The 72,089-nt window shown below is 42.3% G+C and overlaps 1 protein-coding gene across 1 annotated transcript; it reads right to left on the bottom strand.

Annotated features, from left to right (window-relative positions):
• Window positions 1–52,145: 52,145 nt before the first annotated feature.
• Window positions 52,146–52,967, bottom strand: LOC149174496 (LEAF RUST 10 DISEASE-RESISTANCE LOCUS RECEPTOR-LIKE PROTEIN KINASE-like 1.2). The gene has a single exon (XM_089420869.1). The coding sequence runs from the start codon at window positions 52,965–52,967 to the stop codon at window positions 52,146–52,148; it is 822 nt and encodes a 273-aa protein (XP_089276995.1).
• Window positions 52,968–72,089: the final 19,122 nt, after the last annotated feature.

Raw genomic sequence — 72,089 nt, 5'->3', positions numbered from 1 at the left:
CTAGACTGAGAGCCTGGGCTCATGGAGAGAGATAAAGATTGTAAATTTGTTAGGTTTCCAAGGGACTGATATTTAGCTGAGGTCAGGGTAGTTGAATTGGGAGCCGCATTCATCTTGTTTTCTGGGCATGGTTGGCTCCTCAGCCATGTCTTGATCATCGATAAACCAATCATGTTGTTTGCCCCGAAATTTTGAGGAAGCAGGTGGCTGCAATCCTATACAAGATTGTTTTGGATTGGGTTCATATTCCTCGCTGCAAGATCTTAGATGATGATGTGTAAGAATCATGCCACTTATCGTGGCTCCACGATTATGAATTGCTATCATCACCACAGGTGGAGTCCTATGCTCGAGTAGATAAAGAATAGATCCGCAGTATTTTGAGGATTTTGAGGATTTTGCACCCATATTACGGATCTATATGGCTTGTTTGAAGAAATGGTCCCAGCCACTCTACACTCTCCGAGAACTAAGCCATGACCAAACAGTCAAATCTCACCAAAATAGATCAAATCCCATGCATCCAGATGAGGAAATTGGAATTAAATCTCTCTTGTATTTGGATGACCCTTTCTCCATTACAGAATTTTCGAATAGATAAAGAAATGTTAAATAGTCTGTGTGGAAACAAGTTTTCATGCAACCAACAAATCCAAAAGGAGAATAATCACCACATACACAAACTAGAAATAAAGGGAATTATTCTTATCTAACCGTACTAAATTGGGACATTCGTTTCACTTTGCTCATCTGTGTTTTTATCAGAATTCCAATTGAACTGGGCTAAGAAAAAAAAGGATTCGAATCTTGGAGGGTTGGTTCCATGTACTGTGTTTTTATCATAATTCCAATTGAAGTGGGATAAGAAGAAAAAGGATTCGAATCTTGGAGGGTTGGTTCCATGTAAGAATCCAGATAGCCATTTCTTGTTAACCCAGTATTCACCATTGCCTTTCTTAAGGTAAACTACAGATTTAATTTTTAATTTTGAAATCGATAATAAACAATATTTAAAAAAAAATGATTTCGATTTCTTATTTTTTAGATGAAATGTAAATTTATTCATGAGAAGTGTTTTTTTTTTTTTTTTTGATGAAATGTAAATTTATTCATGAGAAATGATGATGTTTTTTTCAAAGAAAAACAAGATTAAAAACTCTAGCGAGATCTCATTTTATTTTTCTAATCTATTCTACCTTAACTTGAAAGAATTTTTTTTTTTATTTCCTAGGTAAAAGAATGTTTCCAGTGAAGCCACCTACAGACTAAGAATTCAAAAATGCTCACATCAAGATTTAAAATTTTTACCTTATGCTTTGCAAACATGTGAGTAACCTGTTTTTTTCTTGGAGTTGGCGCAAGGTTCTTTTGAAACTAGTGTTTGATATTGTCCTTGCTCTCCAAGATGTAACTGTTCAACATATTCAATTTTCTCATCCGTAGATGGATTAGTAAGAAATGGGGGGTTTAAAAACTGAATTTGAAACTAACTAAGTATGAAAAAAAATAAATCAAAAGCTCAAACTTGAACTCCTTTATGAAGACTACTGTCACCAGGGTTCACAAGTTAGTCCATAAAAAGAAATTGCAATAAAAATAACTTCCTAAGTCTATCTCCAAATGATCCTCCCCGGCAATGGCGCCAAAATTTTGGTCTAAAATGCGGAAGTAAATCAGAGTTTCATTTACTATCAATCTGGGTAAGTAAACTTCGAGGATCATCCAATATATATGGACTTAGAGACAAACTAAACTAAGCTAGGTGAAGAAATGCCAAAGCTCCCTTACAGGAGGTCTTTCATTGGGATCTCCAACACCTATCTAGTCATTTAATCAAAATGAAATCTAAAGACATTGTGACAAGTGTAAGAAATATTAAAGCTCCCTTGCAGGAGATTGTTCATTAATATTTATAATCATCTTATTCAACAAACTATTTAAACTAATGAAATCAAACAAATCAGATTCATTGAAAGAAACATTACTACTTTCTTACGAAAGGTCATTCGTTAATATTTCAAACATATGAACCTAATGAAATTTACAAACAAACATAAAATGAAAGTTTAGCAAAAAAAAAGTGTACTTGCTAAACAATGGTGGCCCTTCCAAGGATTCACAAGCACATCAAAAGAGAAGTCAAATGTAGAAGATTAAAGAAGCTCCATTTTATTTATCATCAATTGCAAATTGCAATTACAAGTTCTACATCCCAAGAAGCTCTAAAATCTCCATTACAATGATTCCAAATTCTAACTTCTCAATACAACTTATAAGATCCTAAGGTTCTAAATTCTAACTTCTCAATTCTAAATTCTAAATTCCAAAAGTTACAAATGAAGGAGATAACACTCTTATTTATACGAAAGTTATGATAAAAAACTCATAATGATGATCCACTATTCCCTCTTCAAATCCACATATCTCTCAACCAATGGTGACACATAACCCTATCCTCCATGATCTTCTCCATGAGATCCGTGATCTTATCCATGAGGTCCATGATCTCCTCAAATTCGAATTTGAACATAGAGTGTCACATAAGGGTGCCTTAGAAGCTTCCTTTGTACCTACACATGTCAACAAACTCATTCTAATTGTTAGGTATAAGTATATGGATATTATTTTCTAAAGTTTAACCACAAATTCATTTTAAAATACTAAGAATTAATCATGTTTTGGAAAACACAATGTTAACCCATTTAATGATGAAAGTGAAGCTGATGTGGTGACATGGTGGTGGAATAGAGGTGAGAAAATGTGTGAATGGAGTGAAAGTGGATGTATTTTAAGGATAATTCTTAGGCCCAACAACAATTCTTGGATGATACAAATGACAAGACCTCCTTTCTATATGTAGGATTCTAAAGGGTCATAATATAATCAAAGCTGACATAATAATAATAATGTAAGGGCACAATAATAACAATAGTGGGCTTCTATAGGGCACAATAATAACAATATGGGGACTACATGGGTACAAAAATATAATAAGGGGGTTGTACTAATAACAATAAGGGGTTACACTAGTAGTATATGGGCCTAACATATAGAAAAAATGCGTACACTTTACAACTCAAATTTTAACAAATATTTCTTGCTATACACCTTCGCATCCGACAACTTGCTTGTTGCAGTACTCACTTAGAAGGATGAGTTGAACGAAAAACATCCTATCTCCTTCATGAGCGCAATCATGCAGGGACCCGAACTCAAATACCCCGCCATTGACGAACACGCATACACAATATACAAGGCGGTGAAACACTTCAGGCCCTACTTGCTAAAGAACAATTGCATAGTTTATGTGCCTCACCCAGTAGTCCACACACTGCTCATACAACAAGATTTGGGGTAACGACGGGCGAACTAGATGACAAGTTTGCAAGAGTATGATCTTGAAATCAAGCCAGTTCACATTGTCAAGGGTAATGGTCTCTGCAGACTTGCAACTGAGGTAGTCCACACATAGGAGGAAGAAGAAGAGCTCATTGGTTGGGAGCAAGAAATCAAGATGTATGATGTAGAGCAAGCACCACCCACTGCATGCAGAAACTCTTGGTACAAAGATGTGTGCCAGTACCTTGAGCATGGCACCATACCCTCTCACTTCTCCATGAGACAGAAGAGGTCACTACACCTCAAAGATTTATCCTATTAGTTGGTGCACAGAGTTCTTTACAGAAAGCACAGTAATGGAATCTTGCTCAGGTGCCTGGAGGCACATGATTCAGAGAAGGTCTTGCATGATCTAGATGACAGACCAAATGGGGGCCACTTCATAGGAAATACCACTACACACAAAGTTATGCAAGTTGGTTTCTACTGGCCCACATTGTTCAAAGATTCACATGCTTATGCTTGCAAGTGCTCGGTCTGTCAGCAATGCACCGACAGAACACGAAGGTCAGCAGCCCCACTGCACCCTGTTGCAGTGATTGAACCGTTCCAACAATGGGGCTTGGACATCATCGGGGAAATTTTTCCACATTCGTCAAAACAACATCGCTACATCTTGATAGCAACCGATTACTTCACGCAGTGGATGGAAGCGGTTCCGCTCAAGCAAGTGAATGACCAGGAAGTCATCAACTTCCTCCAACAGAACATCATCTCATGCTTTTAGATTCTAGTATCACTTGTGTTTGACAATGCAACTAACTTTTCATTTTTGAAGATTTGTGATTTTGCATTGCCATATGGTATTGTGCTGAAACACTCATCTAACTACTACCAGCAGGGAAATGGTCTCATAAAATCCATGAACAAAAACCTTATCCTCATAGTCAATAAGACCATTTACTCTTAGCATCGTAACTAACACTTTGCCTTGACAAATGCCCTATGGGCTGACCAGATAACATGCAAACCCTCTCTGAATACTTCGCCATACTTCCTGGTTTATGGGAAAGAAGCTATCCTGCCGCCAAACATATACTTTCCTGCGCTCCAATTGTCCCAAGAATCCCAAGGAAAGCCTTGTCTTCTAGTTCAGTGTAATATGGATACACTTCACAAGCTTCAAGAAGAAAGGATGAAAACAAAATAAAAATTTATACTCCATCAGAACTGTATCAAGAGATGGTTCGACAAGAAGTCTACAGGGAACACTAATTTCAATGTCGGTGACTTAGTCTTGAAATGGGACAAACCCCATGAAAACAAAGGCAAACATACATTGTCCATGAGAAACTTGGCCCACACACATACTGCCTGTAATCACTTGATGGGAGGATTGACAACCTTCCTGTCAACGACCAAGATCTCAAATATTACTTTCAGTTAGCCAGGGTTGTGCCCCGCGCCATGTACATAATTTGTTTACTACTTGTTGTCTTTTCGCATTGCTTACTATTTTTGTTTCTCTTTGTTTTGTTTGCTTAGTATCATGCTATTTTTGGCTTTGTAAATAAGTGGTGCCCTCTACTGAGTTCTGGCTTTTTAATTAGTATGTGGCTGGGATCTAAAGAGTCTTGTGACACTGCAACACTTGGCCAAGTCCTGCATCTGCCTTCTTTGTGCTTGGTTATAACTTTCATCCTATGAAGTCTTAATGAAAAATATGAGTTGTCTACAAGTGAAGCTTGGGTCCAACCATGAACCTGTGTCCACATTGGGAACCCCATGCCTGTACTCAGCCTTCTGCTTTATGTGTTCAAGCTCATCCAACTAGTAGAAACGGAGAAGGGGAAAATCTAAATGAGGAAACCTATGTCAGAGGTCATACATGCTTCTCTCAAGGAACAACCTCTTCTACTCTCAATAAGTTAGGATCCCTCTTCTGCCCCAAAATAAATAAGTGCCTATGCACAATCCTCTTTTAAAAAATACAAAGGCGAAAGAAGAGAAAGTCTTCCTGCACAGAGAGGTGAAGCATGCAACTCCATCGGGGTACTGACCAGGCTCGTTGGCAGTGGAGCAATGCGTGTGTTCTTGCGTGACTCTGCTAGGGTATTTTCCAGGCCTTTTGGCAATGGAGAAACACTACATATGAAAACTTATACTCTAAATTTTTTTAACTCATGAGCCAAACTACCCTTCCTGATTTTGAAATGTTGTGATCAAGCTAAAACTTGTTGTTGTTTTTTACTGAGCTGGAGAAAGGTGAACCATTTCTATCCTAGGGTAATTGGGGAAGCTGAAGTAACTTGCACAATGATTCAATACTCCCTAAAAGACCAAGGCCCTATGCAGTCAATGGACCAAAACAAAGAAGCTAGAATTCAACCAGTGTGTAGCCAAGTGTGGTAGCGACTGCAACACCCTCCAAAATTTTGACATGCATCCAATTTCAAAGCCTTCCTTGGTTTTTCCTTGATGTTTGCAAACACTTAGGCTCATCCCGTGAGCTCGTGTTGAGTCTTTGCACCCTCCTTACTTGATCGTTCGCCAGAAATCTTTTAGCATATTCGTCACAATGTCATGCTTGCAGCCATGTTCTTGACATGTACAAGGTTTGTCTTCGTGTGTACAAGTTGTATTCACTATGTAAACATCTGTCACACTCACACACAAAGTTGTATGCAATGTCACACAAGTGTTGTCGCAGTCGTTCAACGACCTATCACAAATGTCGCGTTTGTCGCTCGCACCGTCGGTCAGTCACACTAAGTATATGTTGTCTTGATGGTTCGAGGTGTCTTGTCGTCAAGTCATGTCGAGTGTGTGTTCGCAAGGTTATGCATGTAGGAAGTCACTCATTCAAACACTTAGTCATTTTTTTGAAGCTATGTTGACCAGACCAACCCCAATAGTTGAACCTTCGTTGAGCTCCACTGCGTAGGTTTAGCCCTCGATGAACATCTACCGCTGCCCAGAATTGCATAGAGCTTGAGGCTGCCTCTTAGGAAGTTTGCACTGCGCAATCCTGGAGTCGACCCAAACGACTGTCACTCAGAACAACATAGAAGTTTCTCAGAAAGTCATCTCAATCTGCGTTTCCCGCAAGAAAAACCACCAAGCCTCCAGCTGGTCAACCAGAGAGTTTGACCAGGTAGTGACCCCGGGCCTCACTCCTCCAAAAAATTACGCAGAAGCTGCCAAGCATGCCCGCTTCCACTGATTGAAGAAATTGCGCACACATGCTAGACAAACACCCGTTGCCTATCACTGCACTACCCTAAAAAATTGCATGGTTTTTCAAGTGAGTCACCCTGTCAATCGACCTGTTGCTCCTCCTGAAAACTGCACAGTTTTCATGAGCAGTCTCTTAGCTACCCAATAGCCCACTCTGCCCAAAAACTGCGCAGGGGTGGCCAGCAGTCCAGCCTCCCAACTCTGCGCAGTGTTTTCCAGCAGCCCGATGCCAGCTCCCGAGAGAAATTGTGTAGTTTTCACTGCCAGTGTCCCTCTGTTGCCTGCACTATCTACCTGAAAGAATTGTGCAAATCTTGCCTTTAGCCAAGCCAGATCCCGCAGACAGTCACTACTAATCCAAATTTCCCATCTCAGCCTCCCAATGACCTGTGCGCAATTTTAATGGACATTGCCTAGAGCCCGCATCTCGACTTGAAATGTGCCTTGCACAGTTTCATAGCCTTGTCATCTCTCCCAGTCACCTGCATCCGAAAGAAAATAACCATGCATCATGATAGATTAGGAGATTTCTGAATTTGATGTCGTCTCATCATGAGTGATTGCAGATACAGGTACATGGATGAGACATGGCGCGACGACGAATGGGATGAACAAGGAGCACATGCAAGGAGACTTGTTCACGAATGGACGAACACATGGAGCATGCCAGGTACAAGGGAAGGAGAGACATGCTCATGAAACATCAAGCGAACACCAAGACTATAGAAGACTCCGCACACCTTGCCATGCGGAGGTGAAGCTATGATACACCAAGAGCACATCCATCACTCAGCAACACTGTAGCTCGACATGCACACCACCAGCAACATGAACATACTAGCTCTGTCGTGTCGAGTCATGTCATGAGTCATCTCGGCCACATCACTATTGTGGGCCACACTGTTGTAATCAATGTAATGTAACGTGGAATTCCAAGAGACCCACATGTAAATTTGAAGAGTCATGTAAGTCAAACAGTCATGAGGGAAGTTGAACAGTCACAAGGGCCAGTTTTACCCTTGGCTATAAATACCCCTCATTTGTACATGCAAAAGAATTTTCACCTTGGCTCCTCCCACATAGCCTTGAGAGTCTGTAGTCTTTTCTTTGAGGAGCGAGCAGTGGCTCCAACACCCCGCTATCGGGGTTAATGATGTATGGTGTACCGATGTGTCTTGGAACTTTCGCTTAATTCAAAAGCCTGATAACAGGCCAACACATTTTCACACATGTATTGTATTTGTTTGTAAGACTATTCTTTGGACACTTGTAATGCATGTTGTTTTAACTTGTATTAAGACAATTGAACTATTTTGGTTGTTATAATACATATGCTTACGAAAATGTGTTGTATAGGTTGTTAACGATGTCTCGCCCGTGTGGGCTATCCTGCCGGACACTTGATAGAACCATCCTCATAAACTTGTTATAACAATCGTCACACTTGTTTGGACTACTCTGATGTTGTACATGTGTTGCAGCGGCTACAAACACCCTCCAAAATTTTTCCTTAGCCCGTTTTGGAGCCTACCTACCAACCTTTCACAATACTTTGTCTTGCTTCGTCAAGTACAGAAGCTTCAATTTTTTTCATGCACAAAGGCAGCCTGTCTAACATAGTTTAATCCATTCCCCTCATAGGCTGTTCACCTGGACTTGGTCCAGCTACAAGCTGAGCAGCTTCCCCTAGAAAATTGTGCATTTCTGGAGGGAAACTAGCCTTCCCTCCAAAAATTGCGCAATCCTCTCCACCAACCTTTTGGGCTCCAGGATTGTGCAATCCTGCCAATCAACACTCCCAATAGGATTTGCGCAAATTTCCCCAGCAGGGCTGCTCAGCCCAGAATTTGTGCAAATCTAGGTAGCAGTCAGCTGCTCTACCCAGAAATTACGCAATCCTCCCGGGCAGTCAGCCCAGCTCCTAACCATAAATGCGCATCTTTCTCAAGCAGTTGAGTAGCTACATGCATGAGCAGTCTGGTTGACCAGCTCCACCCAGGACCGAGGAAACTTGACTTGCATGCATGCATGACTGGTTCTTCTCGGAATAGCAAAAGGAAACATGCAAAAGGCATCCCATGATTTAGGAAGCTATTTTTAGCAGCCGAGGGTTACATGCAAAGTTGTTTTATAAGTTTCCCTCCAAGTGTCGCTTTTTCCTAGATTTGTGGCATGCGCGTCATGAGCCCAAACTTATTTATTCGACGCATCAGAGCTCATTATTTCACATCGATCTTGGAGCTCTGACATCCCACAGCACATCCAGGACTCTTCGACACATCCAGCTCAACTATTCACGGGTAAGTAGCCTCAACTTGTCTTTTTCAGCATTTCTGTCGCTTTTTGTGTATTTTCTTGTATGAGCGTTGTTTGCTTGATTTATTTGAATGCTTGCTGTTGTTTACATGTATACTAGCTTTTCCTAGCTCTGTTTTAGTTTTCATTGCTATCTCACTACTGTCGCATGCATGAAACTATTTTGCACGAACGTTCGCCCAACCGACGAATCGCTTCACCCACATGCATGTTGATCTATTTGTTGAATCTTTCATTCATGTTTTGCATAAGCTGTCAATCACTTCTGTGATCACTTAGTGTTGCCATGCATTCACTGTCTTATTTGCTTTCAGTTGCCCATCGGTGAGTCGGGCCAACCTTGGCCTGGACTCTGCCTCACTGAGACTACATTGCGCAATCTAGGGAAGGAAGGCTCTTCCTTCCTCTCCAAAAATGCGCATTTTTTCCCAGCACTAGTCTTTAGGACTATTTTGTGCATTTTTGGAGGACAGTGACTGTTGGCCCAGGAAATTGTGCAAATCAGTCCCTGGCACTGCAGTCCTTCCCAACTGGAGTTGCGCATTACGCAATCCTAGCAGCCAACAGCTAGTCTAGATTGCGCATTGCGTAGATCCAGCAGCCATTCATGCCTCCCAGATAGTCCAGACTACCTTTTGTGTAGTTATGGAATCCAATCACCCAGCCTCCCAGAAGGAATTCTACAATCTTGCTCTTCAGTTTCCCAGGTATGTGCAGTGTCATTCCCCGGAATTTGCTTTGTTTTCGCTAACATATTTCTTGCCATGTATGTTTCTTGTCTCCAGATCTTTCAAGTGTTCATCTATCTCAATGGCTTCCAAGAGAATAGGATCTTAGGATATTGATGGAAATGAAGCTGGAGCAGCAATTGAGCAAATGTCCTCTAGTCTGCCGATCTATAAAGATACAAAGTTGTATGTAGACAAGGATATCAAACTGAAGTGGCAAGAGGTTAACAAAACATTTGCAGGCACTTTTGGGGAAAACCTCGAAGACTGTCAGGTGTACGTGAACATTCATAAGTCTTGCTTGTACTAGATTGCATGTAGATATCTTGTGTTCCCATGCATGGACATGATACACTAGATTGTCTCTCACATTGATCCTGAGATGATGACCTTGAGCAATGTTAGTGGGACGAAGCTTGTGATTGTCTGAGAAGAGGATTATGATGAGATGTATCATATGTCAAAGCACATGACTGTCATGGCGACTCCATTCAGCTTACCCAACAATAGTGCTAAATCCAGAGACATTCTGAAGGATTGGGTAAAGGAGCCAGCTCATTTATGGATGACACCCAACTAGGTCTACAAGACAAAGATATGGAGGAAGGCATACCAATACTTGATCATATTTGCTTGTCGACTGTATGGCCAAGCAAGCACGGAAACCTTCCCACAGAGTTGGGTAGTTGCACTGGACCAAGTGGTTAGAGAAGGAAAACCATGTAATTGGTTTGACATACTGTCTCATCCGCTGAAGGAGTAAGTCACGAAGGCTCGACAGTCACCTAGAGGTATGCATGTAGATATTTACATGTCCGCCTACATCCTAGATGTAGTCTGTGTTTGATACGAGTTCCCCGGCTTGGAGTGGGCATGGTCACCAGCGGAGACTACTGTGAACACATATTTCAAGTTGTTGTTCGAATGCAGCTTCAAAGGAGTAATCACACGAATGTCTGATCATTTTGTCGTCCCTTTGTACAAGATGATATTCAAACAATATCCACCCTACATGTCAAAGGAAGCAATGGAGGCATTGATAGGTATTTGTGGATTGGTATGCCTCACCATCTAGCACTTTCATATGAATGTTTAGTGCGGAGAAGCCTCCACATGTTCTGCCAAAGTTTGCCTTAGACGTACTTGTCATGCCAAAAGTAGCCTGTCACATCTAGGCATGATTGATAGCTAGACTGCAGTGGAAGAAGAAGGCACCTTGGCCCACTCTTCCATTGTGGATTGGGTTATATGAGATCCAGAGTATCAAGGAAGCGGATGTCGAAGAAAAACTGATGAAGAAATACCCATTCGACCTTTGAATCTACAATCTGTATGACCCACATTGCATTATGAAGGATCATTGCACGAGAGTTTAGTTCAACTAGATCTATGGGGCATTTCATTGGGCTAAGGAGGACCCATGGAGATATTGTTACAGTTTCTCCAAACCCAATGAATCGATCAGATTCATTATGGAGTGGTTAGCGAGGCAGTGTGAAGCAGCATCATGGAGAGCACCAGTAGTAGCAGCAGTAGCATTAGAGCCAAGCATACCAGTGCGCGATAAAGGGAAGAGGAAGATTGTCGATTGCATGGAGGAGGAGAAAATGTGCAAGTTTTGAGTAGATCCACTTGTAGAGAAAGAAGTTATGGCTATACAAGCAAAGAGGCAGCAGTGCAACAAGCAAATCGCATGAAGGCAGAAGGATAAGAAGAAAATGGAAGAAGTTGAGAAGGAGTTGCATGAGTTGAGAGAGAAAATCCAAAAGGAACAAGATCTGCGCAAACAGGAGAGGGAAGCGCAATGGCAGTAGATACAGTACGGGGTGCATCATGTGCAAACAGACGAAGCAGTGCCCATACAAGTATTTGATTCATCTGAACAGCTGGCATCAGGGGAACATGGGGGGACCATCGCAGGGGCAAGACTTTGCTCACGAGATAGAACATGCACTTCAATAGTTGGATGCAGACATGGAGTAGCAAGAGTTGGAACAAGACACTGACCTCATGCCTCACCATAAAGAGGTCAACTCACTCACTTCAATGCATCCAGAAGAGGATCAAGTCTCAAATTACCAAGGAGGCACTAATATCCTTGGTGGTCAGCTGAAAGAAGAGATGAAAAACATCTCGTTTGATGAATCCCAACATAGAGTTATGCGGTCTCTCAAAGTGCCGACTTCGGAGGATCAAACATCCCCTGCGCAAGTTGAAGAATGAGTGATCATGACTGATGTGCGCAAGGATCCAGTTGCTTTGGCCGATTCAACCAAAGTGTATGCCAAAGCCACTAGCTCAAATGTTTGTTTTCTTATAGCTGAGAATGAGCGAATGGCAAAGGAACTACATATGTCTAAGCAAGGAGGAGACTTGGGGACAATGTCTGCCTAAGTTGAACTAAAGAAGGCAATACTAGATGAAGTATTATCCCTTGACACAGTTATGTGAGCATTGTACTCCAAGTTTGGTACTGTGCATAAGGTGGTCGTCCATCTCAACGGATGGCAACAACGATGTGCTAGGAGAGCATGCATCTTGACGAACATACATGCTATTGTTGATGACATGCAAACATAGACGGTGAAGTATAAGGGAGCCCCACTTCACTTTCCATAGATGATGAGGCGAAATGTGGTCCAGCTGAAAGCACATATCCGAAGTCAGATACGGAACTATGAGGACCTCCCGCAACTCATCACTAGCATACAAGCTTCCCATGCATGAGTATTCAAGAGCATGGATGTTGTGGTGCGTACACATGCGATCCCATCACTTGGGACTCTCATCCAGGTGAAGACCAAGAAGAAGGTACAACTAGAGCTTGACTCATACTTCGACAAGTTGATGCACATCACCACCAACCCAGACTTTCCTATCAGTGCAAACATCATGCACAAGTATGTTTCTGGTCTGGCCACATTGAAGACAATGATGCACATGATTTCAAACGAGTTGGACAGAAGAGCCCGAGTAGTGTACCTAGATGCTATGGAGGCGAAGGTCAGGTTTAAGACGGATGTCACCGTGGAACACACGGAAAATATCAGAGACTACAGAGCTTGGCATAAATATGTTACTGTTGATCAGCATGAGGATTTTGAGCAGTTGGACTTCTATAGTTGTCTAGGTCAGAGTGATGTCTAGTTTGGCTTGCTCAAGCCATTGTGTTCACATGGGTACATGTGCATTGTAATGTTGAGTCATGTCAAGTGTAATTCAAGTGTTAATAGTGAATGTAACAGTCATAGAGTAGGTGAAGAGTCATGAGGGTAGTTGAACAATCATAAAGGGGAATGTCAAGGGCCACCCCACCCTTTGCTATAAATAGTCCCTCATAACTCATTATATAGGCTTTTGGTCAGCCAAGCTTCTGTTAAGACTATCTTGAAGAAAGCTTGGACAATATTGTAACGCGCCTTGGCTTCTCCACTACACGGAGCTAGTTCATCTATTTGGAGGAGCAGGCAGATGTGGCTGTAACGCTTCACTGTTGGGGCTAGCAGGTTTACATGGATGTATTGTATGATTGGGACTTGCACTTCTTTATATAATAAAAGCCAACACATTTTCATGCATATGTTTTTCTTGAAGTTGGACTGCTTTGGTTGCTTAGCAATATATGTTGTTTAACTTACGTATTTGTGTATGAACTGCTTCATATGCAATTATATGAGTCTTGTTACAGATGTGTTGTTGGTTTAACCATCACTTTGGATTTTCGATTGATCTGTTTTCCAGCTTGTCATGCGTCTCCGCTTGTGTGTTCACTTCTCAGCTGAGTACTACTACAGGTTGCTAAGGGGTGCACTCATCTCACCCCCCATGTGTTAGAACCTCTCATTCACCTTCCTTGACTCATTGCAGTGGTCACATCCTTGCTAGTGATAGAGTTATCTTACTTGCCTCTGTGCGACATCGCGGTCAAGGCATTAGCTTACGACCCACTGCTGGGACTCCCACACCAAACGGTCTGAGGTCTAACTGGGACTTCTTACCGAGGAGATCCCCTTGACATGTTGGCGGGTCCAGCACCGGCAACATTTATGGCACTAGAAGGAGAGCCAGATGACAAGTTGTGTCCTCTCATCCAGTTTTCAATCTTTGCATACCTTTCATGGATTCTTGCACTCTTCTCCCTCCTCGATGTTTTTTGAATCGTGAAGATGTCTCCATCACGAGGGAGTTTTTCGATCTCTTGTCCACTTACACGTATGATGGTAAAGGAGAAGTGGCCTGGCCTGAGTACTTACATGAATTTATTTCAATGCTTCATGAGGAAGATGGGTGTTCTGATGAACATGCCAACTTGCTACTTCCACACACACTTCGCGAATCTCCACATAGATGGTTGCTTAGCCTACCAGCTGACATCGTGCACTCACTTGAGCACTTATGTGATCTTATTGAAGACACTTTCTATCATTTTGATCCAGACCATCTTGACCAAAAACTGTTACAGCAACGGAAGGCTCTGCATGAATTGGTTATTGATTTTTGGTAGTGATTCCGTGACTTGTAGTTTCAAGCTCTGAGGAGCCAAATGAAATTTGCTTATCTTTGGGACCGGTTCGAGTATTTCCTTAAGAAATATGCCCGTCCCAAGAATAAGCTTGATATCAAGCCTCGCTCAACATTCTTCATTGATAGAGCCACACAGTCTCATGTGGATGACGTCACTGTCTCGATTGACTGTCCACCTCCCTCTCATTCAACAACTCCACCACTGCCTAGTGATGTTGAAGATCATGCTCACACAATTGCTCAGTTTTCACATTCTCCCAACATCACTTCACTCAATTTTCACATAGATTTGATTGTGAGTCCTTTGAGTTCTCATATGCATTCTATTCTACGACCTTCATCCTCACACTCGGGTGTTCCTCCAGATTATGTTGTCTTGTGTTCGACCATTTCGGACTCTTCACTTGTTGTGAACGAGGAACAACCCATTGATAGAGTTGGTGTTGCACAACCAACATGCGCTTTCATTCATGAATAGTGTGAGTGGGAGATTGAGCATCACCAGTCAGCAAAGGATGACTCCCTTCCGTCCAAGCCCCCTCCGTTCTTTCCTAACATCTTTGATGAACCTGCCATCCATGATTTTGCATGTGTGTCTTCATCCACAGATGCACCCATTGTTGATCACTCGCAAGACTCGCCGGATGTTGGTCCATCATTCGACAATGGAGAGGATAAGCTATTCATTGAAAATCCACTTGATCCTTCATCTATATTTTCCGAAAACACAGAGGATGAGTTTGTTCGCTTTTCATCTTCCCCTCTGTTTGATTCATTTGATCATGAGGATGTCGATGAATTCATTGATTTTTCTGATCGTGGCGATCGTGATCCATTTGTTTCCATATTTGATCACGATCATGACTCTATCATAGTTGATCTTTCAAAGCCACCGGTTTATGATGATCTACCTGATGATGAAGTTGAAACACCCAAGACTATCGAGGCACTTCAGCCTAAGCTGATGGTTATGTCAGGCCCTCTCTCTCTTGGGGTTAGTCTCACTTCCAATCAAGAAATTGTTCAATCACCCAAGGCTCCTCATCACTCATATGTATGCATTGAAGATCCATCTCTCACACAGATCAAATCTCCTCCACTCGAACAGCACGATCCCATCGCTCATGCATTGGAGGAATCTTACATTGCAAGCACACGTGTACAACGCAAGTTATCTTTGCTTCTTTTGTTTGATTGAATGTCTCAGTCAAGAGTGTGCTTATGCTTCAAAGTTGCATGCAGTGTCACACATCACCATGATAAGTCCACGAACTTCTCGTCATGCACTTGCACTCACTTATGTCCTGTGGGCACTTTGAAACACGAAGTGTGGTTGTCTTCATTGTTATATCTTTATTTCTTGTTGGTTTGCACAACTGGGTTGCTTGCGGACCAAGTCTTCACCAACATGGGTCTACCAATGCATCGGTGGCTGCATTGGAAATATCACTTCACATGATCAGGCCCATGCACCGTTAGTGTAGGAGTAGGAGTAGTGTTTGCTTTCAGTCAGTTTGCTTGCATGCTTGTTTTCTTATTCGCTTTGTTTTCTTGCTTGTTTGCTCACTTGCTTTGCTTTCACTTTTTCTTATTCTTTTGCTTTGATTTGATGTTTGTTAGTTCGTTTGTTTCGTTCGTAGGTTAGCTTTGCATGAAACCATGTATGACTCTTGGAACGAGCTAGGGGAAGTACAAGAGGGCTTGTACAACTATCACTACTTGGTTATTTGTCATCTTGCCTTTGTATGAAGAACTTGTTACTTTCAGTCCATGATATATTGAAGGAAAATACATACTATTCAAAGTAAACCTTGGAGAAAACACAACGCTTGTGTGCTAACTAGTGTCACCTTCTCTAGTCGGTTGTTTTTGGGTTAACCCTTCTCAGCTCAGTCAAGTACAGTAAGGTGAGGGGGGGAATCTTAACAGGAACGTCAGAGATATAATAAACTACTTCTCCACTGGAACAACCTCTTCTTCTCTCAATAATTCAGGATCCCTCTTCCGCCTCTGAAATGAATAAGTTCTATGCACAGTTAAAAAAAATAAAATAAAAAATAAAAAATGAATAAGGCGAAAGAAGAGAAAGGCTTCCTGCACAGGGAGGTGATGCAAGTAACTCCGTCGGGGTACTAACTAGGCTCCCTGGTAGTAGAGCCATGCTTGTGTTCCTATGTGACTCCACCAGGGTACTATCCAGGCCTGCTGGTAGTGGAGCAATACCAGAGATGAAACTAAGACTCTGACGACTATACTGCTTGTGCACTTATGTACCCCTCCACCCCAATCGAAATAACTGTGTTAACTTGGCTTGGAATGTGTGTCAATCGACCAAGAGTTTGGAAGATGCTACATCTTACAATCAAGCCAGTGTGAAACCAAGATGAGCTGAGGACTGAACAATACTTCTGGAGGTGTTAGACTTGTTTTTCACGAACAAGGTCCATTCAGAGAGCTGGAGTTCTACCAGTGTGTTGCCAAGTGTTGTAGTGGCTACAACCACCCTCCAAAATTTTTCCTTAGCCTGTTTTGGAGCCTCCCTATCAACCTTTCACAACACTTTGTCTTTCTTTGTCAAGTACACAAGCTTCAGTGTTTTTCATGCACAAAGGCAGCCTATTGAGCATAGTTTGATGCATTCCCCTCACAGGTTGTTCACTCAGACTTGGTCCAGTTGCAAGTTGAGCAACTTCCCTTATAAAATTGTGCATTTCTGGAGGGCAACTAACCTTCCCTCTAGAAATCGTGCAATCCTCTCTAGCAGCCTGCTCGGCTCCAGGATTGCGCAATCCTGCCAGTCAACACTCCGAGAAGGATTTGCGCAAATTTTCCCAATAGGGTTGCTCAACCCAGAATTTGCACAAATCTCGGCTCTAGTGAGCTACTCTGCTAGAAATTGTGAAATCCTCTTGGGCAGTCAGCCTAGCTCCTAGCCAGAAAGGCGCATTTTTCTCAAGCAGTTGAGTAGCTACATGCATGAGCAGTCTGGTTGATCAGTTCCACCCAGGACCAAGGAAACTTGACTTGCATGCATGCATGACTGGTTCTTGCCGGAAAAGAAAAAGACAACATGCAAAAGGCATCCCATGATTCAGGGGGATATTTTTAGTAGTTGGGGGTTACATGCAAATTTGTTTTAGAAGTTTCCCTCCAAGTGTCGCTTTTTCCTAGATTTTTGGCATGCGCGTCATGAGCCCAAATTATTTATTCGACGCATCGGAGCTCATTCTTTCACATCGATATTGGAGCTCTGACATCCCACAACGCATCCAAGACTCTTCAACACATCCAGCTTAGCTATTCACAGGTAAGTGGCCTCAACTTGTCTTTTTCAGTATTTCTACCGCTTTTTGTGTATTCGCTTGTATGAGTGTTGTTTGCTTGATTTCTTTGAATACTTGTTGTCGTTTATATGTATACTAGCTTTTCCTAGCTCTATTTCAGTTTTCATTGCTATCTCACTGCTGTCACATGCATGAAATTGTTTTGCACGAACATTCACCCAACCGACGCATCACTTCACCCACATGCATGTTGATATGTTTGTTGAATCTTTCATTCATGTTTTGCATGCACTGTCAATCACTTTTGATATCACTTAGTGTCACCATGCATTCACTGTCTTATTTTCTTTCAGTTTCCCGTTGGCGAGTTGGGCCAACCTTGGCCCGGACTCTGCCTCACTAAGACTGCATTGCGCAATCTGGGGAAGGAAGGCTCTACCTTCCTCTCTAGAAATGCACATTTTTTCCCAGCACTGGCCTCCAAGACTGTTTTTCACATTTCTGGAGGACAGTGACTGCTGGCCCAGGAAATTGCGCAAATCAGTCCTTGGGCTTGCAGTCCTTCCCAGTTGGAATTGCACATTGCGCAATCCCAGCAGCCAACAGCCAGTCTGGATTGTGCATTATGCAGATCCAACAGCCAATCCTACCTCCCAGACAGTCCAGACTTCCTTTTGTGCAGTTCTGGCAGCCAGTCACCCAACCTCCCAGAAGAAATTGTGCAATCTTTCTCATCAGTTTCCCAGGTATGTGTTGTGTCATTCCCCGGAATTTGCTTTGTTTTCGCTGATAGATTTCTTGCCATGCATGTTGCTTGTCTCCAGATCTTTCAAGTGTTCATCTGTCTCAATGGATTCCAAGAGAACATGATCTCAGGACACCGATGGAAATGTAGCTGGAGCAACAGTTGAGAAAATGTCCTCTACTATGCCAATCTATGAAGATACAAAGTTGTATCTAGACAAGGACATCAAACTGAAGTGACAAGAGTCAATGAAACATTTGCAGACACTTTTGGGGAACACCTCGAAGACCGTCAAGTGTACGTGGATATTCACAAGTCCGGCTTGTAATGGATTGCATGCAGATATTTTGTGTTCCCCTACGCGGACATGATACACTGGATCATCTCTCACACTGATCCCGAGACAATGACCTTGAGCAGTATCATTTGGACGAAGCTTGCAACCTTCTGGGAATAGGATTATGATGAAATGTATCAGATGTCAAAGCCCATGGCTATCATGGAGAATCCATTTAGCTTATCAAATAGAAGTGCTAATTCCAGAGACATTCTGAAGGATTGGGTAAAGGAGCCAACTCATTTTAGGATGAAACCCAACCAGGTCTACAAGAAAAAGATACTAAGGAAGGCATACCAATACTTGATCATATTTTTTTGTCAACTGTATGGCCAAGCAAGCACGGAAACCTTCCCACAGAGTTGGGTAGTTGCACTAGACCAAGTGGCTAGAGAAGGAAAACCATGTAATTGGTCCGACATACTGGCTCATCAGCTGAAGGAGAAAGTCACGAAGGCTCGACAGTCACCCAGAGGTACGCATGCAGAGATTTACATGTCCGCCTACATCCTATATGCAGTCTGTGCCCGACACGATATCCCAAGCTTGGAGTGGGCATGGTCACCGGCGGAGACTGTTGTGAACACATATTTCAAGTTGTTGTCCGAATGGAACTTCAAAGGAGTAATCACACGGTTGTCTGATCATTTTTTTGTCCCTTTGTACAAGATGATATTCGAACAAGATCCACCCTGCATGTCAAAGGAAGCAATGGAGGCATTGATAGGTATTGCAGATTGGTATGCCTCACCATCCGACACTTTCATCCGAATGTTCAGTGTGGAGAAGCCTCCGCATGTTCTGCCAAAGTTTGCCTTGGATGTACTTGTCATGCAGGAAGTAGCATATCACATCTTGGCAGGATTGACAACTAGACTATAGCGGAAGAAGAAGGCACCTTGGCCCACTCTTCTGTTGCAGATTGGGTTATATGAGATCCAAAGTATCAAGCAAGCGGATGTCGAAGCAGAACTGATGAAGAAATACCCATTCGACCTCCGAAGCTATAATCCATATGACCCACATTGCATTGTGAAGGATCATTGCATGAGAGTTTAGTTCAACCAGATCTACGGGGTATTTCATTAGGCCGAGTAGGACCCATGGAGATATTCTTACAGTTTCTCCAGACCAAATGAATGGGTCGGTTTTGCTGTGGAGTGGTTAGCAAGGAAACATGAAGAAGCATCATGGAGAGCACCAGCAGTAGCAGCAGATCCAAGCATACCAGTGCGTGACAAAGGGAAGAGGAAGATTGTTGATCACATGGAGGAGGAGAAAAGCTGTAAGTTTCGAGTAGATCCACTTGTAGAGAAAGCAACTATGGCTATAGAGGCAAAGAGGCAGCAACATGACAAGCAAATTGCATGAAGGAAGAAGGATAAGAAGAGAATGGAAGAAGTAGAGAAGGAGTTGGAAGAGTTGAGAGAGAAACCCCGAAAGGAACAAGAGCTGCACAAACAGGAGAGGGAAGCGCAACAACAGCAAATACAATAGGGGGCGCATCATGTGGAAATATATGAAGCAGTGCCCATACAAGTAGTTGATTCATCTGAACATCTGGCATTAGGTGAACAGGGGGAACCATCGGAGGGGCAAGACTTTTCTCATGAGAAAAAACTTGCACTTCAACAGTTGGATGCAGACATGGAGCAACAGGAGTTGGAACAGGACATTGACATCATACCTCACCACAAAGAGTTCGACTCACCTGCTTCAATGCATCCAGAAGAGGATCAAGTCTCGGATGACCAAGGAGGCACTGAGATCCTTGCTGATCATCCAGAAGAAGAGATGCACAACATCTCATTTGATGAATCCAAACATAGAGTTGTGCAATCTCGCAGAGTTTCAACTCCAGAGGATCAAACATCCCCTGCATAAGTTGAAGAATGAGTGATCATGACTAATGTGTGCAAGCATTCAGCTACTTTGGCCGATGCAACCAGAGTGTATGCCAAAGCCACTAGCTCGAGTGTTTGTTTTCTTATAGCTGAGAATGAGCGAATGGCGAAGGAACTACAGGTGGCCAAGCAAGGAGGAGACTTGGTGACAATGTCCGCCCAAGCTGAACTGAAGAAGGCAATACTAGATGAAATATTGTCCCTTGACACAGTTATGCAAGCATTTTAATCCAAGTTTGGTACCATGCATAAGGCGGTCGTCCATCTCAATGGGTGGCAACAACGATGTGCTAGGAGAGCATGCATATGAACGAACATACATGTTGCTATTGATGACATGCAAACATGGACGATGAAGTACACGGGAGCCTCACTTCACTTTCCAAAGATGATGAGGTGAAATGTAGTCGAGCTGAAAGCACATATTTGGAGTGAGATTCGGAACTATGAGGGCCTCCCGCAACTCATCGCTAGCATATTGTTATAGCTCTGATACCACTTGTTATTCTCTTAACCTGCAAGAAGATACTAGAATACAAAATATGCAAAGAAATATACCCAGAGCACAGAACAATAAGAAATAACAACAAGTATTTTATTATTCAGAAAGCAATGTTCACTTGCCTCTTTGAGGGGGCAAACTCAAATATAGCTGAGCTCAAGTACAAAATAAGACACGATGCTCCTCAAGGGGAGTCTCTATCCTTTATATAGGATTCATACATGCAATACCATGGGGAAATACCATGGTTCTTATTAATACCATCTATCTAATACCATGGCCCATTTGCAACTAACTGTGGTCCCTTCATTAAATGTGGGTCAACTACTTACAATTATTAATATGGGCTTTATTGACTCTTTACTTAACTATAACTATGACTCAATCCTATTACATAAATACGGGGGTGAGGGTTGGACCCTAACATGCCCTCCCCCATAAGAATAGCCTTGTCCTCAAGGTTGAAGCTACGGAAACTGTTGAAGGATAGTGGCTGGTTCCTAGGTCGCATCTTCCGAAGAGGTGTCTTTCCACTTGACGAGGACTTCCTTGATCATGTGGCCGTGCAGGTGCCTTTCCCGTGTGTCAAGAACCTGTTCAGGTTGGAGCTGTTACACAGTAATTTATCACTGCCTTCCTGTCAGTCACCCTGCTGTGTCCAGAAGTCACAATCACTAAGTGTTTGATCCCTGAACTGGCTTAAAACCCATTTTTCCAAAGTTTTGTGCATCAGCGCGTCTGTTCCTAAAATAACCGCGATGACCAGCGCTTCACAGTGTATTTCGTGCGCTGCCATCGCGGAAGAACATCACTTTTCCGCGATGACGCACAGCGCGGCTTTCCCGTGTTCTTCCGCGCTGACATGACTTGTTCAGTTATTGTCATGTGCTGACAGCGCGGCAGTCTCCATATAATCCGCGCTGATCCAGTTTGGGCGAATTTGTTCAAACAACCAGCCTTCCAGATCTCTCCAAGCTTGGTTGTTAGCTTTGTGAATGTCGACTCCCTTCTATGGCATGTCTGTTCGACCCTTTGCAACTACTCCCCTTGAAGATAAGCTCATCCTTCCACCTTTTTAGGAGACTCCTTCTCCTATATAAACTTCCACCATTACCATGAGCAGGGGTTAGAAAATAGCTAGACTTAGCTTGGATTGTACAGAGCTTGTAGTGCTCAGATTGCTGCTATAGGTGTGGTGTGTTAGGAGTGGAAGTGATTGATTGCTTTGGGAAGTTTGTTTGTGACATTTGTGTGAGAGAGAGAGAGTTGTTTGTCTTGGGAGAACCATCCTCAAAGGTGAATGCTTGAGATACATGCTGACTGATCCCTCCTGAGAAGTTTATCGACGTCAGAACATTTGGTTGTACTCTTCTCTATTCTGATTAATAATAGATGACTGCTATTATTGTTCCATTCTCGTTTGTTTATGCAATGGATAAATGTGGATTATGTCTTTTCTGACTGGCATATAGTTACTTTTACTAGATTTCACGCTTGCGTTTGCTTTCTCTTCGTGTGTGCAGGTGTCCGTTCGCGGGGATCGCGGAGGACTGTGACCAGCTGAAGCGAAGGAGCAAAGGAAACATCTCCTCGACCAACGACAGCGCAGGAATCCAAGTAGGTTCTCTTTCTTCTTGTTTAATTGTAACTAGGAACATGCGTGGCAGCATTGTGTGATTGTTGCTAGACCCCTATTGGGCTAGTAGGGATCGCCTCTATCCGTAGAGGGGATTTACCTTCTCAACAATTTGGCGACTCCGCTGGGGATCAGCCTTTTTGTCTCTTGAGTCCATCTTTGTGTTTGAATTTGATTGCTCTCTTTTTGAAATTGGGGATTAATTATCAGTCTTTTGCATTTCCTGGGTTGATCTGGGAGATGCCCCTGTTTGATTGAAAGATTGGCTGTTTTGATTTGGGAGTTTTGATTTGCCTGTCACTATTTTTGAGCTCCATCGCGGATTTAATTTTAACAGTCGCGCTGAAAATCGGATCAGCGCGGAAAAGACGTGTATATCCGCGATGTCAGCGCCGCTTTCTAGCTTAATTCCGCGCTGACTGTGTTTTTCTAGCTTAATTCCGCGCTGACTCTGCTTTTCTGAGATCATCTCGGTTTTTGGGGCAAAAGTCGCGCTGACAGCTCGGGTGGTCTGTGTAAAAGTTGCACTGACATGGGTTTTTAGTGTAAAATTTGCGCTGACTCCTGAAAAGTTGTTTTTATAACTTTATCTCCTGAATTCATCAATCTTTCTTATCCCCTTGTGGTTTCTTGTCCCTCATTAGCTTGTTTTGATTGCTTTTTGGTTAAGGGATGCTCTCTCTTTGATTTCATTCGAGTGACTCTTGTGTTTTTAGACCATGTGACCTAGCCCTTTAGAAGTTTCATCAAGAAACCGTTTGCTTGGGTTACTTGTCTATTCAACATTCATCCACAACCCTCTTATTGATTTGCTTGAGGCTTTTCCACTGCTTATTGCTGGTTGATTTTTAGTGTCGATTATTGAACCACCTTTTTATGTTGATTCGATTTCTTCACTACCAAGCATAGATTACGATTGTTTGGATCGATCAGTTCACATTTGCTTCCTCCTTGTTACAATCCTTGCTTGTCTTGATGAGCTTAGATTACATAGCTCGTGCAGACCTTTGTTTTCCTTTGATTTGGAAGCTTTGGTTGAATGTTTAGGGAACTTTGTGTGCTTTCATTAAGTAGTTTACTTGGTGTTCAGGTTCCTCCAAATTATTTTAGATGCTTTGTGTCACTGGAAGAAAATCAAACTAGTGGCTTTGCTTTTAAAAAATCGAAAAGGAAAAGAATGTTTCATTGATTTGCATTTTCAAAAGAAAAGTTTCCTTTCCTCGCTTAAGGTTGCATTAAGTTGCTTGTTTGCTTGTACTTGTTTTGTTTGATAGAAAAATTCTTTGCCCTCTCGTAGCCAGAACTCATCGAACGAAACGAAATTCTTTTGCATATAGATTGCATCTAAGTAATTGTGAGCGAACATACGATAGAGCTTGAAATCGAAACTTAAACTCAAGATCAACTCTAAAATGAACCAAATGAATCTAAAAACGCATTGGAACTAAACGCAAATATTTAGAGGTCTAGGTTAGAGACGCGTTCCGGCGTCTTAAAACATAGTCACTGTTGTTTCACATTAGGTTGGGTGATTCCTCCTTCTGTGACTCGATAGTGGTCTAATACGGACTGCGCTCCCACGTACCGTCGAGTATATAGGGAGACCCCACTAGGCTTTTATCCTTTATCCATAGGAAGCCGAGTCGGCCGCCCTACGATTCGCAATGCAGTGAACACAGCATTCACGAAGATTGACCACCCGTACCCTAAAAAGTATTCTGTGGTTTTGCGAAGAGTTTGGCACACCCTCTACCTAGAGTTCCAGAGCAGTCGCTTTTGATCCTTTTCGGACTCCCTAAACGAAAAGGTGCCTGTGAGCGTCTTGTCACTTCGTGCTCATTAAACATTCGAAGGAGACTGGAGTCATCTTTTCGTCCTTTTCTCGACTCCTGAAATATGAAAAGGTCAAGTTTGGTCCTTGCGTCTTAAAAATTAATTTGGCCACGATAACATCACCCAGTTAGGTCTTGTGTGCGTTAGCTTGAGTAGGTTTCGTTTTCGTCTGCTATGGCAACTTTTCCAGGATTCACCAACCTAGGGTCCCCCTCTGATGGGAACCCAGGACAATTCCCTCCTCTTGGGAATGTTGGTGCTCCGTACATGGCGACGTTGTCCCTACCAGGGTTAACTGTCGGGTTGCCTGTGTGGTTGTTTTCAACCTCTTTGGTCTCTACCGTATCGGCTGTTAGTCCATCAGTCCCTCCACCTGAACAACATCATGTTGATCCTAAGGTGGATCTCTCCCCTTCGACGCCTACTTCTACGTCGTCCTCTTGTACTTCGCCTGGTGAAAGTCTCGATTCGCATAACCAGGTGGCTAAGAAGAAGAAGAGGAAGACCAAAAAGAAGAAGTCCCCTAAGGGAGAGCCTACACACATAGTCCCCCCCTCAAGTCCAGCTATCCACTCCACTATACCTAAAGTCGGGTCACCTTCTGCTCCTCCGCGGAAGGTCAAGTTTCCTTGTTGATTATGCAAGGAGGACCATCTCCTTCGTGATTGCCCTGGCATTCCCAGGGTATTAGAAGTTTGGTCTCACGATTTGGCCCGCCCTCCATCGTCCACTGATGATGATGGCGATGCTACCTCATCAGCTAGGAATGGTAAGGAGAAAAGGAAGTTTCGAATCCCCTGTCGACTTTGTGAAGGCAAACATCCCCTTCACCTTTGTCCCCTCATGGATAAAGCCTCTGCTGTGTTGGAAAGTCTTGCTGCTCCTCCGAATCCATTTCCCACCGGTTATCAACGTCTTTCTACAACTGTAGATCGCGCCCTTGTTGACAAAGAGATTGTTTCATATTCCTCTTTTGTCCAAGCCCCTCTTCCCGAACCTGGCTGTTCCCAGTCTGTTCCAGACCCGCCGTTGGTCGGAAAGAGTGTTGATTCGAGTTCACCTCCTCTCAAGCACTCTGTTTCGGAAGAGCAAATTTCTCATGTTCTTCTCGTCTCCTCAGATTCTCCTGAGCTTGATAAAGGTTCTCCTGAAACCTCTCCGGAGAATTTAGATTCGGTTCTTTCCGAGCAGGGGGGCAACCATATGGTTCCCCCACCAAGTAGTTCGGTCATTTCCTTTGATTGGAGTCGTTTGACTACCCCTCCCCTTCCATCCCACATGCCTTTCTGGGTCACCGCCTATGCTTGCAATAAGGCGCTGCCTGGCACTGTGTTAGACGAAGGAGCATCGGTTAGTCTTATGCCCGTTACTACTTGGCGAGCTTTGGGTTCCCCATCGCTTGTACCTGTCGCACCGCATCTCACCGCGTTTGACGGAGGAACGAGTCAGCCATTAGGGATCCTTCCAAAGTTTCCTATTACTTTGGGGGGCAAGACTGTCTATATAGACATCTCAGTTACCCAAGGTTCTTTAGACTTCAGTCTTCTCCTTGGTCGTGATTATGTGTATGCCATGGGAGCCCTTGTTTCTTCACTTTTCCGTGTGGTTTGTTTTCCACACGATGGAAGAATCGTGACGTTCGATCAATTATCGTTCGTTCGTCCACAAGCCCCTCCGGCGCACTCATCCTTCCCTCCTGGCTTTCATCCACAAGTTGCATCTGCCTCACCGCAAATCAACTACGTGGCCACCCACCCCGTGTCCGTACCCAGTGATGACACCATCGTATATAGTGTCCTGGGGGCATTGGGTCCTGACTTCCAAGATATTGACCTCCCACCGGGAGCGCCACTCTTGGAAGCCCCGACTTCCCGTTCATTATGATGAAGTCTGGAAGGAGCATAGTTCTTTTCCTATGTCAAGCTCCTTAAAAAATGAAACTGGGTTTGGTCCGAGCACAGTTCCTTGTCTTGTGTCAAGCTCGCTAAAAAATGAAACACGGCGTTCCGAGGATAGTTTTGATCTTGTGGCGACCTCGTTAAAAAACGAAACAAGGTGGTCGAGCATAGTTCCTGATCTTGTGTCAAGCTCGTTAAAACATGAAACAAGGGTTATGAGGATAGTTCTTTTACTGTGTCAACCTCGTTAAAAAATGAAACACCTCCCTTTCCAAATCAAGTCTTTTGATTAAGATTTCGTAAAATACAAGTCGAGTCTTTCATAGATCTTGAAAGTGAACCTTCATTCCATCCACTTTGTCGAATGCAATGAAGCTTGGGGGGCATGTACCTCGATTTGCATTATTATGCTGGGGGCATGCGAACTTATAACAAGCATAGTTTTTCGTTTCAAGCTTGTGTAAACATGAAACCGAATCCAAGCAGAGTTCTCCATGGTTCAAGCTTGTGTAAAAATGAACCCATACCCGATTTACATCTCGTGATTGCCATTTTTATCCGCTGAATTCTGCTAGATGAGCCTTGGTTGTTTCATTCCATCACCACCATCTCTTTGGCCGATCATATGCTTTCACTTGGTTGTTTATCCTTTCCTGAGGAACCGCAGCGATGAGTGGTTTTATTAGCCAGCCTCTTGACCATTACATGTTTCGAGCAGTTCCACCTTTGCCGGAACCAGTTGCTATCCTTTATACCACTCGTTCCTCTAGAACGAGTCACCTTTAAGCTCTTTTCTGACTCGTAAAATGTGAAAAGATTGCCGAGTATTTTTCCCTTTTTGACTCGTTAAAGAGAATAAAAATGGAGGTCTGCTTTCAGCTCTTTTCTGACCGTTTAAAGACGAAAAGATTGCCGAGTCCCCCTCTCAGCTCGTTAAAAGGAACGAGAGGTGGTCGCCTTTAAAGCTCTTTTTTCGACCGTTTAAACTAAAAAGATTGCCGGGTTTTTGTCGTTTCGAACTCGTTATCGGCTCTAAAACGACGTGTTTTTGACCGCTTTTTTACTTTTTCGGGTCAAAAGCACTATTTACGAAAAGTACTCCTCGATCGTAATGGTCGGGCGGTTCTTTCGAGCATTGTTTTACACTTTTTCGGGCTCGAGAGACACAACTGTACGAAAAAGGACCCCCCTGGAGTCTTCTTTTCCGCTGTCTTTTCAGACTCTCTAAATAGGAAAAGACGCTGAGTTCTTCCTTTGTCAGACTCGTTAAAACTTAATGACATCGGACACCGTCAAAATGACGCTTTCCAAGCATATGCTATCCCCGTCAAGCTTGTCACCCAAAAATAATCGGGGTACCTGCCAGAAATGGTGGGGAAAATGGAACTGTAATCGTAGTCGTGTCGGCAGTATGTCGCTCTTGAACATGGCACTCTTTTGCTTCGTGTCTGGGTGGGACCATCTCATCTTATCTTTCACTGGCCTCCGTGGGTTTGGGTTATCCTATTTGACCTCTCATCTGCTGATTGCCTTGTCACCATGACCCTTACTCATTTGATGTCAAATACTGCCAAGCCCGCCACAGTGCCGCCAATATGTTCAAGAGAAGTTGACTTCTGTAATAATACAACCTCGTCTTATATCTCACACAAATCATTTTTCCTCTGTCTCGTGTCGATGATGTGGGAATCATCATGGCCCACCTTCGATCAAGGCCACTTCTCGTCGACTTCAACTCATTATCCGAGAAAGTGACTTAGAGACTCTTTCCAGGTGCCTTGGAGTCTGCATGCCTCAATGGCAGGTTCCTCGTGTTCGACGCAAGGTTTACATCATTGACCTACGATCGAATGATTCCGTGGGTGTTCGACGCCAGCTCATTGATTCACACGCCACGGATTGTACCTATAGTACCTTGAGGGCCATTGTCATTATTGGTGGTACCTCTCGCGTCTGTTAACGGTTCTCATCATTGGCCGGTAATCAGATGATGTTCATGCATGTTCGACTCCAACCCCTGTATTCACATGTTTGAACTTGTACTTTGTTCGGATCGGGACGGAGCGCAAGACCCTGGATCCGTGTCTGTTGTGGGCCAGGTTGCGATTTTGTGGATGATCATTACATGACTCATTGATGGATGGCTGCGCCCATACCTGAGTCTTCATGGATGGCTGCGACCATACCTTATCATTATTGTGGTATCTTTAGCTGGGTGGCTGCGTCCATACCATAGACCAGTCTCGCATGTCTTTTAGATGGCTGCGCCCATGCCTAGACTGCATGTATGTGATTGTCAGAGATTTTTTCGGTACTTCCTGGTGGTGTTCGAGTTCGGCATGTGTTGTAAAGCATTTCACCCCTCCCACTCTCTCGGTCTTCATGCTTTAGGGGGCATCTGTTACACAGTAATTTATCACTGCCTTCCTGTCAGTCACCCTGCTGTGTCCAGAAGTCACAATCACTAAGTGTTTGATCCCTGAACTGGCTTAAAACCCATTTTTCCAAAGTTTTGTGCATCAGCGCGTCTGTTCCTAAAATAACCGCGATGACCAGCGCTTCACAGTGTATTTCGTGCGCTGCCATCGCGGAAGAACATCACTTTTCCGCGATGACGCACAGCGCGGCTTTCCCGTGTTCTTCCGCGCTGACATGACTTGTTCAGTTATTGTCATGTGCTGACAGCGCGGCAGTCTCCATATAATCTGCGCTGATCCAGTTTGGGCGAATTTGTTCAAACAACCAGCCTTCCAGATCTCTCCAGGCTTGGTTGTTAGCTTTGTGAATGTTGACTCCCTTCTATGGCATGTCTGTTCGACCCTTTGCAACTACTCCCCTTGAAGATAAGCTCATCCTTCCACCTTTTTAGGAGACTCCTTCTCCTATATAAACTTCCACCATTACCATGAGCAGGGGTTAGAAAATAGCTAGACTTAGCTTGGATTGTACAGAGCTTGTAGTGCTCAGATTGCTGCTATAGGTGTGGTGTGTTAGGAGTGGAAGTGATTGATTGCTTTGGGAAGTTTGTTTGTGACATTTGTGTGAGAGAGAGAGAGTTTTTTGTCTTGGGAGAACCATCCTCAAATGTGAATGCTTGAGATACATGCTGACTGATCCCTCCTGAGAAGTTTATCGACGTCAGAACATTTGGTTGTACTCTTCTCTATTCTGATTAATAATAGATGACTGCTATTATTGTTCCATTCTCGTTTGTTTATGCAATGGATAAATGTGGATTATGTCTTTTCTGACTGGCATATAGTTACTTTTACTAGATTTCACGCTTGCGTTTGCTTTCTCTTCGTGTGTGCAGGTGTCCGTTCGCGGGGATCACGGAGGACTGTGACCAGCTGAAGCGAAGGAGCAAAGGAAACATCTCCTCGACCAACGACAGCGCAGGAATCCAAGTAGGTTCTCTTTCTTCTTGTTTAATTGTAACTAGGAACATGCGTGGCAGCATTGTGTGATTGTTGCTAGACCCCTATTGGGCTAGTAGGGATCGCCTCTATCCGTAGAGGGGATTTACCTTCTCAACAGGAGCCATATTGACCCTTCTTCATCCAATTCAGGTAGACTGGTTTGAATTCGGCAATGGTTCCCAATCACTTTCTTGAGGCATGAGACATGGAAGACTGGATTGGTTTTTGCAGTAGGTGGCAAAGATAGCTTGTAGGCGACTTCTCCAATGCGTTGAAGTACTTGATATGGTCCATAGAATTTTGGAGATAATTTTATTACAACCCTTATCTTTGAGTGATGTTTGCTTATATGGTTGCAGCCTCAAAAATACTTGATCCCCTTCTTGAAATTGGCGCTCTGAATGATGTTGATCTGCCTATTGCTTCATGCGGTTTTGAGCTTGATGAAGATTCTCTTTGAGGTGGGCCAGCATGGTTGTGCGGTTCTGTAGGAGTTGATCTACTGCTTGTACCTTCGAGCATCCCTTGATATAAGAAGTAGGTGAAGGAGGGAGTTGACCATAAATTGCTTCAAATGGGGTCATTTTGGTTGTGGCATGATAGTTGGTGTTATACCACCATTCGGCTAGAGGTAACCACTGTACCCATAGATGTTGTTTTTCTGAAGTGAAACACCTAAGGTAGGTCTCAAGACATTCGTTGACTGCTTCAGTTTGACCATCAGTTTGTGGATGATAGGAAGTACTAAGTTATAGTTCGATACCTTGTAGCCCGAAGAGTTCCTGCCAAAAGTTACTAGTGAAGATCGGGTCACAATCAGACACAATGGAAGTGGGCATGCCATGCAATTTGAAGATCTGATCCATGAAAGATTGAGCAAACAAAGTTGGTGTAAAAGGGTGGGGTAGGGCGAAAAAATGAGCATACTTAGAAAGTCTATCCACAACCACCATGATGACTGACTTGTTGCCTGACTTCGGAAGACCCGTAATGAAATCCATAGAAACCTCCGTCCAGATTGAAGCCGCGATGGGCAATGGTTGTAATGTGCTTAGGGATTTGACTGTTTCTCCTTTGTGGCACTGACATACTTCGCACTCAACTACAAAAGTAAGAATGTCCTTTTTCATGCCTATCCAAAAGAATGAACGTCGAGTGTGAGCATAAGTCTTCTGAGAGCTTGAATGGCCTACAATGGGAGATGAGTGCAACTTTTCCAAAATCTGGCTTTTGAGGGTGGATGTTGGTGATATCACAACTCTGTCCTTGTAGTGAAGGATCTCATCCTGCCAAGAGTATCCCGTTGTGGAATTTGGAGCCACCTGCAATTGTTTAATGAGTTGGGAGAGCCATGGATGTGAAAACCATTCTTTGTGAGCCTCTTCAATCCATTCTGGAATGGGAAGGGAAATTGCTAGTAGGGTGCTTTCCTCCTCAAATTGTCGTGATAACGCATCTGCTACGATATTTTCACACCCTTTCTTGTAAATTATCTCATAATCATATCCCAGCATTTTGGCGAGCCATTTATTTTGTTGTGGTGAGGATAGGCATTGCTCCAAAAAATATTTAAGGCTTTGATGGTCTGTGCAGATTTGGAAACGCTGCCCCAATAAGTATGGTTGCCAGGTATCTACTGCATGTAATATGGCCATCATCTCCTTCTCATAGGTAGATTGTCCTAGATTTTTCCCACTTAGTTGTTGGCTAGTGAAGGCCAAGGGTCAACCTTCCTGCATTAAGACCGCTCCAATACCCGTACCTGAAGCATCACATTCAATCACAAAAGATTTGGTGAAGTCGGGTAGTGCTAATACGGGAGTGGAACACATGGCATGTTTGAGAGCTATAAATGCTGGTTGTGCTTCATCATTCCAGAGAAATGAATTTTTGTTGAGGAGGTGGGTGAGGGGTCGAGCAATGCAACCATAATTGTGGACAAATTTGCGATAGTAGCATGTGAGACCCAAAATTCCTCTCAAGCTCTTCAAGGTCTTGGGTTGAGGCCAATCCTGCATTGCCTGGATCTTTTTTGGGTCCACCCTAACACCTTCACACCCCAAAATGTGGCCCAAATACTCAACTTCTTCCATGCCAAAAGAGCACTTGGACATCATGACAAATAATTTATGCTTTCGGAGCAGTTGCAAGAGTAGATCGACATGTTGAAGATGTGTGGCGCAAGTGCGGTTGTAGATGAGGATGTCATCAAAGAAAACAAGGACAAATTTTCTGAGATATGGTTTGATCAGGTGGTTCATAAGGCTCTGAAAAGTGGATTGGGCATTACAAAGACCAAATGGCATGACCAGGAACTCATAATGGCCTTCATGAGTTTGGAAAGCAGTCTTTGGAATGTCTACTTCTTTCATGCGAATTTGGTGATAGCTCGAGCGAAGCTCGAGCTTAGTAAAGAATTGAGCTCCATTTAGTTCATCCAGCAAATCATCGACAACCAGGATGGGGAATTTATCTTTGAATGTCAACTTGTTGAGGGTCCTGAAGTCTGGACACATACGCCATTCCCCATCTTTCTTGAGCACCATGACCACTGGTGATGAATAAGGACTAATGCTAGGACGAATGATGCCTACTTCCAAGAGTTCTTTGATGATTTTTTCAATTTCATTCTTTTGGGAAAACGGATATCCATATGGGCCCACATTTCGTGGTTGGGCCCCTGTGACCAAAGTAATGCTATGATCATGTTCCCCTCTCGAGGGTGGAAGCTCATGAGGCTTGTCAAACACTGGAAGATGGTTGTTTATGATCTGTTGCATCTCAGGATGAATATGAAGAGAAGTGGGTTCGAACGCCTGGATGGCATTAAATTGTGATTGAACTCCATGGTGGCCCTTTTTTAACAATTTTTCCATCCTATGTGAGCTGATGATAGAGGGATCACTCGCCTGGAGTCCGCGGAGGGCATGTGTGTGGTTGTTCTGCTTAAAACTCAGATATAACTCCTGGAAATCCATTGTGATTGGGCCAAGTGTGTAGAGCCATTCAGCCCCCAGGACAATGTCACACCCTCCCATGTGTATGGAAAACATGTGGGTCTTTAACTGATAATCCCCCATTTGAAGTTTGACATTTTCACAACGGCCTTCACATTTCATTGTCCCCCCATCAGCAATTTGTACCTGGAAGTTAGAGATTGCTCTGAGAAAACAATGCACGGCTTCCGCGACTCTCTGATGGATAAAGTTATGCGTACTGCCACTGTCAATCAAGACTACTATCGGTCGATGCTTAATAAAACCTATGATTTTGAGAGTTTGGGGAGAAGAAATCCCTGCCAAGGCTTGCAGCAAGATAACTGGTTCTTCGGGTACATTGTTCGGTTGGTTGTCTTCATCTTCCTCCTTTGGTTCCACAATTGGTGGGGCGTCCTCCGATGAACTGTGATTAGTAGCATCAATTTGAAAGAATTTGGGCTCCTTGCATTTATGCCCAGGGGAGTATTTCTCATCACAATAGTAACACAATCCTTGCTTTCTTCTTTCCACCATTTCCGCTGGTGACACCTTTTGAACCTTGAGTGTTTGGGTAGTGCTTTGAGCCTGGGGGGGGGCGACCCTTGGCTATGAAATTTGGCCAATTGTACTGGGCTGCTAACGCATGTTCTACTTCACGAGATATCCTGCAAGCATCCAGCCATGAGATAGGGTGTTGCAGTCGGACATGGGCTTGTATGGCTTCTTTGAGACCACTGACAAAACATTCAAAGTAGAACTGATCGTTTAGAGCTCCTGTGCAGAAAGCTAAGGCTTCAAAGGCTGTAATATATTCGTTCATTGTCCCTGTCTATCGAAGCTTAGTGAGACGACCCAAAAAGTTAGATTCATTGTCAAAGCGATCTGTAAGAGCTTTGGCAAATGTCTGCCAAAACATTGGCCTTCCATAGCAACATTGATGCCACTGCCACCATTTCCATCTTTCATTGTCCAAGTACATGCTACCCACACTAACCTGAGTCGCATCATCTCTTATGTGATTCAGTGTGAAATATTGCTCCATTTGTGCTAGCCATGTGGCCGGATGAGAACCATCAAATTTATACATCTCCAGCTTGGGTGGTCGCATCTGGAGTTGTTGTTGGTTGCCAAAGAGGTGAAGAGAATGGCTAGACTTGCCCTCAACAATTTCATTGAAAAGATATGCCTCCGTGCATTCCTCCGACTTTCCCTTTGTGAGTGAGTCCACTAAGGTCTGGAGCGACAACAGTACTTTTTCCAACTTTGTTTCAAGGTTGTCAATCTTCTCATTGGCCATAGCTTGAGCTCTAGTTTGTACCATGCACTGATCCGGTGCACTTAAAATTTGGTACCGCCCAAAAAAAAAAATTTGACGCCAACAATTGAATGGTATTACCTTGCTCAGCTCGTCGTCCTGATTTGTCGTCCTAATTTTTTATTTTTATTTTTACTCCGAAAGGAGTTTTACTCCTCGCTTAGGAATACTATAGTAGTCGAATCCCAGAAAACTCAATTATGGCTGATGTCCTGCGAGAATCACGCCCAGGTATAGGAGACCACACAAATAGTCAGATCTGAATGGCGGATCTGATTGTTGCGGCAGCTACAGAGCCCAAACTGCTAGATCTGGATGGCAGATCTGATGGATCTGATAGATCTGAATGGCGGAATTGATTTCTGTTGCTACGACAGAACCCCACCTGCAAGATCTGATCTAGCAAAGATGATGCATGATTCAGAGATAGAGAAGGGAACTATGGTCTCTAGGAGTGTCAGGTGCTATAGATCGCAATATACATAAGGGTCTGACAGTAGTACTCGGCCCAATATTTCAGGGCACTAACCAAGGAGGATCAACCACACCCTTAGCTGTACAACCCGACTACCCTATCGTGCGTGCAAGTAATCTCCCCAAGTTTTGTTCTCGGTGTCCTGTAGCAACAATACGGCCAACGGTTTATCTATGGCCAGGTATCAAAGGAGCCTAGGGGGCTTCCGATATACCCAGAGGGTACTTGGAAGACAGTCCATGCATGGTTCTGTCTAACGTGCTACTACTCGAAGGGGTACCCATAGGGGTTACAAGGGAGTCCAACAATCGTGACCACCTCTTGTATTTCCTACATGCATGCCTCCCCAAATTCGCAAGTTTATGCGCTCAACGACAGATCCTATGGTTTAAAGACGTCGAAACACGTCTCTAGCCAAAAAACAATTGCTAAAAAATGGAGATCCCACTTGCCCTGGAAAGTGCTTTGATACCACTTGTTATAGCTCTTGTTAGTGTCAGTCTTTCCAGCCTTCCTCCAGTGATCAAATATGCTCTTACAAAGTGGTCTCAGAGTGTCAAGGTCAAATTTTGTCATTTCAAAGAGTCTTCAAGCAAAATTTGGTCACTAGGCATTAGGTCTAGGGTTTGCTTTCACTCCTTCTAAAGTTGTCCAAATGTTGGTCCATGTCATCATTCAGCTGAGTGTACCATCATTCAAAGGGTTTTCATTATCATATCAGGTTCCATTGGGTCATTTTACTCCTTGTTCATGCTTCAGTTGCGCCTAGGCAAGGTTCATTTGCCTCTCCTAGGGTTTTGAAGGCAATTTCTCTTGGATGGTCAAATCATTAGAAAAACTTGTATCCAGATGTTCATACACCTTCCCCTATCATTAAAGTACCTTATCAAGCACTTCCCATCACTGAGATCCCCCAAATTCCTCATTTTCACACAAACCCTAGTTTCTTTCTACAACCTGGCAATTTTCTAGGTTTGGCCTCTGTTTTTCCCTTTTGAACCCCTTCCCCTTGCTCGATCTTTGAGATTCCACTTTCCCCTATTTCCTAACATCCCTATATACTTCCAAAAATTTCCCCAAGAATTTAGAAGCCCCTTATCCCCTTCATTTCGCTTCATTTCCACAAAATTCCTTGTTTCACACATCGGGATAAGTTTAACTCAAAAGATGTTTCAGAGCAATCAAAGATGAATTTCGGAAAAATGAGAGAGGTTTTTGTCCAAAACATGCCAAATAAGAAAAACCTCCTTCATGTTTTACACAAGTGTCATGGTTTTAGAGAAATGTCAAAACTACCGTTGCCTCAGGAGAATCGAATGCACCTCTGGAGTGACCTTGGGAAAATCAAGTTTTCTCCTAGCTTGGTTGGTCAAATGACTTTCTCGATGAGTCAAATGTTAACTAAACACAAAGAGATTTCCAATGAGCTATCATGAACTCAATTTGGAGTTGAGGAAGGCATTCAAAAGTTGACTGCAACAGCACTCTGCCTTGAGGCAGCCTCATTTGGCACATTTTTATGAGTCTTGGGAGATTTGATTTTTGATAGGGAAAATGAACTCCAAATTTAAAAATTCCAGTTGGGTTGGAAATTAGGCTCAAATACCTTTCCAACGAGCTATCCTGCACCCGATTTTGACACCAGGAAGTCCTCCAAAAGCCTCCTGCAAAATTCACCATGTAGCTGGGTGCGCGCTACGCATCAGGGTGGGCGCGCTACGCACCAGGGGCGCGCTACGCATCAGGGTGGGCGCACTACGCACCAGGGGCGCGCTACGCATCAGCACACCTTTTTTAGTGTAAATTTACTCACGTGCTATGCACCAGGGGCGCACTACGCATTGGGTGAGGCGCGCTATGCGTTGGGTTTTTCGCTCAGTGACTTGCCAACAAGCTCTCAAATTCTCTCTTAACTCAAGAAAAATACAAGTAAGCTTCTTTTCCATGGCTAGTTTCAGTTTTCCAAGATGAATGTGAAAGAAATATGATAAAGATGCCATGAAAATTAGAAGTAAAAACCCTAAATTGTTGTGTGAAATTTAAAGACCTAGTTTGTGCTAGGGTTTCAAGGTGTTATGCTGTCCAAGGTTTTCCCATTTTGATCCTTCTTTTTCCCCACATTCACCAGCATTCTCCTTAAAATTGCCCATAAAATTCTATAATATCCCTCCACAAAATCCCAAACCCTACATTATCATAATTTCCTATGCCCTTGCCCTTCCCTAAATTCCTTGTTTATTTTTATTGTCCCTAATTCCCTCATGTTTCCCTTTCCCTAACAATTCCCTTGTATTTATGTCCCCTTGGTAACAGCATTTGAAAAAGTCAAACTGCAATCAATTGTGTGCACAGTTAGCATATACATTTCAGCGATCCTGTCTTCAAAACTATGTTAGAAACCGAATTAGATTATAAGCAGAGTTATGACAGTGATTCAACACCAGAGATAGAAGTGCCAAGGAGGCATCACAAGGGCGGTAAAGGTGGTCGGCATGTCAGGGAGGAGCCCACTTCTTTGGCTCATTTGCAATCTTGTCCACTTGCAATGAACTGTTTTCAGTACCAATCATGTTTTGGATATTGTGAGCGGATCTCACAAATTCAACATCACATAGAACTAGCTCGCTTGTTTGTCCTACATTTGCAGAATGGTCATGTGAACCTTGCAGGAGTGGACTTCACCCTATCACCCGAGATTGTTGCTCAAGCCACCGGGATACCAAATGTAGGGGAGGAATGGAATAAGCGCCAGCAGTTAGACAGATTTCACTATGAGCCATATATCAAACCCGGGTGTATGAGACACTTAACTGTTGTTTTTCCTTTCAGATTCCTAAGGGATGAGTATGCACCGTTGATGGGACTCATCATTCGCTATTTCACTTGTGAGGGCAGATTTTCACGTCTCTATTCGTACCATATTCGTTTGTTGATGCATTTCACAAGGGTACGAATGATGAACATTCCTTTTTTCATGTGTCGCAATATAGAAAGGATGGTGCCCTTGGTACAAAGGAAGAGCCCCGCACAGCAACACAAAAGTATATATCATTATGCACTGATCGAGATCATAGTGATGCATCAGTTGGCACAACAGGGTTTTGCTTGGGAGGATTTCATTTCTCGCGACTTCTTCATGGTACCACAGCCACCTCCTGAGATTGTCCATGATGAGGGGGGGCCTTCACAGCAGTTTCACATTCCAGAGCCCGAGCATGTCAGTACTCTAGCATGTGCTACATATCAGAGAGGTCACAGGGCCTTATTTGCATCTGCACGGCGAGTATTATCTCCACACTAGGTGGAAGGGGTCTCGCCTTCTTCGTCAGCACAGCGAGTGTTATCTCCACATCAGGTGGAAGGGGCCTCGCTTTCGACAGCAGCACAGGTACAGGAGAGAGGTAAGCAGCCCATGATTGATGAGGGACCATCAGGTGATCCGGACATAGACATCATTGACCTTGACATCAGTTCTCCTAGCTTGGAGCTAAAGGAGATCATTCAGCAACTAAAGGCTGAAAATCACTTGTTGCAGCAGAGGTTGGAAGTGGAAAATTGGACAATCACATACTTAGAGCAGCGCAACAAGCAGTTAGAGGATGAACACACTCTTGATGAGTTGCGGAGGATCCGAGAAGACCGGAACTTGGCTCGCAAGAGACCAGGTGATTTGACACCTATTGAGCAAGGGTCTATGCTCATTCAGGTGAACACTCATTTAGAGAAGCTGATAGCCAAGGCAAACAGGGACAAAGATATGCTTCGCCACATGAAAAATCACTATTGGACCCGCATGCATGTGTGCAAAGCGAAAATGAAGGTACTCAAAGCACGCTTGGCCAAGGCACTAAAACGGAGGAAAAGGCCCGATCCACTTTGGATTTTGGCTGAAGCCACCTTGAAGGAGCATGGTGCTCAATGATACACATCCAGCTCAAAATTCAGGAAATTTGGAGCAATTTTGGTCAATTTTGAATTTTTTTTGCCAAAAACAGGTTTTTGCCCTCAACGCGTAGCGCGCCGCGCTACCCTGAAGTTGGGGAGGTCCATTTCATGAAAACTCAGCATATTTGGATTTTTCATGACAAAATACACCTGCTCAGCCACTGCCAAGACATTTCATCAAGTTTTGGGCCCTCAAAAGGTCAAAAAACAAGCAAAAAATGACCTTCTGCCACTTTTTGGACACACAGGAAGCAGTCTTGGGAGATTGCATTTTTGGAGGGGCAAATGGCCACTAAATTGAGAAATTCCACTTGGGCTGGAGAGTAGACATCCAGACCTTTCCAACAAGCCCACTTGTGCCTCATTTGGATGCTGGAAAGTGCCCCAAAAGTGGGCCCAAAGGCGCGCTACGCGTTGAGAAATGGCGTGCTACGCATCAGGACATTTTCTCTATTTTTCATCATCACCTCAGGAAAACGCAGCATTTGACCAGTTTTGAATTTTGGTGGGATTTTTCACCCTCCTTGATGTAATTAATGTAATTTTCATGATGACATGACACTTTTTACCTATTCTAGAAGATTCATTCATAAAATAGAAAAAAATTAATGAATGAATTGGTTTCCTAGCTTATAGAGGCAAGTTGTTTTGATTGCCTAGATTGTAGTGCTCAGTTTAGAATTGGTTGAAATAGCTCCTAGGATGATGAGCTCGACCCCTAGAGGCAAGGAGATGTGTTAGCTTGCCTATATTATGTACTTTCTTAGTCATTTTCATGGTTGGACTCTTGAGGGATAAGCTTAGACTGTATTACTCTTTGTATCTCTGCAATTTTGGCAAAGGAAAGACCAGGGTTTTGCAGCACTATTTGGGATTCTTGTGGTGATTTGTGTTGATGGTGTGTTTCTATCATGTACTTGTAAGTTTGTTATGTGTATCATTTTCCTACTCTTCTCTTCTGCAAATTAAGTAAATGAAGTGTTAAGGTAGAATTCATGGTTTCTATGCTCTGCCTTTAAGTTTGCTTAATATCTATGTTTTCATCTGTTTAAGGAGAACTCCTGATGGTTTCTTGCTCTCCTTAGCTCCTCACCAGTCATACCTATCCATTCAGCTCCTTCAAAGGCATCAAGACAATCTCCTACCTTGCCCCAAAAAGACCTCTGCAAAAACTGTGTCTCATCCCCGCACCCAAAATTGCCATGCTCAGTTTTCCAACAAAACCCTAAAAATTTGAAATCAAACTTTCCCTATCAGTTTACTAGCCTAAAATCAGTGTTCTTTATTGGTTATCTCAGCCCTTTGAAAACCTTTTGCCGAGATAGACCCGGAGAGAGCCCTCTCCTGTCCTCGTAGGGCTAGCTACGAGGATAAGTGGTTTGATGTTGCCTTGGATTTTGCCTTCTTCAGCCTGAGGCCAAATTCGAGTGCTAACAGCTCTGATACCACTTGTTATGCTCTTAACCTACAAGAAGATACCAGAATACAAAATATGCGAAGAAATATACCTAGAGCACAGAACAATAAGAAATAACAGCAAGTATTTTATTATTCAAAAAGCAATGTTCACTTGCCTCTTCGAGGGGGCAACCTCCAATAGAGTTGAGATTAAGTACAAAATAAGACACGATGCTCCTCGAGGGGAGTCTCTATCCTTTATATAGGATTCATACATGCAATACTATGGGGCAATACCATGGTTCTTATTAATACCATCTTTCTAATACCATGGCCCATTTGCAACTAACTTTGGTCCCTTCATTAAATGCGGGTCAACCACTTACAATTATCAATATGGGCTTTATTGACTCTTTACTTGTCTATAACTATGACTCGATCCTATTACATAAATACGGGGGTTAGGGTTGGACCTTAACACATACAGGGTTCCCATGCACGAGTATTCAAGAGCATGGATGTTGTGGTGCGCACACATGTGATCCCATCACTTGGGACTCTCACCCAGGCGAAGACCAAGAAGCAGATCTGACTAGAGCTTGACTCATACTTCGACGAGTTGATGCGCATCGCCACCAGCCCAAACTTGCCTATCAATGCAGACATCATGCACAAGTATGTTGTTGGTTTGGCCACAGTGAAGACAGTGATGCGCATGCTTTCAGACGAGTTGGACAAAGGAGCCCAAGCAGTGTACCCAGATGTTATGGAGGCGATGGTCAGGTTTCAGATGGATGTCACCACGGAACACACAGACACTATCAAAGACTACAGAGCTTGGCATCAATATGTTACTGTTGATCAGCATGACGATGTTGAGCAGTTGGACTTCTATAGTTGTCTAAGTTAGAGTGATGTCTAGTTTGGCTTGCTCAAGCAATTGTGTTCACATGGGTACATGTGCATTGTAATGTTGAGTCATGTCAAGTGTAAGTCAAGTGTAAGTCAAGTGTCAATAGTGAATGTAACAGTCATAGAGCAGGTGAAGAGTCATGAGGATTGTTGAACAGTCACAAAGGGGAATGTCAAGGGCCACCCCACCCTTTGCTATAAATAGTCCCTCATAACTCATTTTATAGGCTTTTGGTCAACCAAGCTTCTGTTAAGACTATCTTGAAGAAAGCTTGGACTGTATTGTAACGTGCCTTGGCTTCTCCACTTCACGGGGCTAGTTCATCTCTTTGGAGGAGCAGGCAAATGTGGCTGTAACACTTCACTGTTCGGGCTAGCAGGTTTACATGGATGCATTGTATGATTGGGACTTACACTTCTTTATATAATAAGAGCCATCGCATTTTCATGCATATGTTATTCTTGTAGTTGGACTGCTCCGGTTGCTTAACAATATATGTTTTTTAACTTACGTATTTGTGTATGAACTGCTTCATATGCAACTATATGAATCTTGTTGCAGATGTGTTGTTGGTTTAACCATCACTTTGCATTGTCGACTGATCTGCTTTCCAGCTTGTGATGCATCTTCACTCGTGTGTTCTCTTCTTAGCTAAGTACTTGTTATCGGGAAAACTAGTGTCTATTCAGAACTGCTAGTCCCACTAAGACGGGTAGCTATCTTAGAAACAAACAAACTAGAGTCACTTGTGTTTTCCTTTACGAGAGATAGATGAGAAAGAAGCAGAGAGTACCAACCTCAGTCTTTCGCTTGGCTCCTTGCTTGTTTGCTTTCCCCTTTGACAGAATCTCGCCACTCCTTCCTTACTTGTCCCGCTTCAAAGAGCACCTGTAGAGTCAAAGCAGCATAATACCATAAAATTATAGAGATCTATCACCGTAAACAACATAGGATCAGATATATATTGACCATACAAATGCATATATCAACACAATATTTAGAGATATACAAGAATATGGAGGAAAACTCAAATAGCTTTATTGATAGAAGTAGTAGAAGAGAGGATTACAACCACTTAGTCTGACCCAGTGCCATCCTCCCAGCATGAAAGCCCTCTTCATCTCATACAAAGCAGGATCACCCAACAATGTCTTCAAAGAGAAACCAACAACACTTCCTTGCAAATTACAAAATTCCAGCCTTTGGATCTCTAGGATGAGGGATCCATATATAGATGTTTGCAGGGGGGTGAGTCAGCTTCTGGGATTTTAATTAGTGTCATCTCTCTGATAGTTCTTGGTTCCACTTGGAGATTTCATGATCTCTTACTCATCCTTGGGCGAATTCAGAGAGGCAAGTGGCAAACGAGCAGCTTCTAGAAGATTCTCAGGGTCTCCACCTAGCAAACTGCTTGTGCCATTTGTCTACTCTCGCTCATCGCACCCTATAGAAGGGATTTCCAGTATGCATCACACTTTTTGCATGTGGCAGGTGAGATGCATCGCACCCTTAGCACTAGGCAGTCTGTATGGTCCTGCTTTGACCAGTTCTGAGTATTTTTTCATGGAGAACTTCTGGGAGATGATGTAATTAGCTGACCTTGCTCCTTTAGGGTATGAAACAACACTTTTAGGGACTTAAAAGCCCTTGGTTTATGGACATATGTGATTTGGTTGCAGTGCCCAAATATGTCTATAACAGTTGCCCCCTAAAGCATGAGGTCGTAAATCTTTTTGATGTCGGGTGAAATACTTTATAATGAGGATCCCAGGTTTTTCGAACTGGAAGGTGACCTGTAGTAAGATAAAAAAAATACATTAACTTCATAATATTTTCATGATCTAGCTGAGGCAGGCATTCCCATGCTCAGCTTTATAAATTCATTTTCATGTACATAGGACAGACAATCGTCTGTGTAGCAGATTGATGATTCTGGTAGAGCCATCATCCTTTGGTTTGGATGATTATCTATGCAACAATGATGTACATTGGATGTCTTTATTTTCCTGAATATATCGTAGCTCGGATGGATGAAAATAGATCCGGGGTCTTCAAAACTTGTCCAATCTTCGCCCGAAGTACAAGTCGGTCCATGTGAAAAGATGTTTTGATGTCGAACATGGAAATACATCGCCTGATTACCAACCAATGATGTAAGCTGTTAACAGACGCGAGAGGAATCACCGATGATGATGATGACCCTCAAGGTACTGCAGTACAATTCATGTGTGAATACATGAGTCGATGTCGAACACCACGCGAAATCTTTCGGTCGAAGGCCATTAATATAAACCTGTCGCCGGAAGTGAAAAACTTGCCACTCAGGCATGCAATATTCAAAGTACTGAAAGGGTTGTTCCTAGGTCGACTTCTTGGATAATGAGCTGATGTCGACAAGAAGTGACCCGTCATAGGAGGGCATTAATGAATCCCACATCTACGACACAGAACGGAGCAAATGATTTTGTGGAGGTGAAAACGATCTGACAATACAAGGTTCAGGGTGGTGGTCATGAAAGAATGAAGCGTGAAGGTATTGCAGCGGATGAGACACAAGTTGGGTAGGTGAATTATCTGAGCGACTTCTCTTGAACATATCGGCGACACTGAAATGGATTGGTAGTTTTAACCCCAAAAGTGGATGGTAAGGTGGACCAATGGTAATATGACCAGTGAATACCCAACCTGACTCAATCATGGTGACAGAGTGAAAGTGTCATGTTCAAGAGCAACCTGCTACCAATAAAGTTTCTTCAAGTTTTCTTCCCAATTTTCCCCAGTCATTTTTGACCAGTACCTCTTTATTTTTGTCAAGCTTGAGGAGGATAACATATGCTTGTTCTATAATTCGCCCTTCGGGAAAACCCATCGCTATGTTTTAACGAGCCTAGCAACAGTGAGACTCGCTCTTGTCTGAATGGACAAGTTTGTCACTATTGTTTTAACGAGTTTAATGACAAGGATAACTCGGTTCTTTCAATTTTAGAGAGTCTGAAAAGAGACGGAAAGGAAACTCCAATATTCCTTTTTCGTAGTATAATCCCTTAAGTCCGAAAAAGTATAAAACAATGCGAAAGGGATGACTTTTTGATAGTTTTAACGAGTTGAACAAGACAAACGCTCGATCTTTTTGTGTAATAATCCCTCAGGTCCAAAAAGATTAAAATCTAGAGGAGGGATGGCACTTCCAATCACTTTAATGAGTTGGAGAGGCCAATTGCTTGGCAATCTTTTCATATTTTACGAGTCAGATGAAAAGAGCTTAAAGGAGACTCGTTTTTTAAGGAACGAGTGATGTTTTCGGATAGCAGCTGGTTCCAGGTAATGATTGGAACTTTTCAATCACGGCAGTGTAAAGAAGGTGGCTAACAGGATTACTCGTCGCAGTTGTTCCTCAAAAGTGGTAAACAATCAAATGGAGGCATATGATCGGCTAAAAAAATAGTGGAGGTGATGGTAAGAACACGACCAAGGCTCATGTGCTGATAATAATGCGATCGCAATGGTTATTTACTGGAGGTGGGTTCATTTTTTAATGAGCTTAAACTTTGGTGGAACATATGCTAATTGCTAGGTTTATTTTTTAACGAGCTTGAACTTCGCGTAAAACTTCTCGTGCCAGTCGTATAATAAGGATGTCTCATCGATAGGTTCATTTTTTAGGGAGCTTGCACCATTCAAAATTTTGCTCCGACTCCTTTTATTATGTAAGCTAGGAATGACCAATCCTACGAGTTTAAAGGGTTAAGAATCTACAAACTAAGAAAATAAATGGTTGCTTTTCACTTTCATGCAAAAAGGTTTGCATGCCCCCAGGTATAGTGAAGTAGAGTTTCCAGGTTACCCTTCAATTTGTAGAAAAAACATTTGTTCTGTCGGGAAAGGCATACCTTCTGACGGAGGTATCTTATTCCGGTCTAATCCCATTTTCCTAAATGGACGGGTGTGTCAGACTAGTCATATATTCTCCGCGGAAACCCACCTTATACCTAAAGTTTTCCTATCGAAGCAGACCAGGGTGCATGCCCCCTGGGGTTCAGTCACAACCATCGAATCACTCGCACTCATCAGGTGGACAGACTGGAGATTGATGAGACATTCCTTGCGCATAAAGACCTGTTAGGGACGACATTTGACTATTAGCTATGTGTGAACCAGGGAATGAAAGCTGGTCTACGAGTTGGACCACTCTGCCCACATGTGGAAAACACATCACTCGAAAGAGTGAGAAACCAATAGCTCCCATGCTATAAATGTAGTCGCGCCCAAGGAGCAGATTGTAATCTAAAGGTCCTTGGACTACCGTTACATTTAGATAAACAGTTTTCCTTCTCAAAGTTATAGGCAAATTTGGAAGGATCCCTAACGGTCGACTGGTTCCTTTGTCAAAGCCTATCATATTTCGCATCTCAGGCAAAAGCGATGGCGAACCAAGTGTTTTCCAAGAAGTTGAGGAAAAGATACTCACAGAAGCCCCTTCATCTATGATGGTACCAACCATGACCATTCTTTAAGTTTGCACTATGATCCGGAATGGTACATTAGATGGTAGACGGGGTCTGCCTAGTAGATTCCAATCGAAGGAGACGACTAGGTTGCTTGGAGGTGGGATCGAATAAATGGTTGGATACATCTCTGACGAACTTCCTTCCTACGGTAAAGGAATGGGTAGATTGCCCCCATGTTCATCGGAGTCTGTGTTTACGAAAAGAATTTGAACGGTGTCATTCTCATTCTCTTTGGTGACTGTATCATATGAAGGTAAATCCTCTGAAGACAAGATGGGGTCGACTGCCGTCTCGACCTATTGACTTTGGTCCGATGTGGACTCAGAAGGTTTATCTTCAATGATAAGTGCTTCGACCAACAACAAAGGCATGTCATTCGGATTTTCAACTAGAAATAGACTTGGCAAGAGTTTCTTATATCAAGTCGTTGTGGTGATGTAGGACGGTTATCCAGAACTCTTTTAGCTTCGTCTAGGAAGGGACAATGGTGGAGGGCATGATCGCCTTCACACAGTCTGCAAGGAAATTTAGATTTTCCTTTCTATCTAGTGACTTCGTTTTCACTAGTTGATGGTGTACTCTCAACATGATCGTCAGAGGTTGACGACACTGGATTGTGCAAGCGGGGAGACCAGTCCCTTAAGATCCGTGGGATGCAAGGACAATCTCGATGATAGTGGTCCCCTCTCAGATGACACATGGAGATTTAGGTTTGGATGGTGTAGTGTGAGGATTTTCTCTGGACGATGTACAGTTGCCCCTTTTTGTCATTAGCTCCTTCTTCTTTTTCTCCTTCCCTTTCTTCTTCTTCTCAGTTACTTGGTTTTTAGTTTTACTATCTTCACCAAGCGAAGAGGAAGAAGGAGAGGGAGAAACAAACGAAGTAGAAGGTTGGGGGGTAACTCTAGTATCATCTAGTTGCTGATTTGATTGCTCAGGAATCACGATGCTTTGAACGATAGAGGTCGAGAAAAGCCATACTGGCAGGCCAATTGTCAGTCCTGGAAGGGACAATGTGGCCATATGAGGTGCACCAACATCTCCCCAAGAGGAGAAAGGACTAGGATTTCCCCCAAGGGGAAATCCTTGATTGGTGGACTCCATTTTCTCAACCTAAGATCAACGAGGGAACAATGACGTTATTCCGTTTAAAATAAATTTTAGACGCTTTGACAGAACTTGCTTTCTCAATTTTTAAGAGTCGAGAAAAAGCTAAAGATGACTCTAGTCGCCTTCGATTTTTAATGAGCCTGAAGTGACAAGTGCTCAGATGGACCTTTTCCTTTAAGGAGTCTGAAAAGGAATGAAAGAGACTACTCTGGAAATCTAGACAGAGGGATCACCAAACCAATCGCAAAACTGCAGAATACTTTTTACGGTACGGAAGTCAATCTTCCCGAATGCTGTGTTCAGTGCATTGCGATCGATAGGGCGGCAGACACGACTTCCTAAGGATAAATGATATAGCCTATTGTGGTCTCCCAGTATATACTTGACGATACATGGGAGCACAAGTCCGTACTGGAACTTGTCGTCTCAAAGAGGAGGAATCACCCAACCTATGATGAAAGCAATAGTTACCCGGTTTTATGACGTCGGAATACGTCTCTAGCCTAGACTTCTAGATGTTGTGCGTTAGGTTCCAAAGCGTTTTTATGTTCATTGAATTTATTTTACAGTTGATCTTTCTTAAGAAGTTTGCCTTTAAGGTTCACCACATGATGTAGATATATAACTCCTAAATATGCAATCTAAGATGATAAACAGTCGTTTACTCTTGTTTTTGCAATGAAAATCCTAACTACTAAGGAAAGAGAAGCAAAATCCTTTCACCATAGAGCAGAGAGCACATACTAGATGCACTGTCCTAAATCAACAAGCAGTCTAAATGCAAATGCACATGTATGTATTTGTTTTCCGCTTTCTTAATGTGTGAATGACAAAAAGAATGCTAAATACAAATCTGAATTATCTCTTCTTTCAAAGCGACAGTACTAACGATTTTCTTTTCAAAAAACGACAGGAAGGAAAGATGACACTTTGAGATTTTGAATTGAAAACTGCTTTCGACACTTGAAATACTATAAATTCAGATCAAATACAAGATTAACAGTGTAATCGAATATCAAAAAGAGGAGAATTCTTTTCTTTGACTGAAAACGACACTTGTGACACTTTCAAATCAAAAGATGACAGTTTGATTAAGCTACTATTTTGTAAAGGACAACTGTAAATGGTGAAAAATACATAAAAAAACATTCACAATTCTTTGTACAATCGAGGCTGAATAATGCAAAGGAAGGGGGTTTCAACAATGGTATATTGATCACAGACAGCAAAACTCCTGAATAAAGCTGAAGACAGTGAAGAAAAAACCAAAATCTGGAGGCAGAAACAGTCTTACCTGATCATCGCACCTATAACACAGGGAAACAGGGATGCATCTCACCTACTGCACATGAGAGGTGCGATGCATCCAGTATGCCAAGAGGAGAAAGTGCGATGGTCCAGGGACGAGACTTTAACTTGGTTTTTGGTCACAGTTTGCAACTTAGTCTGGGGATTTAGGCTGAGCTAATGATGGTTAGTAAATGCAAAGTATAGGGGCTGATCTAATGAGGTTACTTGAGCTACCTCTAGGGCACTTAGGATGTTTGCAAGTCAGTTGTTCAATTCATAAACAAACCCGGAGATTGACTGAAGCAGCGTTGATCTACTTTGCACTTGCATAGAAAATGCAGTTCGAAGGCTAGCTGGCTTAACTTCAGGCTTCGTCTGTAGTTTATGAAGCAAACAAATAGAGACAAGCAATCAAACTATTCGCTCCCCAGCGGAGTCGCCATTTTGTTATTGGGAAAACTAGTGTCTATTCAGAACTGCTAGTCCCACTAAGACGGGTAGCTATCTTAGAAACAAACAAACTAAAGTCACTTGTGTTTTCCTTTACGAGAGATAGATGAGAAAGAAGCAGAGAGTACCAACCTCAGTCTTTCGCTTGGCTCCTTGCTTGTTTCCTTTCCCCTTTGACAGAATCTCGCCACTCCTTCCTTACTTGTCCCGCTTCAAAGAGCACCTGTAGAGTCAAAGCAGCATAATACCATCAAATCATAGAGATCTATCACCGTAAACAACATAGGATCAGATATATATTGACCATACAAATGCATATATCAACACAATATTCAGAGATATACAAGAATATGGAGGAAAACTCAAATAGCTTTATTGATAGAAGTAGTAGAAGAGAGGATTACAACCACTTGGTCTGACCCAGTGCCATCCTCCCAGCATGAAAGCCCTCTTCACCTCATACAAAGCAATATCACCCAACAATGTCTTCAAAGAGAAACCAACAGCACTTCCTTGCAAATTACAAAATTCCAGCCTTTGGATCTCTGGGATGAGGGATCCATATATAGATGTTTGCAGGGGGGTGAGTCAGCTTCTGGGATTTTGATTAGTGTCATCTCTCTGATAGTTCTTGGTTCCACTTGGAGATTTCATGATCTCTTACTCATCCTTGGGCGAATTCAGAGAGGCAAGTGGCAAATGAGCAGCTTCTAAAAGATTCTCAGGGTCTCCACCTAGCAAACTGCTTGTGCCATTTGTCTGCTCTCGCTCATCGCACCCTATAGAAGGGCTTTCCAGTATGCATCACACTTTTTGCATGTGGCAGGTGAGATGCATCGCACCCTTAGCACTAGGCAGTCTGTATGGTCTTTCTTTGACCAGTTCTGAATAGTTTTTCATGGAGAACTTCTAGGAGATGATGTAATCAGCTGACCTTGCTCCTTTAGGGTATGAAACAACACTTTTAGGGACTTAGAAGCCCTTGGTTTATGGACATATGTGATTGGGGTTGCAGTGCCCAAATATGTCTATAACAGTACTGCTACAGGTTTCTAAGGGGCGCACTCATCTCACCCCCCATGTGTTAGAACCTCTCATTCACCTTCCTTGACTCATTGCAGTGGTCACACCCTTGCTACTGACAGAGTTATCTTACTTGCCTTTGTGCGACATCGCGGTCAAGACATTACCGTACGACACACTGTTGGAGCTCCTACACCAAACAGTCTGAGGTCTAATTGGGACTTCTTATTGGGGAGATCCCCTTGACATGTTGGTGGGTCCAACACCGTCAACAATGTGCTATCTATTCACTGTTTGTTTGTGACTGCCGCATCCGTGTGGACTACTTTGCTAGAATTTGCGCATGTTCTGTTGTGTTGTGTGTCTCTGGCAGAGTTGGGACTATTCCCTTTTGACCTGAGACTTACTTCCACCCTCTCCCTCTGCGGTGAAAGAACCTTGACACAAGTAACACTAAGCACTCACCAGGCACGCGAACCTCGATGTTCGAAGACAAAGAAGACCACTCTCATGTGTTGATAAGTAAGAGCTAAGGAAAAACTTTAAGATAATGGCAATCGGGCCATCATACCGGATGGGACTCCTACACCAAATGGTGTGAGGTCTAGTTGGAACTTCATATTGGGGAGATGCCTTGAATGTTGTCGGGTCCAACACTGTCAACACAACCCATGTAAGGCAAAATGCATGTTGAATACTCGCTAGAATTTCCTTCCATATGAATCCCATTGAGAAATATTGCAGTGGGGTGGTATACCTTACTCATTACTCTCCTTTTGGCATAACTTATCATGGTAGATTCTTGATCAAAGTAATTAGTAGAGTTTTGCACATTTCAAGTTTGGCATGAAATCTATTGTCAACAAGAAAACTTAATGATGTGGGTGCCTAGGTTATTTTATCCAAAAAAAAGGTGTAAGATGGTGTACAAAGTCGTGGTGCTTGTTTGGGGTGTGGAAATTATGTTCCATCTTGATGCATGCACCATTAAGTGTAATAATTTGTCAATTTATTTAGCAAATAGATTTATAAAATCTATGCTTTCATGATTAGAACATATATCTACTTTTGATGGTCATGGTTTTTGGGTACCTAAACATGCTATTGCTTCAAAAAACAAGTTACTTGCAGAGGAGACAATGTTATACCATAAAAAAGAATTCCACCATGCAAAGAAAATTAAGTTGGAAAACTTGTAAAGATTGGACATAGGACGGGTTACCCCTGTGTTGACCCACTAGGCTTTGAAGTGTTGTTGTCAAAGCTCTCCACTCCTCTGGATGTCGTAAATTCTTAGACTAGTGATCCCTATAACCTCTCCCTTTCTTAGATGTCATAAATTCTTAGGCTAGTGATCCCTACAAGCTTGCTTTATTGATCCCAAAAAAACTCCAATTTTCGTAGATCTTGTTTTTTACTTAAATTTTATTGACTTCAAATAATGTTCAAAAGGCTAAAATCCATAAAAATTCCACTATATTTCACTAAATAAATTTAAATCTTGCTTTATTGGTGCCCAAAACACCCAAGTTTTTTAGATCTTGTCTTTTACTTATATTTTATTGACTTCAAATAATGTTCAAAAGGTTATAAAACCCCCAATACTTAATTCAAAAGAGTGAAGGGAACTCTACTTGAATGGTTCATGAGGCACAATACTTGCTAAGGTTTTGCAAATGGGGTAGCAAACTAAGTTAACTTGATTGTGGGAAAAACTCCACAGTTAAGCGCACTTGAGCCAGAGGCGATCTGGGATGGGTGACCTGCCGGGAAGTCCTGGTTGCCGGGTGCAAGCCCCGGCACCCGAAACTGATGATTGACGCTATGTGATTCATTTCATTGGTTTCAATCCCACTTCTTCACCCCTGTGAGCATCACCCGATGCAATGAGTGCTAAGTGGACTATTCAAAAATCATGAGAAATTAGCTCATGGAAATGGGATGCAATGAGTGCTAAGTGGACTATTCAAAAATCATGAGAAATTAGTCAGTTACGACTACCTCTCATGGAAATGGGATGCAATGAGTGCTAAGTGGACTATTCAAAAATCATGAGAAATTAGTCAATTACAACTACCTCTCATGGAAATGGTCATAGATGAATGACTTACTTAACGCAGTTGAATCCCAAAAATGGTATCTAAGGCTATAAAAGTTTAGCTATTTTTCACAAATCCTAGGCTAAAGTCCATAAAAATTTCACCAAGTCCTGGGGTAAGCGATGTTTTAATTTGAAAATAAAATATATTTTTTTTCCAAGTTGCAACGACCTACTCTTAAACATTGAATAAGACAAACCGCTCAATATCCTGTAACGAGATCACATTTTAGAGAACGGTCAAGCAACATAATATTCAAATCCCTTTTATGAACCTCATATCTCTCAGATTCAAAACATTTATCGTGATTAGTATAAATCAGGCCAATTTTTAGACTCAATTTAGAGAATGATTGACATTGTTTTGACACTCGATTCCCATTTCCCGCTTTCTCTTACTTTGGTATTTTCCTTTTTATTCCCATTTTATACACAATCAGGAGGGAATATTGGTATTTAAATGAAATAAATAAAAACTTACATCTGTGGGACACTGTTAATCCAATCAATAAACTCAAGATAGACAACCCAATTAAGCCGGTAAAAACAAAAATACTTGGTTTAATTCATTTCAGATCCCCGGAGTGCCAAATATCTTCATGTTTTATTAGGTGGATTTACATCATATTAAGCAAGTATATAGTCCAGACTCCACTATATGATCTTAACTTGTTACATATAGTGGAGAAATTTATGCGCTGGCGTTGGCATTGTAGCCCGTGATGGGCCACTTTTCTTGCACGGAGGTGGGGAACGATAGCCAGTATTTATGGGTGGGAAACGATGCCGACTGCTCCTGTGGAGATTGACAGACATCCAACATGCCTCTGATTACTTCAAGCTGAGCAACAACTTCCTTCATGTGTGGTCTGTCATCGCTCTCTGACGCCAGACACCTGAAGGCCAATTCTTCAACTGCACTTACTGTGACCTTTACCTCCTACGCCAGACACCTGAAGGCCAATTCTACAACTGCACTTACTGTGACCTTTACCTCATTCGTTTCCATCTCCAGCTGCGGATCCACCAGTTCATGCAAAGCCCCTTCTTGAATCTTTGATATTGCCAAGTTAGCAAGGTTGATTTCCCTTGTATCCCGATTTACATCCACCGCTAATTTGGCAGAGATTATCTCCACCAAAACTACCCTGAAGCTGTATACATCGGATTTCTCCGTCAACTGATAGTACTTGTGATACTCTGGGTCAACATATCCTGGTGTGCCTTGAGGGGTTGTAGTGACATGTGAGGCACTTACTGGTACATACCTGCAAAGCCCAAAATCTGCCACTTTCACATTGAAATTCTCGTCCAAGAGAATATTGGAGGATTTCACATCTCTGTGGAATATTGGTGGATCAAAGCTGTGAAGGAAAGCCAAGGCCTGTGCAGTTTGAATAGCAATATTCAAACAAGTATTCCATGATAGCCCCCCAGGTTCTTTGCGATCGCCATGAAGATGATTTTCCAGAGTCCCATTTGGTACAAATTCGTAGACGAGCAGCAGCTCTGGACTGTCTGCAGACGTGCAGCCATAAAGACGAACGAGATGTGGATGATTCAAGCACGAAAATATGGCCACCTCGTTGATGAACTGTGCATCTGTCCTAGACCCGTCCTGATAAAGTCTCTTTACCGCCACAATCAGTCCATCCCTAAGTTTTCCCAGATAGACCGACCCGAACCCTCCATCCCCAATTTCATTCTCATCGTGGAAACAATTTGTACCCTGTCGAAATTCTTCATATGAGAATATGGACATATTACCTATCTTAAGCCTAGGCACACATGCTTCCATGTCTTTTCTCTCATTTTTGCCAGAATCCGTCGTGTGACCCTGGCAAGGAGAAGGGTTTCTCCCCTTCGCATAATACATTAAAAACAGTACTAGCGCTATTGCTGTTAACGCAGCTCCTCCAACAGAGCAACTTGCAGTAGTAGGCACAGATTAATATCCATGTAATCGTCGTGAGGTCAAAGCGGAGATTTATGTACTAAAGAGGAAGAAATTATATTTACCTATTACAATGCCAGACCTATTTTTCCGACCTGCAGCGTAGCATAACAACTATTAATTGAGTAATAGAAACAATCATCTATTTTTGTGTACTTGAACACATAGGGAAACACATATACATTGCCAGATTCCAGAATACCGGTACTGGTAACGGAGCATTTAATTCATGTTGACAGATACTAAATTGGAAGAAATCATATTTACATCCTGTACTGGCAGGCGGATTTGGATTATATGTCTGGCCGTCATAAGGAACATATGCAGAAAGTACAAGGATTCGTAGTTTTTGGTAAGAGAATACACACTTTTGTAAGGAAACCCGTACACATATATCCAGCTTCAAGAGAACCAGCCGAATGAAGGGAGCATTTATACGTTTATATATTGATAGAATTCCAACATTCAACTTTGTGATCAAATTTATAGAAGGTGGAGAGGAAACGTACCATGCCGGGGGAGGCATATGTCTGGATTTGTGCTACCATCGGGACAATAGCAAACAAATTGTGCTGAAATGTTATAACCACAATGTCCGCCACTTTCCAAACAAGCAACACAGCATTGATATATGTCCTCGTCGACCCACCATGTTATCTGAAAACCCTCATTCAGTAAATCCTGATTAAAAGTGAACTTTGGATAGAGGTATTTCCTTTTAATTGGTATTTGATGACGAGTCTGACAGAAGTGTCTCCCTTTTTCTGGTCTCTGAATATTGTAATACCAATCCTCGCCACATAACGGAAGGGGTTTTAATTCAGACACTTCCTCGTCGCTTTTATGGCACTGCCTTGAAAGTGTGAGATTGGTGTATGCATCGGCACTAATAGAAAAATGAGAGCCAGGCGACCAGAATTTTTTTTTTGTGTAAATTTGACTACTGCTATTATATTATACAAAAATTGTTACAAAGGAGTACATCCGCCATGCTAAGATGGCCGCCACTGAACATTTGAGCGCGCTATGACTGAACATAAACCTGAAAACTGTGGAGCTAAGGAGCTGTCCACTGACTCTAGACCCGGACACATGACAAACTAGTTACACGCAGATAACAAACTAGTTACACGCAGAATGCTTTCTGTCCCTGCCAAAACGACACGGAACTTCCCAACGATCCAAAGACAAGACACGTAACAGACATTGAGCTATGCTACCCGCTCCCATTACAGACTCAGAGCTACCATTCATACCCGTCCCAAGACACTTGACCGACATTACATACGATGATAAGTATCGTGCAAAAACCATGGAGCCGCCATTCTGGAATTGAAAGCACAGCCAAGCAGAGGACTTACTCATCCATGGAGGTGGACGGTTGTTCCTCCACCACTCGGCAGGCGTAGGGATCAGAGGTGCTCGAATCCGTGTGGGGAGGTTCATTGCGTGCAGGCTCGCTTGTTCCAGCCGTTGCTCCCGCAGCCGCACCCGAGGCCTCCGCAAGTTGCAGTCGAGAGCTTTGAACAGGCGAGGGTGGTCGTGGCTCCGCTGGAGCTGCTGGTAGGTCGGTGTGCTCGCATTTCTCGAGCCGAACAGTAACATAAAAGGTGGCGTTATCCAGAACACAGGGGAACCTGAACCGCGTGGAAGGGTGAGAGCCGAGCGAGCACATCGTTGTGCCACCCCGCCCTTGTCCTCTGCCGCGGCCCCTCCGAGCACCTGGAGAGTTAATTTCTTCGGAAGGAGAACCGAGTGAGGCTGAGGACCGCGGAGGAGAAGCTCATCCACGAGCGCCACCTCTTGAGCCTCCCCGTCGGCAAGGTTGCCGCATTCGTTCTCGCGGCATTCTGGTATCGTGCTGCCTGGTGTACAAAGGAGCCTTTCGCCACACAAAAGCCGACCAGGTGAGGAAATATCAATTGAAATGACAGACAGGGAAAAACCAGAGCTTACCACCCCCGAATGCTGACCAGAGTGAACCAGGGTGACGCTGAGAGTATGGCACAGAGCCCAGAAACTTTGGAGCCAACGAGACCGCACAGGTGCCAAATTCTTTTGAAGCAGATAAACCAGAGAGCCAGAGCGAGCCAGGATGAAGACCAAGGCCTTCTCCACAGAGGGCCGAGGTCTAAAGCCTGGCACACTTGGCCAAAACAATCTCATCCACAAGCTGAGCAAGTTGCAGGCTAAACCCCGAGACCAGTTACAGACCATACCCACCATTACCACCCTTGCATAATGCATCGTCGAGCCGATGGAGCCGAATGAAATAGAATGCCGCGTGACCATTCTCCCATGCGGAGTAATGGCTGCATTTAACTGAGCCAGATGAAGGAGGCGGTTTCGAGACGCTTCCGTCCACACGTCTGGATCGGGCTGCCACTTGCCTTTTTATGAGGCGGCCCGTTCATTTATGGGCAGACTAATCACCCGCAGCTGTGGGTGCCAGGCGACCAGAGTTGAGAGTAGTTACCTGAAAGATTACATTTACTCCCAAACAGATTGTCCTTAACAATTATCATGGCACTTTCGAACCAAAAGAGCTCCAATATGCGATATTCCTCTCCACTGATATTGCGCATAGGATGGCCGCTGTGGTCATTGTTGGAATGGTAATTTCAACTTGCAGATTTTTCCTGCGATGCGATCCCATCGCATATCGCATTTTTCCCTCGCCACCCTTCGCTGCATGCTTGATTGTCTGCGATGCGATATTTGCGATGCGATCGCATGATCGCAGATCGCAGATCGCGTGATTTAAAAGTTATAGAGGCGGTGGTACATCGTTCTCTTCTTGCGATGCGATGGTGTGATAAGCCATGCATTAAATTCCAGCAAGATATTTTGAGCCGTGTAATAAATGATATTTACTATGGTTGGTAAATGTAGGTGAAATCTTAAATTTTACTATTTTTTATTTTCACGGAAGTATGCAAATGCAACACGTATTGTAAAAGATATTTTTGTGTTGTTCAATATAAAAAGAATGCAAGAGCAGAGACGTGTAGAGAGTATTAGAAAAAGGAGAGCTCTTTCTTCTCTGCAACGCACAGCAGTGCTGAACTATTTAGTTTTCTGAGATATTGGACTCAGGTTCTGGAACTGAAGTTCCTGTTGTAAATCCCTCTGAGTTGAGGAAGACAAAATTCTGTAACAGTTTTTATTATTGTTTTATAATAAAGATCTTGTAGAAAACCAGAGCGTTGTTCTCTGTGTTATTTATTTTTTTGTGTTTGAAATGAACAGAAATTTCCAACATGGTATCAGAGCTAGTCTAGGCACTTAGTGATTCAAAAACACAGAGTTTGTTGTTTCACTGTAGGAGCTGTAAGAAGCTTATTAAGCATTTTTTTTTTCTTAGCAGAGAAAGTTTTTGCTTTTATTTATACAGTTCAGTATCTCTTCTTTATTTTTCACAAGTTAAGATGGCAGATGCTGGAACTGGTTTGACAAATCCCCAACTGCCACAGTTTAATGGGAAAAACTATAGTTATTGGTCCATAACCATGAAAGCATTGTTTGCTTCTCAAGGAATATGGGAGCTGGTTGAAACTGGCTATGCTGAACCGGCAGATGCAACAGCGTTGGCTGCTTTGACAGCAGCAGAAAGAGACCAGTTGAAGAGTGACAAGAAGAAGGATGCGAAATCCCTCTTTTTCCTCTTTCAATCAGCACATGAAAGTGTTTTTCCGCGGATTGCAGCAGCAACAAAATCCAAAGAGGCCTGGGATATTCTCAAAACTACCTATCAAGGCATGGAGAAGGTGAAGACTGCAAAGTTGCAGATGTTGAGGAAAGACTTTGAAAATCTTAGCATGAAGGAATCTGAAACAATAGATTCATTCTTCACTCAGGTTATTGGCTTAATAACCCAGATAAGATCTCATGGTGAGATTCTTGAAGAAAGAAGGATTGTAGAGAAAATCTTGAGATGTTTACCCTCAAGGTTTGAATCTCTTGTGGTAGCAATAGAAGAAACAAAAGATCTCGCACAGTTCACGGTAGATGAGCTGAGTGCTTCACTTTTGTCTCATGAACATAGACTAAGTAGAGGAACAGATTCCTCTTTTGAGCAAGCATTTAAGACTCAGATGTCTTTTGGCCAAGGAAAAGGTTGAGGCAGAGCAAATAACAGAGGTCGTGGAAGAAGCCAAAACATAGGCAGAAATTATCCTGCAAGCACAAGCGGAAGGAGCTGCAATCAGAACCAAGATGAAGGTTCAAGCAAACAGCAAGCTCATGGACAAAGGTATGACAAATCCCAAGTCCAATGTCATTATTGTAAGAAATATGGGCACTATGCCAATGAATGTAGGAAAAAGCAAAGTGACATGAATAATAGGCAAAATGCTAATTTTGCAAATGAAGAAGATAAGAACCCAAAGAACGTGTTGTTAACATGTAACATAGCACAAGACAAACAAGAAGATTTTTGGTTCTTAGACTCAGGTTGTAGTAATCACATGACTGGAAATATTGCAATGTTTGCCAATCTGGATGAAAATGTGAAATCTGAGGTAACAACAGGGACTGATGATACGATATCTGTCAAGGGTAAGGACAGCGTAAGTATCCGAGCAAAAAATGGAGAACAGATGATTGTGCCAGAGGTATACTATGTACCTGGTCTGAAATGTAATCTTTTGAGCATTGGACAGCTCATAAACAAAGGTTACAACGTGTTCTTCAAAGATGATTTGTGTACAATCAGAGACATACCTCCAAGTAAGAAGATCATTGCACAGGTGCAGATGACCAGCAATAGAATGTTTCCTCTCAAACTCAGGGCAGATTTGAAGGAAGGCAGAACTATTGAAGCTGTAACACAAGAAGTCTTTCAGGAACAAGTGAAAGATATGAATTGGTTGTGGCATTTGAGATTTGGACATCTCAATTTCGGAGGCTTGAATCTATTGCACAGAAAGGGAATGGTAAAGGGATTACCATTGATCGAGAAACCAGACAGCCTTTGTGAAGGCTGCATCTTGGGCAAGCAACACAAAGAAAGCTTTCCAGCAGGAAAGAGTATAAGAGCAAGAGCACCATTGGAAATTGTTCACTCCGATGTGTGTGGACCGATGCAAACACCATCATTTTCTGGAAATAAATATGTTTTAGCTTTCATTGATGATTACACCAGAAAGACATGGGTGTATATGCTGAAACAGAAGAGTGAAGTGTTTGAGAAATTCCGCCACTTCAAAACTCTTTTTGAAAAGCAGTGTGGGCATTATATCAAAGTGCTCAGAACAGATAGAGGAGGAGAGTACATCTCCCAAGACTTTTTGCGTTTTTGCAGAGAGAATGGCATACAAAAGCAGTTCACCGCAAGGTATACACCTCAGCAAAACGGTGTTGCCGAAAGGAAGAATAGGACCATTCTTGACATGGTCAGAAGTATGCTGAAGGCAAAACACTTGCCGCATGAGTATTGGGCAGAAGCTGTCACTTGCGCAGTTTACATCTTGAATAGATGCCCAACTAAAGCTGTCATGAACAAAGTACCAGAAGAAGCATGGAGTGGTCAAAAGCAAACAGTCACTCACATGAGAGTATTCGGTTGTGTGGCATATGCACATGTACCGGATCAGCTAAGGAAGAAGCTTGATAGTAAGGGGGAGAAGTGTGTCTTTGTTGGCTACTGTGATGAGTCAAAAGCATACAAACTCTATAATCCATCCACCAAGAAATTGATAGTAAGCAGAGATGTGCAGTTCATTGAAGATGAAGCTTGGGATGGAAGCTTAGAGAAGACAGTGAATGTGAAGACAATTGTGTCTCACGAAGAAGAAGAGGAAGGGACAGCAGCAAATAATCCTTCCTTGGTGGGTCCTCCTCCACCACAACAAGTACAACAAACCACACCACAATCTAGAATCCGAACAGCCTTAAGAAGTCAAGGAAGTGCTTCTCCAAGCACACCATAGGAATCAGATATACCCTCAAGTTCGGATGGAACTCCAAGCACACCAAGAAGACCAAGATTCAGAAATCTGAATGAGATTTATGAACAAGGAGAGGTAAGTAACAATACCGGTCTGAATTCATTATTCGCTTTATATTGTCATGTTGATGACCCAGTCCATTTTGAAGATGCTGTAAATGAAGATAAATGGATTGAAGTAATGAATGAAGAAATTGGTGCAATTGAGAAGAGTAAAACATGGGAGTTAGTGGACCTCCCTGAAGGCAAAGATGCCATTGGAGTTAAGTGGGTCTATAAGACCAAAAGCAATGTTGAAGGCAAGATTGACAGGCACAAAGCAAGGCTTATTGTGAAAGGCTACAAGCAGCAACAAGGCAAAGACTATGATGAAACCTTTGCGCCAGTAGCAAGGATGGAAACAATCAGAACAATGTTGTCTATTGCAGCACAACACAAATGGAAGATTTATCAGATGGATGTTAAATCTGCATTCCTGAATGGAGTGTTAAAAGAAGAGGTTTATGTTGAACAACCTCCAGGCTATGAAGTTGAAGGCCAAGAGCATAAAGTTTGTAAACTAAAGAAGGCTCTTTATGGGCTGAAGCAAGCTCCAAGAGCATGGTACAGCAGAATAGATGCTTACCTGGTTGAGAATGGGTTTGACAAGTGTGATGGTGAACCCACACTCTACATAAAGGATAATGACGGTAAGATTATTATTGTTGTTTTATATGTAGACGATTTGATTTTTACAAGAAATGATGCTTCACTCATTGCTGATTTTAAAGCAGTCATGAAAAGTGAATTTGAAATGACTGACTTGGGCTTCTTAAGATATTTTCTTGGAATTGAAGTAGACCAAAGTGAAAATGGTGTTTTCATTTCTAAAGCTAAATATGTAGAAGCAGTGTTGAAGAGATTTAACATGCAGAACAGCAAAGCAGCTGTGACTCCAACTGTAATGGGGTTGAAATTAACCAAAGAAGATAGCAGCAAGGATTTTGATCCAAAATTGTACAAGAGCATAGTTGGCAGCCTTATGTACTTGACTGCAACTAGGCCGGACATTATGCATGCTGTGAGTTTAATCTCTAGATTTATGGAAAGACCGAAAGAGACTCATTGGCAGGCAGCCAAGAGGATTCTAAGGTATGTGAATGGAACGAAGGGGTTTGGTATTTTATACTCCTCTTCTGAAAGTTTCATGTTGACAGGTTACACTGATAGTGATTGGGCTGGAAGTGTTGATGATAGGAAAATCACATCGGGATATGTGTTTCATATGGGATCGGGAGCCATCTCATGGGCTTCCAAGAAGCAACCAGTTGTGTCTTTATCAACAGCAGAGGCAGAATATGTGGCAGCAACAGCAGCAGCATGCCAAGCAGTGTGGCTGAGAAGAGTTCTCAGAGACTTGTGTCATGAACAAGGAAAGGGCACAACCATTTACTGTGACAATAGCTCAGCAATAGCATTGTCTAAAAATTCTGTTTTTCATAAAAGAACAAAGCACATAGACACCAAATTTCACTTCATACGTGAATTGGTTAACAATGGTGAGATTGTTTTGCAGCAGTGCAGAACAGAAGATCAGCTAGCTGACATCCTGACAAAACCATTGGCAAAGAAAAGCTTTGATCATTTCATGAAATGCGTGGGTATGCAGAAAAAACCCAACAGTTAAAATTAAAGGGGAGTGTTGGAATGGTAATTTCAACTTGCAGATTTTTCCTACGATGCGATCCCATTGCATATCGCATTTTTCCCTCGTCACCCTTCGCTACATGCTTGATTGTCTGCGATGCGATATTTGCGATGCGATCGCATGATCGCAGATCGCAGATCGCATGATTTAAAAGTTATAGAGGCGGTGGTACATTGTTCTCTTCTTGCGATGCGATGGTGTGATAAGCCATGCATTAAATTCCAGCAAGATATTTTGAGCCGTGTAATAAATGATATTTACTAGGGTTGGTAAATGTAGGTGAAATCTTAAATTTTACTATTTGTTATTTTCACGGAAGTATGCAAATGCAACATGTATTGTAAAAGATATTTTTGTGTTGTTCAATATAAAAAGAATGCAAGAGCAGAGACGTGTAGAGAGTATTAGAAAAAGGAGAGCTCTTTCTTCTCTGCAACGCACAACAGTGCTGAACTATTTAGTTTTCTGAGATATTGGACTCAGGTTCTTGAACTGAAGTTCCTGCTGTAAATCCCTCTGAGTTGAGGAAGACAAAATTCTGTAACAGTTTTTATTATTGTTTTATAATAAAGATCCTGTAGAAAACCAGAGCGTTGTTCTCTGTGTTATTTATTTTTGTGTGTTTGAAATGAACAGAAATTTCCAACAGTCATCACAGTGAAGAAGCTAAAACTCAGGGTCACCGCATCCGCTGCCATTTCACCCAAATGGACGAATTGAAAATCCCCACATGGAAATGCATCCGGAGAACAATCCTGGTATTGACTGCCGAGGCATGAAGTTGTGGAACAATGGAAGAGGAGGAGAGCAAATGCAACAACAAGGGACAGATGAACAGTGAGAGGCATCGAATTCGGAAGAAGAAAAACAGATATCCTTACGATCTTCAGTGCTCTTAACTTGGTCAGTTGCGATTTCACGTTAACAGACGAGGCGGGTGACAATAAACGGTTTCTGCAAATGCATTAGGAGATGGAACTACAGAGGGCGGACATGAGATAAACGGCATGGAATTGCGATGCAGAAGATTGCACAGTCAACACGCCAAATAGTCTCCTCTTGACTTTTAAGCGTATGTAAAGTTAAGTTTTATTGTGAAAGGGCGCCAACGCTACGGGTTCTCCGTTAGGCTTCTCGCATCTGTTCACTGATATCTATGGAGGGGAGTAAGTCGACAAACAGCTTGTGATGACTAATATGCGGATTCCTCTACCATCCTACATCAATCTTCATATTTTCGCGTGAAAGTCGTCTTGTAAGTTGACTTCTGATGCAACCATCATGTCCCTGGCTTGACCATGGGGTGAAGATATAGCAATCTCTTACTTTCGAGGATACTTCCACCTATTCTCTTTTAGTTTCCTTGGCCTTCATACTTCTGTGACAAGTTCTCACTTGTATGCATTCCTTTTGACTTGGCTCTATCCATGACAACTTTCAACATTGGCTAATGTTTCGGAAATTTGGTGGATTAACGTAATTCGTTTACATGATCCTTTAAGTTACAATTATATAATTTCATTGTTTTCTTAAGAAACGAATGCAAGTGGATTTGGTTTTTATATATCTTGCAGTGGTTAGATAGACCTCAGAAATCCTATTTCATTAATATTTAGACAGCTCAGTTGTGGGTGAGGAACGTTTAGTTCTCGCCCCAAAAGGGCAGGAATGAACAGTGAGCTCTCTTTTAGGATGCACAAGCATGTTCGACTAATAAGGAGAGGATGTGTAAACCTGACTCAACTAACGGGAGAGGATTCCGACAGGGCTCGACTATTAAAGAGAGGATGCTTAAGCATGACTCAACCAATGCGAGAAGATTTTTTCCGGACAAATTTATCAAACCCTAAAGGAATCCAAGAAGACTTAAGAGATATGAAAATAGAACTCAAATCTGATGCCAAACTAGTTAAACACTTAATATATATAAAAACTAAATCCACTTCCACTCATTTCTAAAAAGCAATGAAATTATATTATTCTATCTCATAAAGATGACCTAAACAAATTAGGTTAATCTACCAAATTTGTAAAATGTTTATTAAAATATTTGTTAATGTTGAAAGTTGTGATAGTAAATATAATTAAGTATGATTTGAATGGATTTAATGGTTAAAAACATGTGTTTTTCATAATAAGTTACATGTTGCATTCTAAATGGAAGTATATTTTTGTATTCATTATTAAAATTATGTTTATTTAGTTTTTGCACATGCTTTCCTCATTGGCTAGTCTAGGAAGTGTAGTCCAAATCTTTCCTTCCTTTTAATTGGTATCCGAGCATGATCACCAAGGTGTTAGGGGCAAAGTTTGTCAATCTAATACTAGTTTCAATGGGAGCTTGCATGAAAGATAATCTTGTTATAGAGGAATGAGAAGCACATTTGGAGTAGAAATGGAGAATTTTATGGGCACTAACTTGAAGTTGTGAAAGCTTAAGAGGGGGGATTTTCTCATACATCAAGATCTATGGGTTCCAAGAATCGAACCCATTGGTACGAAAGATGAAGAGTGAGCAATGATGGACATAAAGGTGAGAATCCTTATTAGGATCTCTTTGGCTAATTCAGATTGGATCATTATGTTATTTTTCATCCATCTCGATGCTTTCAAAGTGAATAAAGTAGAAGAATCATCTAACCCCGAGACCATTTTTACTGGTGGAACCTAGCTTGGCTAAATGGGGTCTAAAACCTTCCAAGAGCATATTGAGACATCAAATGACATTTTTTTGGGGTTAATCTTTGCGTCTTTAGGGCCACATTTCTTTTTCTTGTTCTACACACAAAGATCTTTCTAATGACACAAGTATCACCTCAATCAAAGTTTGTATGAAAATGTTATGCCACTCACAAGCTGGCCTTCCTATTTTGGCCACCATAATTAAATAGGATGCCATATCAGCTTGCATTATTCATGGGAAAGGGGCTCACCATGTGACAATGATGAATAAGACTCTAGAAGAGTCCATATTGTAACTCTAGTTAAGAGTTGAAGAAGTCAAACCTAACAACTAGTATGCTATCGAGTTGTGTTATAACCGAGCCACAAAGAGGAAAAAGGGTTCCATTCTTTTCGAGGGAATTTTGTTTCATAATTAGGTAGAGTAACCAAGATGGATAGGGAGAGAGAACACATACATGATTTGTGCACTGTAGTATCCCACAAGCCACGGGCCTTACTTCTTTGTACTTGCAACCATTTTCTATGCAAATAAAGATAATAAAGTGACCTCACCTTCCAGTTGGGTTTTCTCTCGAAAGGGTTTCTTAGGATATATATTGTATTAATTGTGGTTTGTGAGTTTTTGTTTCACTATTCTCTACTTTCAACATAATTATAATTTGCATGAGTACACAATAAACAATAATTAACAGATTCATAAATCTAAGGAGAAATAAACTCTATGGGTGTAGATTTCTAATTTTCTAATATATTATAGTAGATCTCTTGTAACAAACTGTCTAGTGGAATATCCACAACATTTTCCAAATCATTGGCTCATTTAGTGTAATCAAATATTTTTGAAGAAAAAATTGTAGAAACTCTTTAGAAAAATCTAAGGGGTTTGTACTGGGCTAAATCCCTGCATAATAAAAATTTCATCTCGAGAAAGTCATTTTCTTTTAGAATGAGTGATGGTGATTTAGTAGTTGAGCACTTGAATGGATTCAATACTATTATGACCTAGTTGATCTTAGTTGGAGAGAAGATGGACGAGGATGATCATTGTATAACATTTTTATATTCCTCACCTGATTCATCAAAAAAAATAATCTCATTATATTACTTGTAAATACAATAATTCTTAATACGGTTGTGACTACTTTATTTTTAAAATGGGTGAGGCGGAAAGCTTTTGAATCCACTAATGAGGCCTTGGCAATTCATGGAAAACCAAATAGGAAAGGTTAGAAGAGGGAAAGGGGTATGTACAAATCCCATGGGAGACTTAAGTCTCCTAGAAATCACAACGAAGAATGTTGGAACAACAACAAGCTTGAGCATTTATGAACAGATTGCAAGGATTTAGAGAAAGAGAAGAATAAGAAGGAAAATAATGATTTTAGTGATGCATTTGAAAAAAATTCTTAGTAGGATGGAGGAGATATGTTTTTTTATAGCTCTAGAAACACGCGTAAGAAAAGTTGCATGTTTGATACTCTCTAGAGTTTCCTTCCATATGAATCCCACATGCAATGGCTTTTAGTAAATGAGAAATTTATTATAATGGCATGGTATATGTTGTTTCTCTTAGAAGCAACCCCCAGGTTGAGGTGAAAGGTCAATACCTAGGAAATCTTAAAGTCTCTTGTAGATAAATATTTTGTAACACCCTCCTCCCAAGCTAACCAGTCCACCAAGGTAAACATGTGGTGAAGAGCTACTATGATATGATTCAACTCCCCATGTACAGTTAAGGAAGTGGAATCGACAAAACAAAACCAAACTAACCTTCCTCGGGAGCTACAGAACCTTCAGGAGCTAACCAATGTTGATTTTTGTGTAGCTTGGGAGGTACTCCAAGTCCTAGAGGTCCAGGGGTTGGAGGACAAAGCGCCACAAGAGCAGCTTGTGAGCTTAGAACCCAAGAAAGTAGTTTTTGCACCAATCGTATTTTTGGGGAAGAACCATGATGATCTCATGGCACATGATGGATGAGGATGATAGTGCTCGGAAAGACGATTCCAACGCATTGAAAATCGTCCGAATCCAAGTTGTTGTTTGGGAGATATTGAATTTTGAAGTGGACATAATAATTATGGATTTTTTAAGCAGGCCGACATGAGTTCTAGGTAGGCCGACGTGAAAATTATCATAAAGACGTGTCAGTTCATGATTGTCTTTGTGGAGGCCTCTTTTAGTATAAATATAGGACGGATGGGAGTCATTTGGAGCATGCATTATGGCAAATGCATCTCAAGAAGAGCTTTGAAATTAGAAGAGCCTAAGCTGCAGCTAGAAATGGCCCAAAAGGATAGTGTACAAGAGCCTAAGGAGCAGTGTGGAGTTCTGTGTGGGGATCGTTTGCTCTAGGTGATAGTAAGGTTGTTTTAGGGTTATCTTGGGTGTGTTCTAAGGGTTGTTCAAGGGCAAAGTTTGCTGGGCAGGAAAGTCGCAATGTTGGTAGAGCTAACGTTGTTGTTTGAAGGTTATTTTGGAGAAGGCCACAACTACAACAAGTTGTTGTGCTAGGCCACAAACCTTAACAAGCAACTTGAGGTGTCTTTAGATAAGCGTTAAGGAGAAAAAATCCTCGAAGGGACAACATGGCGTGGGAGGTGCCTCTCCAAGGCAAGAAACAACCCTTGAGGGCTTATCTTGCTAACTGCATGGAGGATTATGGGCTACGTGGTATGCCCTAACCAAAATTGCAGTGGAAAACAAGTGCAGACAAGGGACAATAATTTTTTGAGGAGGTTTGTCGATCAAAGGTGTTGACCAGATTTGGATCAGGGTAAGGCAGTTGTGGGAGTCAAGGAGAGGGGGCAGTTCTGTTGAATAGATCCCCTAGTGATAGATCCTACAGAGATGGTGCAGCATGGTGAACAACAGCGTGCTTAGAGGTGTATTGGGTCAAGAGTTGACTCTTGCAAGGATCTTTTTGATGTGCCGATTGTAGCAACCCTTTGGAGTTGTTTGCTAGATCCCAGGTGGACTGTTGGGAGGCCTACCAAGCCACCAAGGTGACAACAGTCACATTATATCAAGAGGCAAGAGGATAAAAGCAAGGTATGTTACTCATGTATGATGGATTGATGTTGTCCTAGGTGAGGACACATGGCATATTGGTGGAGTCTGTGGGCAGCCATGTGTAAGGTTCTCCCAAGTGTGGGGATGCCCTAACTAGGAGCAGATGCTACATAATGAACTTCATCTCTCGAGGACTGTTGGAGGGAAGCATGAGAGAAGAACAAATGTGGATGAGATTGGACACTTATGGTATGTCAGAAGACATTGTGTTAGTGTCCATGTTGGAGCTGAAGTGTAGTACCTTGATGGAAAAAGCTGACTGATAGCCTGGCATCTATTGTTGGAGCTCAAGGGTATGATCAAACAGGAGAAGAAGTGAGTAGTCTGAGACTTGCGTGTGGAGAAGGACCTTTGCGGTAGATGATGGACAGTCCTCCTGGCCCATGTTCATTGTAGGAGATGGACATCTCACAGTGATAGGTGGCAACCCTTCGTGCCCTATGTTGGTCATCATCGGTGTAGCGCAGGAAGACCATAGTGGGCTAAAGTACCTGAGTATTTGAGGAGCAGTAGTGGGAAGATTGAGAATTGTTCACAAGTGGAGCTGTGAACAAATCTATAGGAGTCTCGATGAGTTGTGCCCTTGATGGATGAAGGGAAAGCTAGAGAGCAGATTGGATAGCCGAGATTCAGTGGCTAAATGGACTTGGAGCATTGATAGAGGTAGGAGCTGCAGATTGGGAGTTGAAGGACTGGGCAGGTACAGGGTACGACCGAGAGAAGTTGTTAGATGCTACAACCAAATGGTCAGAGTATCTTGTCTTGTACTAGTGGATGTATGAGGGCCATTATCCCTGGTACGGGAGCCCTAAACTGTTGTATTATATGTTGTTAATATAACGAAGTTGGGTTGAAAAATTAAAAAGTTGTCTATATTCTGTGCATTTGTGATTTACTGCTATTTATATTCCGTTGTGTAAAGTAGTTCATGGTTGAGACTCTTGGTTTGGTAGCATCAGTGATTTAAGACTCTAACCTAGACCCAAGGTCACGAAATTTCAACATGGTATTAGAGCGTATCCGAACTACTTTAGAGGATAGTGAATCAAAGTGTGCACAATGTTGGGTTGTGTTATATTCTTTCCATGACTAGTCCACGTGGTTAACCGGGGGGCGGAGCCCCCCTTCGTTGGACCGATTGTGCAGCGGGGGGGGGTCACAGGGGGTTTGAGGCACACCCGTAACCCCACTTTATGGGTCCGATTTTGGTTTTGGACCTTATGTTAGGATGGGCGGACCCACCTATGGTTTTGTGCATGATTTTCGCACATGTTTTTGGATGCGATGGTTTTCGGTCCATGGTATTAGACGTGATGGTTTTTGGTCCATGGTATTGGATGCTTTGGCATGTATAAATATGTATTATAACATTGAAAGGAACATAATGAAAAATCAAGTTGGTAGTCCCGGTTTTGGGATCCAGTGGAAAATATCTGTGTATATGTGTTTTATTTGTTATGCTCTCGCATTGTTTATTTTCTGTGTTTTAGAATTCGTATGCAGGTAATTTCTGTACAGGGTTAAAACCTACATTTGGTATCGGAGTTGTTTTGGCTTCAAGGGGACGCCTTTGTTGTTGAGGGGCTTCACTCGGGCTTGTGGTAGACCCTGTTTAGTGGGAGATCTGCAAGATCGATTCTGGTGGTAAAAGAAGATCGCGAGTAGTGGAAAGATAGAGATCGAGAAATTTAACGGTCAGAGTTTTGAGTTATGGAAACTCAAGATGGAGGATCTATTGGTGGATAAAGATCAGTGGATCGTGGTAGATCTGGGTACTAAACCAACGGGAGTGTCTGATGAAGAATGGAAGAAGTCGGGTCAGAAGGCAAAGAGCACAATACGATTGTGTGTCTCAGATTCAGTATTGCTAAATGTATCAGGGGAAGCTACAACAAAGGCTTTGTGGGACAAGTTAGGGACTTTGTACCAATCTAAGTCTCTGGTGAATAAACTATTCCTGCGGAAAAAGCTGTATAACCTGAAGATGAAATATGGAGACTCGGTGACAGAGCATCTGAATGCATTTAATACTGTGGTAAGTTAGTTAGCATCTGTTGATATTAAAATTTCAGATGAAGATAAGTGCACCAGTTTGTTGTGTTCTCTACCAGATTCGTGGGATATTCTGGTTATTGCAATGGGTAGCAATTCAACTGCCTTGTAGTTTGATGAAATAGTCTCAACCTTGCTGACGGAGGAGATGAGACAGAAAAGTATGGAGAGCCAGAATGGTGATGCCTTGTCTATACGAGGACGGTCCTAGAATAGAAATAAAAATAAGTCATCGAGTGGGAGATCTAAATCTAGAGGGAGATCTAAATCTCCAGGAAAACTGTAAAGGTGGTGTGCTGGAAATATGGAAAGGAAGGGCACTACAAAAGGGACTGTAAATCTAAAGCTCCTGATAAAGGAAAGGGATCTGATGATGCTCCTTCTACAGAGGCAAAAACCACCTTAGATGAAGGTGGGGATGTGTACTTGGCTTCTTCAAGTACACATGTAGATCATGAGGCATGGTTGATTGACTCAGGTGCATCCTTTCACTTCACTCCCCATAAAGAGTGGTTCTGCGAGTATGAGAAATATGATGGTGGTGATGTCTTCTTGGGAGATGACAGGAAGGCTAGAATCGTTGGTCGTGGAAAAGTAAAGTTGAAGTTGCAAGGTGGAAGGGTTAGAACACTTCCAGGTGTTCTGCATATTCCTGCATTAGCCAGAAATCTAATTTCTCTAAGCAAGCTGGATGATGTGGGTGTAAAAACAGTGTTCGAGAAGGATACCTGCAAAATGGTTCGGGGAGCACTGGTATTGATGTGGGGAGTTCAGATTGGAACTCTGTACAAGCTGCAAGGTAGCACTGTTGTTGATGGGTGCAACAGTTCTGTGGTTCCTGAAAGTGGAGCAGAAAATCTAGTGGTCTTTGTAGAGAAGACCATGTTGTGGCATCAAAGGCTTGGACATATTGGAGAGAAGGGCCTTCAAATACTTCATGATAAAGGTATGGTAGAAGGTATGAGTAATAGCTCTTTGGACTTTTATTTCTATGAAAATTATGTATATGGGAAGTAGAATCGGGTGAGTTTCCCCTCAGGTGGTAAGAGGGTGAAACAGATATTAGAGCTTGTGCACAATGATGTGTTTGAACCTGTGAAGGTTCCATCACTGGGTAAGTCTGTGTACTATGTATCATTTATAGATGAATTCTCAAGGAATACATGGATATATTTCCTTAAGAAGAAATCTAAAGTCTTTGACAGGTTTAAAGAATTTAAGGCTCTGATGGAAAACTAGACAGAGAAGAAGATAAAGGTGTTGAGGACAGATAACGGTGGAGAGTTTTGCAGTAAGGAATCTAAAGAATTCTGTAAGAAGTGTGGTATAGCATGACAGAAGACTACTCCATATACACCTCAGCAAAATGGAGTTGCAGAAAGAATGAATAAGACGTTGATGGAAAGGGCAAGAAGCATGCTTAGTGGTGCCAGGTTAGGACAGGAATTCTAGGCAGAGGCGGTGGATACTGCATGTTACCTGGTTAACAGGTCACCTTCATCAGCGTTGGAGGATAAGACTCCACAAGAGGTATGGACTGGTAAGAAACCCTCTCTTTCACATCTAAGGGTATTAGGATGTGATGCATATGTACATGTTCCAAAGGAGAAACGAATCAAGTTGGATAGTAAATCTGAAAAGTGCATCTTTATTGGGTATAAGGATGGTTTAAAGGGTTATAAGCTTTGGAACCCAGTCACACGGAAGGTTGTGTAAAACCAAGATGTGGTGTTCAAAGAGGTAAAATATGTTATTAAACATAAAGTCCAACCAAAGGAACTTGAGAAGATAGAGTTTGAGCTTAAGGAGGAAGAATCTGACTCTACAACAGAGGAGGAATCAAAAGATGAAGAGCTAGAAAATCCAGGTGTAAGAAGATCAGTTCGAGAAAGAAGGCAGCCAGAAAGGTATAGTCCATCAGCTTTCTAATCAAATTTTACTTTATCTATTACTGACGATGATCCCAGAACTGTGAAGGAAGCAGTAGATTCAGAGGATGGCAAACTCTGGGAAGAGGCCATGGTTGATGAAATGGAATCTTTGCACAAAAATGAGGCTTGGTATCTGGTGGATTTGCCGGCTGGAAGGAAACCCATTGGAAACAAATGGGTGTTCAAGGAGGAGACAAATGCAGAAGAAAATGTGGAGAAATACAAAGCTCGGTTGGTAGCAAAAGGTTATTCCCAGGTGCCGGGAATTGATTTTGGTGATATTTTTTCTCCTGTTGCCAAGGTAACTTCTATTAGATTACTTTTATCTGTTTTGATTTTGAGGTAGAACAGATGGATGTGAAGAAAACATTTGTTCACGGGGATCTGGAAGAGGAAATATACATGAAGCAACTTGAAGGCTTTGTGGTGAAGGGTAAGAAAGAACTGGTATGCAAGTTAAAGAAGTCTCTGTATGGGTTAAAACAGTCACCAAGGATGTGGTATCAGAAATTTGATACATTTATACGGGGACTTGGCTTCACCAGAAGCAAAGCAGATCACTATGTGTATTTTAATTTAATTGGTGACCGTGTTATTTATCTAGTCTTGTATATGGATGATATGTTGCTAGTTGGAAATGACAAAGAAATTATCCAGGATTTGAAGACCCAATTGTCCTCCAAATTCAACATGAAATATCTTGGTGCTGCAAACTATATTTTGGGCATGGAAATTAAAAGAGATTGGGCAAAGAGGAAGCTCTGGTTAAAACAGAGGAAGTATGTCGAGACAATACTGCAGAGGTTTAATATGCAGGATAGTAAACCGGTGAAGGTTCCTATTCTTGTAGGTGTGAGGTTATCTGCTGAACAATGTCCCAAGACACAAGAAGAGGAAAAGGACATGTCCCGTGTTCCATATGCAAGTGCAGTTGGTAGCCTGATGTATGCAATGGTCTGTACTATACTAGACATTGCACATGCAGTGGGAGTATTGAGCAGGTTTATGTCAAAACCAGGGAAGGAGCACTAGACAGCAGTGAAGCGGGTTTTCAGGTATTTTCATGGCACTAGTGATTATGGTTTGTGCTACCAAGGAAGACCAGGATTGGACAAAATGTTGGATATTCGTGGCTTTGTTGATGCAAACTGGGTTGGAGATCTGGATCAGAGAAGATATACAAGTGGGTATGTGTTTAACCTATTTGGAGGTGCAGTTAGTTGGATGAGTAAGAAATAATTTGTAGTGGCACTATCAACTACAGAGGCAGAATACATGGCAACCACTCATGCAAGCAAGGAAGCAGTTTGGTTGCAGAGATTGTGTTCAAGTATGGGGTTAGTGCAGGGAGCTATACAGATAGACTGTGACAGCCAAAGTGAAATTTTCTTGGCAAAGAACCTTGCATATCATTTAAATACAAAGCAAATTGATGTTTAGTATCACTTTGTGAGGGATAAGATAGAAGACAAAAAGGTGTTGCTAGTAAAGGTGGACACTTTGAAGAATACTACAGATGCATTGACAAAATCTGTGAGCTCTGAGAAGTTCTCTTGGTG

This window comes from Pinus tabuliformis, chromosome 4_1 (assembly GCF_031772625.1).
Source record: "Pinus tabuliformis cultivar Carrire ecotype Pingquan chromosome 4_1, CPIR1, whole genome shotgun sequence".
NCBI classification, from domain to species: Eukaryota; Viridiplantae; Streptophyta; class Pinopsida; order Pinales; family Pinaceae; genus Pinus; species Pinus tabuliformis.
Note: the sequence above shows the minus strand (reverse complement) of the source record. Positions and strands in the feature narration are given on the sequence as shown.

Bases quoted from the DNA above. Each gene is read 5' to 3' on its own strand.
- LOC149174496 (XM_089420869.1), bottom strand. From the start codon at position 52,967: ATGTCCATATTCTCATATGAAGAATTTCGACAGGGTACAAATTGTTTC.